General features: G+C 45.4%; 1 protein-coding gene across 3 annotated transcripts; it reads left to right on the top strand.

Moving 5' to 3' along the window:
* The first annotated feature begins 23,200 nt into the window (after positions 1 to 23,200).
* On the top strand, positions 23,201 to 56,422 carry UTP25 (UTP25 small subunit processome component). Of its 3 annotated transcripts, XM_006266025.4 has the most exons (12): positions 23,203 to 23,422; positions 25,203 to 25,239; positions 27,672 to 27,918; positions 28,692 to 28,904; positions 37,640 to 37,728; positions 44,476 to 44,886; positions 46,423 to 46,642; positions 50,748 to 50,950; positions 52,085 to 52,267; positions 52,980 to 53,092; positions 53,692 to 53,937; positions 55,978 to 56,422. In XM_006266025.4, the coding sequence occupies exons 1-12, from the start codon at positions 23,322 to 23,324 to the stop codon at positions 56,219 to 56,221; spliced, it is 2,307 nt and encodes a 768-aa protein (XP_006266087.2). In that variant the 5' UTR covers positions 23,203 to 23,321; the 3' UTR covers positions 56,222 to 56,422. The 3 variants fall into 3 exon arrangements, with proteins under 3 accessions (XP_019338771.1, XP_006266087.2, XP_019338772.1); XM_019483226.2 differs by lacking the exon at positions 52,085 to 52,267 and having other exon boundaries at positions 23,201 to 23,422; XM_019483227.2 differs by lacking the exon at positions 44,476 to 44,886 and having other exon boundaries at positions 23,204 to 23,422.
* The last annotated feature ends 8,237 nt before the right edge of the window (positions 56,423 to 64,659 follow it).

Genomic DNA, 64,659 nt, shown 5'->3' with positions numbered 1-64,659 from the left:
AGCCATGCAATAATGTATAAAGCTAGGTTACTTTAAAATATATATATTGTTTTTATTAAGTCTGTCTGAAGGCATCAGCGGGTCAAGGGTATATTTTACAAGTTGTGGAATCACAAGGAAAGTATATAAATAGAGAGCCCTTATGGATGCACACACAAATTTAAGACATTCTGGCCCTTCAAGTTAGAATCTCTTTGCAGAGAGATTAGTTCAAGAAAAACAAAAGTAAAAATGTTTTGACTGCTAATCCCAGCCTTTTTACAGACCACCTTTTTGCTTTTAGGCAAATCAAGTCATGTAATTGGTGCTTCTTTCCCCCACATTTGGAAAATAGCCTGATAATAACACTTCTGGTTCCTTGCTGGGCCCATGTGATAGAGAGCAGGTTCTCTGCATTAGTCTGATTGTAAGACCCTTCCTTCCTTCGTTGGCTTTGCTGTTTATGAGAGATATTATTTTGTGGAAAAAATCCTCCATCTGGAAGAATCTCTGCCATAGTAGTGTCCTGTGCAGCACACTCCTAAACTTCAATGGTCAGCAGGTTCCCTTCTCTATCATACTCCTGCTCTAGTGCTTCAACATCCCTAATGAGTTTGTGCTTTTATTTTCTCCTAAGAAGCAAAGAAGTTTACCTAGCGCAGTTTCAGGGCTGTAAATATCATTACAAAAATTATCTGTTTAACCTCCTCTAATTATATTGGTTAAACGGTTAACACAGAAGCTTGTGTACAGGCTGCTGGGAGCCACTCCCAGAGCTCTTTAAAGTGGGGGAGAGGAAGACAGTGGTAAACCTAGGCAGACAACACAGGCCTTGTGAAGCCCCATCCTGGGAGGGAGGGAGACCTGTGAAAGAGCAGTTAATTGCTTAATTGATGAGACATGGGTTCACCTAGTTTCCTCTTTAACCTCATAAACTATGGGTACTAGTCCCCCTCATCCCTGTCCCTCCCTGCCACCTCCTGGTTCCTGCTAGGGCACTTCAGGGTTTCCCTTCCCCCACTTTCCCTGCCAGACTGTGCCCCACCCCATACTAAACAATAACTGGTAAACTAACTGCTTATTACTGGGTTTATCAGTTAAGTGATTCATCATTTAACCTGTCACCTATAACCTAAGTAACTAATGCAAAACATACAGATTTTAAGTCACAGGTTCCCAAAGTTGGCCTGTGGGACACTTACAGCCTGCAGTGCTTTGTGCATGGCCTGCAACAGGCCTTGGCTGTCTTCAACAGAACCAGATGATTGAGGATGTTGTAACAATCCTGTTCAGTAGTACCTGACTGACAAACCTTGCTCATGATCTCTGTTAAGGATAGCCAGTGTCCTTTATAATGGGTTTAGTAAGCCCACAGGGAGTTTCCCTATACCATGAATGGATACAGGCTGCTCAATGTTTTGGAGACACTGAGCTACATGAACTAGACTGACATGTTTTATCAGCAAGAGAAATCAATTGCATAAAATCCCATTCAAGATTGGATTAAGCAACAATGCTGGATTGTAACTGTATATGTAAAGCTTATTACATTGCATCTATTGGACATAGGGTATCATATTACAGATTCATTTTATGTGGCCCCTAGCCTGATGTTTTACCTATTAAGTGGCCCACCCTGAACAAAAACTTAGGCAAGGCCTGCTTTATGTTATTTGATCATAGCAACTTGCTTGCTTTCCATTTCCATCACTTCTGCACTTTCAGTAGCAGTCAGACTGTTCCGCTTGTATCTCTGAATCCTCCTCCATCTTTTTTAATGGGAAAAAGAAAAGATCATGCATCAAACTGAAGGTCCTATTATCAAAATGCCCTATTACTATATGACAGGGAAAAAACTGACAATATATAGCTTAGCTTTGTTCTCAGAAAACAAAAAGACCCCACTGAAAATAATCTGAATGAATAGCAAACCTCCAAAAATTGACATAACTAACAGACTGAGGAAGCTGCACTACTAATGACCAAAGATTACTGCTGACTGAATTTAATCACATGACAGCTCATGTCTGGGCACAAAAGTAGGTTAAAAGAGCACATTATAAAAAAGAAAATCTAGAGAAAGGCTTGATTTATCTCAAGACTAACATTCAGACTTGGTCATGTCAAATTCAGTTATCAATACTTAATTATTTCTTGTAAAATAAGTATGTGTATTTTAAAGTTGTATGCAACTCAATATATGAACAGGTAACCTTTCCTATAAGGCTGTACAAAGCAATTAAAAAAAATCAGGACTCAATTCCCATCTTCCTACAGATTTCATGTGTAGCCATGGGCAGAACACTTGATCTAAATGCTTTATCTTTCCATCTTTAAATGAGGCCAATACTTCTTATGCTTTTTGTCTCATTATAAATTCCTTAGACAGGAACTGTCTTTTATTTTGACAGTGCACTGATATGACATCCCTGATCTCTTTTAAAGCCTATGGGTACTAGAGTAGGGGAGACCAAACTCCCTAATCCTTCTATTTGCAAACCAAAATCTTGACAACAGGGTGCTGCAGGACACACAACTTTTGAGATGTTCATGCCCCTAAGTCAATGATGTGTGCACAGATTCCCAGTTCAAATACTTTGTGGTTAAATGACTTCTTAGAATAAATAATAAGCATGAACTGAAGAAAATGAGAAAGAGTGCTTTTATTTTTCTGCCTCCATCTTCAGAGACCACCATCTTTAGAGTGCTTACAAGCCACATGAAGGTTACAAGCTATAGTTCAGCCACCCAGCGAAACAAAGTATTCAGGTTATACATGCAAGTGATGCAATCTATAAATAAAAGGCAACATATCTCTGAATTTCACTTAACAGCTTTGGTTAAGATAGCTACTGCTGTAAAAAAAAGGTTGCTTACATAGTAAACCAAAGCAATCCAGCCACTACTTTTGTCTCTTATCTAACCAACAAAGACTTTCTATCTCCAAATAAAAGATCCAGCTTGTTTATGTGTAAAGATCTACTAAATTGGATTGCTCTCCCTCAATATCAGACAACAGATCTGAGAGAATGCAAGTATCTGTTACATTTGATAATTGGGTTTTGTAATGTTCGGTATCCACTTTTATGTGAAGATATCAAAGCCTTCAAAGGAGAAGTTAAAATGAGTTGCCACAAGTCACACACTGAAGGCCTGGTAGGACAAAGCACAGAATCCAGACAATCCAGCCTACAAACTGCCATAGTTCAAGCGCTGGATTAACATAAAGTGTGGTTATAGGAGAAAAAACCTGAAACATACAGAGGAGCAGTTCCATATTTTTGGTTAACTGACAATACTAAGTATATATAAAGAAAAACCCTTTAAATTACTAGCACTTAAGATCTGGTTTGGGATGAAATCAAGAGGAAAGTTTGAAGCAGGTATTTATCAGACAATAGTTATTGTATTCATCAGAGGCAGAATAGACAACAGCTTGCCCCACCATAGCTATATTGATTTGGGAATACTGACAGAAAGACTGCTGAATATTATATACAGCCACATTCTAGGTACTTGAAAGTGATGTCTGCAGGGCCCATACAGTGACAACAGTTTACATATAGAAAAATACAATTTTTCATAAATTCAAGGTTTTCAAAAGTCACTCATGAACAGCTATTAACAGCAGTTGAAAAATGGGGGCAATAGTTCTTATATGCAACTATGAAATAATACTTATATGCTAAAACACCTGTCAACTGTGATACTGTTTCAGCTGATACCTCTGTACTCCACAGAGCACTGGCATTCCTTGGTAAACAAATTTACAATTAAAATAAATGTATCTGTATGACTTTGTGGGAAGAAGCAGCAAAGAAATTGCAGTTGAAGATAATGTGGTATTTTTCAGTTCCCCTAAGAATCAAAATTAGCATGTGAGCCACTTGGAAAATAAAACCCTGAAGTTCATTTTTGAAGTTGTACTTCTGTGCTCACTTCTGCCTGTTACCATGCAGCTAACAGGTGAAATGTAAGCATCAGTGTTAGGCAAAAGTTACAGTTATCACAAGGCTGCAATTCGTAGAATGTAGCAGGAAAAGAGGATCAGATTTCAGGACAAATTGAGAAAAAGAAAAATTGTGAAGGTTTTAATAGAAGCATTAAAAATCTACCTTTGCAGAAGGCAGTTGAGCCTTATGTGAAAAATATTACACCCCATAGTATATGCACCTCTAGCAGCAGAAAAACCAGTGTAGGCACAGCTCTGCCTGCAGATGGTGGCTTCTCCAAGGACTTTGAGAACTTAAGAACTGCCATTTACTGGGGCAGACCTTAGGGCAGGGGCATACAATTACTTTGGGTAGAGGGCCGTGTGACAGGGGGGTCTCAGAGCCAAAACTCAGTGCTCGCCTGCCCACCTGTCCAAGGAGCAGTCCACCCAGTCTTGCCTGCCACAACTTACTGTTTAATAAACACAATGTAATAAGCGGGAGGCTGCCCATCTTAATGCCCCAACACCTAGGTCAATATACATGCGTCTGACCTTCCCTGTACTGTGTCCCATGCCTCACCAATGACGCACTGTTGTAATATGGATGCCACACTATGACCCAAGCTCCAGAGTCTCACATGGGACTCTCACTCCCCACTGGAGCTTGCAGTGGGCAGTTCTTAATCTGATGACCCAAACTCAGCCTCACAATGTCTGAGGGCTTACCGGGGTCTCCCTTTGACCCAAACTTGGCCTCAGGCGTCCATGGACTTACCTTGGCCTTTCTGCCTCCTCCCTGGGGCTTCAACTGACACCCTTCCACTAAGGTCTTCTACTCATGCCCTCTCACCAGGGCCTCCTTCTTAGATCAACACTTGTGGGGGGTTGGCCCATTGTGCTGCACTTCAGGTCGGCCCTGCAATCCTAATAAGCACACCCCCTGTGCAGCACTTCAGGTCCTCCTGGGCAGACCCTACTCTACACCCTTCATGCACAGCACTTCAGGTTGCCACCACGCACCCTACTCTATGCAGGCCTCAACATGTACTTCTGCCCCCTCTCTCTGGGGCCACTTGGTCTTATATCCTAGGGGCTTAGGTGCCTCTCCCTAGGCGTGCCTGGCCCCCATACTCAACTGCCACCTCACTAGGGCCACCAGGGTCTCACATCCCATGGGGCTCAGGTGTCTGAAGACATGCCTGGCCCCTGTGCCTGTCCCCATCACTGGGTAACCCACCAGGATGTGGGGGCTGGGGTTATAAGGCACCCCTATCCGCCTTTCCCTGGAGAGGCAGCTAGCCTGTAGTTTCTAGGGAACTACCCCACCACAGGCAGTCCCACCAGGACATCCTTCCCCAGCAGGGTATACTTTTCGGTCATACCCAGGATCAGGAGCCTTCTGCCATCCCCATAGATCCTGCCATTGTGTCCAAGGATGTTCTGAGCAGCTGCTCAGCCAGATGACATCCTTCCGGCTGCCAGCAGCAGACTACTGGCTCAGCTCTGAGGGCCTGGGTTAAAATGGAGGCTGCTCTGCCCCCTCCTCCAATTACAAGGCTCTCCTGCAGTCATGTAACTGCCACATCAGGCTGTGCTGCACCTACCGGCTGCCCTGCTGCCTGATCTAAGCCTTAAAGTGGCAGGCACCAAAGGTGCTCTGTCACAGGCCACTTAACAAGTTTTGGCGAGCTGTTGGGGGCCACATAGGTATCCCCACCCCTTGACAGCTGCCCCTAGTTGCCACTTGGGACCAGAAGTCCTCCCCTCAACCCCTGATCTTTGCCACTGGAAGTCCCACCCCTTGTTGGCCCCCCCGCCATTACTCCTTTTGGGAGGGGGGGTTTGCCATCTTAGAACCAGAAGAAAAACAAATCATACACTAGAAGTCAAATCTACTATAACATATTTTAATTTTATTGCAAAAAATATTTGTCATGACTTGCATTTGTGTACTGTATATAGAAGGGATTGTATAATAACCCAAAAATAAAGTGTCACTTTTTTATATTGTGTCGGTGGGGAGTGGGGGGTTGTGAGAGGCCTGGGGAGTATGTATATGTTAATGGGGTTTGTGGGGGCAGGGTGTGGATGTGTGAGGTGTCAGGGAGGGTGACGGGGTGTATGGACTCCCACACACTCCCCCCATGGCATGCAGCCCCTGCTGCCTGGCAGCAGCAGTAAGCAGGGAGGTCAGGGCGCTCATGCCCAGTGCAGGCACCTGGTGGGGTGCGGCTCTGCACTGCCTGCCTGCCTGCCTGCAGCTCCAGCATTCGCAGTGGGGGGAAGCCCCTGCTGGAGTTTGCTGACTCCCCTACCCCCTGCTGTGCAGGTCCCTGCACTCTGCTGGAAGTGGAGGGAGCCCCACCCCCTGCTTCCCCATGGAGTCCAGCGTGGGGCTTCCCTGCTGCAAGTGCAGGGCTGCAGGCACATGACACAGAGCCCCTGCAACAGAGGCAGCCAGTGCTGTGCTGGTGGTGAAGAGCGCATCCCCACACAACATGCCTAGCCTCTTCTGGTCTATTGCTAGATCTTTGTTTAGTAAATTTTTTTTTTACGTTTTTAGCATTGTTGTCTTTATTTCTGATGTAGGAATGCAACAGTTCATTGGACTGATGAAATCTATCAACTGTGCATTGCATCAGTGAATTGATGAGATGTATTCTAGTTACAAAAGTAAATTTACTTTTAGTAAATCGCACAATGTATGAACCAACTTACATCAACAACTGTGAATTCAAATGTGACAATAATGGCCCTAGGATCATTATGGTACAATCTGTGGGCAAGGCAAGAGCCCCCAAGGGGACACGTGCCTGCCTGTATACAAATGCCAGGAGCTTGGGGAATAAGCAGGAGGAACTCGTCCTCCTGCTTAACACAAATAATTACGACATCATAGGGATAACAGAGACCTGGTGGGACTCCACCCATGACTGGACCATGGGTATAGACAGCTATACCCTGTACAGGAGAGTTCAAGTAGATAAAAGGGGCGGGGGTGTAGCTCTCTATGTTAAGGAATGCTATGCGTTTCTGCAAGCTGATGTTGGTGACCAGGGAGGACAACTGGAGACCCTCTGGGTTAAAATCCATGGGGAACACAGCACAGGGGACACAACGGTGGGAGTCTACTACTGACCTCCCACCCAAAGTCAAGACCTTGACCAGGAGTTCACCCGGGAACTGGCTGAGGCTGCATGCTCCAGGACCATGGTTGTCATGAGTGACTTCAACTACCCAGACATCTTGTGGGAAGATCACTCAGCAAAATCCAAGCGGTAACAAAGCTTCCTATCATGCGTGAATGACCTCTACCTGACTCAAGAAGTCTACGGGCCAATGAGAGGTAAAGCATTGCTCAACCTGGTACCGGCTACTGGGGATGACCTAATCGATGACCTAGTGATCGATGGGAAGCTGGGTGACAGTGACCATGAGCTGATTACCTTCACCATCCACCATAAAGCTGGCAAATCAGCAACACTGAAGTCCTTGACTTCAGGAAAGCCGGCTTTGACAATTTCAGGAGGCTTGTCAGTGAGGCCCTAAGGGACCACGACCCCAGGGGGAGGGGAGTTCAGGAAGAGTGGTTGCTCCTCAAGGGAGCGGTCCTCAATGCACAAGCTAATTCTAGTCCATCTTGGAGGAAAGGCAGCAAGAGGGCACAGCAGCCACCCTGGCTCTCCAGGGACCTAGCAGACCTCCTGAAGCTAAAAAGAAAGGCCTACAAAGGATGGAAGACGGGATTCCCCTCCAAGGAGGAATATTTTGCACTGGTCCAGTCCTGCAGGGAGCAAACCAGGAAAGCCAAGGCTGCAAATGAACTCCAGCTAGCTTCGAGTATCAAGGACAATATAAAGTCCTTTTTCAGATATCATAGAATCATAGAAGTAGGGTCAGAAGGGACCTTGTAGATTTTCAAGTCCGACCCCCTGCCTGGGCAGGAGGAAAACTGGGCTCAAGTGACCCCAGCCAGGAAGGCATCGAGCCACTTCTTAAAGACCCCCAGGGCAGGAGCCAGCACCACTTCCCTTGGAAGTAGGTTCCAGATCCTAGCCACCCTAACTGTGAAGTGGTTCCTACGGATGTCTAATCTAAACCTACTCTCCAACAACTTGTGACCGTTATTCCTTGTTATCCCGGGGGGCACTAGGGGAAACAAGGTCTCCCCCAAACCCTTCTGGTCCCCCCTAGTGAGTTTATAGACGGTCACAAGGTCCCCCCTCAGCCTTCTGTTGTGAAGGCTGAACAGGTTCAGGTCCTGTAGCCTCTCATTGTAGGGTCTCTTCTGGACCCTCTCAAGGTTGTCCACATCCCTCTTGAAATGGGGTGCCCAGAACTGGACACAGTACTCCAGCTGTGGCCTGACCAGTGTCACGTAGAGGGGGAGGATCACCTCCTTGGCCCTACTTGAGATGCACCTGTGGATGCACGATAGGGTCCGGTTAGCCCTCGCATTGTCGGCCCATGTTCATCTTGGAGTCAATGATGACTCCAAGATCCCTTTCTGCCTCCGTGCTCTCAAGAAGGGAGTTTCCCATCTTATAAGTGTGCTGCTGGTTACTCTGCCCAAGTGCAGCACCCTGCACTTGTCAGTATTGAAATGCATCCTGTTTTTGTTAGCCCACCCTTGCAACCTATCCAGGTCTTGCTGCAGTCTTTCCCTCCCTACTAGTGTGCCCACCTTACCCCAAATTTTATTATCATCAGCAAATTTGAACAGGTTGCTTTTCACCCTGTTGTCCAAATCGCTGATAAAGAAATTGAACAGCGCAGGCCCAAGGACCGAGCCCTGGGGGACTCCGCTGCCCAATTCCCCCCAGTTTGAATATGACCTGTCCACCACCACCCTCTGAGTACGACCCTTCAGCCAATTAGCAATCCATCTGACTGTGTAGGCATCAATGCCACAGTTGCCTAGTTTTTTAATGAGGATGGGGTGGGAGACAGTGTCAAAGGCCTTGCTGAAGTCCAGAAAGACTACATCCACGGCAACACCTGTATCCAATGCTTTTGTGACCTGATCATAAAAGGCAATCAGGTTGGTCTGACATGACCATGTGGGGAGCCAGAGGAAAAGCAAGGGCAACATTGGACCCCTGCTAAACCAGATGGGACAACTGACAACTGATGTCCAGGAAAAAGCCAACCTATTAAATGGGTACTTTGCGTCGGTCTTTCATCAGTCCCATGGGATGCCCATGCCCACTACGGGACAGGGAGGTCCAGGTGAAGGAGATCCCCTGCCCTCCATCAATGCTGACCTCATGAACACCTTGAGAGGCTGGGCACCTCAAGTCAGTCGGCCCTAACAATCTACACCCCAGGGAGCTGGCGAGCATCATAGCCCAGACCCTGGCACGGCTTTTTGAGAACTCCTGGTGCTCTGGTGTAGTGCCCGAAGACTGGAAGATGGCCAATGTGGTGTTTATCCTCAAGAAAAGGAGGAAAGTGGATCTGGCAAACTATAGGCCCTTCGGCCTGACCTCTATCCCAGGGAAGGTCTTAGAAAACTTTATTAAAGAGGCCATCCTTAATGGACTGGCCAACACCAACATCCTGAGGGATAGCCAGCACGGGTTTGTTACGGGTAGGTCTTGCTTGACCAATCTCATTTCCTTTTACGACCAGGTGGCCTATCACCTGGACAAGGGAGAAGAGATTGATGTCACATATCTTGACTTCAAAAAAGCCTTCGATCTGGTATCCCATCATCAACTCTTGGTGAAACTGGCCAATTGTGGCCTTGGGTCCACCACGATCCACTGGCTGGGAAACTGGCTCCGTGGTCAGACCCAGAGGGTGGTAATTAACAGAAGTCAATCATCATGGTGCCCTGTGACCAGTGGGGTCCCCCAAGGCTCTGTCCCTGGACCCATATTGTTCAACATCTTCATTAATGATGTGGACATTGGAGTCACAAGCGGACTGGCCAGGTTCGCCAATGACACCAAACTCTGGGGCAAACCATCCACACCAGAAGACAGGAGAGCGATCCAGGCTGACCTAGACAGGCTCAGCAAATGGGTGGACGAGAACCTGATGGTGTTTAACACTGGAAAATGCAAGGTTCTCCACCTTGGGGGGAAAAACCTGCAGCATCCTTATAGGCTCGGCAGTGCTACACTGGCTAGCACTACGGAAGAAAGAGACTTGGGGATTATCATTGACCACAAGCATCATTGAACATGAGCCTTCAATGCAATGCTGCGGCTAGTAAAGCGAGCAAAACAATGGCTTGCATCCATAAATGCTTCTCAAGCAAATCCCAGGACGTCATTCTCCCCTTGTACTTGGCCTTGGTGAGGCCACAGCTGGAGTACCGTGTCCAGTTTTGAACCCCACAATTCAAAAAGGATGTTGGGAAGCTTGAGAGAGTTCAAAGAGCCACGCACATGACCAGAGGTCAGGAAAACAGATCTTATGACGACAGGCCGAGAGCTATGGGGTTCTTTAGCCTGGAAAAGCGTAGGCTCAGGGGTGATCTGATGGCCACCTATTAGTTTATCAGGGGTGACCACCAGTATCTGGGGGAATGTTTGTTCACCAGAACGCCCCAAAGGATGAAAAGGTCGAATGGTTATAAACTACTGCAAGACCATTTCAGGCTGGACATAAGGAAGAATTTCTTTACCGTCTGAGCCTCCAAGGTCTGGAATATCCTGCCATTGGAGGTGGTTCAAACACCTACATTGAACACCTTCAAGAAAAAAATGGATGTTTATCTTGCTGGGATCCCATGACCCCAGCTGACTTCCTGCCCCTCGGGCAGGGGGCTGGACTCGACGATCTTCCAAGGTCCCTTCCAGCCCTAAAGTCTATGAAATAAAGACCTTATTTTCAGTTGTGCTATCCACCTTTAACAGTCTAGACTTAAGTTTTCCAGGCTGGATGGATATCTGCCTAAGGCTGATTTTTTTTTGTAAGACAATTTCTTCCAAGTTAGGTTAGCTGTTTCTGAGAACAAGACTAGAGGAATATGTTGATTATTCCCTATTACAGGGGTTGTCAATTACGCATACCCCTGGGGGTACTTGGGAAGACCTCAGTGGATATCCAGCAGTGGCATGGAGAAACGGAGGCACTTCCAGTTTCGCCAGCAGCACTTCCAGTTTTGCCGGTGGGGGGGTGAAGGGGCGGGGTGAACACACTCCCCCTCCCCCCCTGCTTGTCCACAGGCCAGGGGGACTCTGCTTCTTGAGTGGCTGCCGGGGGTACACCAACCAAAAAAGGTTAAAAACCCCTGCCCTATTAAAATTCCAAGGACCTTTTCTTTGAACTAATCTAGCACTCCCAAGCTTTCACAGGGGGACAGGACAGCCTTTGTGTCAGGAATGTGCTTTTTGCCATCATGATGAAAATCCACCCAAATGTTTATGTATGCTCAGACTTGGATTTAACACTAAATTTATCTGAAGATTGCATCTGCCAAGCTGGAACTTTCCAGTGATTGTAGTTTTAGGCTGCTTTGGGCAACAGTGTAAGAAGGTGGGTGGTGACCAGGGTATTAGGCCTAGGCTGCCACTTAGGGGGGAGTGCAAAAATAGCGGTTACCACAGCTGTTGGATGGCTGCACTGCTGCTAGTGACAGCCCATGAATTGAAGGGCTCATGGACTATATGATGAACACCAAAGAAAAACACAGGAAGAAATCAATTAACCTGTTTTCAGAGCATACCATGCAGTAAATCACACGCCCAGAAATTGCACAGCAGGAATTATCCATGCATGGTATGCACTTACACCATGGGCCTAAATTAAGGTTTCATGAGCAAACCTAATTCTGGCAGTTCCTGGCCTACACAGAGAGGGATTTGTGTGTAATCTTGTTTCCAACATCAATAGGCCACTTTCATTATCTGCAAGGTTATCGTTATTGAATAATTTAACAATCTTCTATATGAAAAAGTTTAATTTTCCATTTATTGCCTCACCGCTGCTATATAGTTTGCTTGTTTCCTTTGTCTACAGAGAGGACAAAAGTGATGTTTTGCCTAACAAAGAGAAAATGAATTTGTCATTAGAAATCAAAGTCCTGATCCTGCAAACAAAACACCATTGGTGACCAGGGCCTCCCTTCATGGAACCTATACTATATTCCAGGTCCTACAAGTAATATACAGGAATATAATTTAAAAAATGTAAGTAACCTGTTGCAGTCACTAGAACAAGAAGCATGCTTAATTGGCTTTTGCCAATTGATATTTCCTTGTTTTTAGTATTTGACATAGTGGATTCAAATACTGGATTGTACCATCTGTGGCTAATAACCAAATTATTAAAAACCCGAGTTACTGATTTAAGTCCTTTTTATGTACTTCAGGATACATGGAATATAGGATTCTTACACAAAGATTAAGGTCAGTTTTTAAGACATGAAAATGTCTCAATGCACTGATTAAAATCACTAAACCATGTTTGTTTTCTGTCAGTTTTATTTTTAAAAAGACATTTAACTTCACTAAATTAAATTCTTTCTATAATTTGCCTTACTTTTGTCTTTTGTGAAGGAGTTACAATTGACAAAGATAAATGAGCTTGAAGGAAAATATAAAACACTTTGATACTGGGCAAAATTTAGAAAGCCAGTTTAGATGCCTTCAACTCAGTATCTGGCCCTGGGAGGGTTCTGAAGACAGAATTTGACATCTAGGCTTCTTATGTAGTAAATAGGGAGAGATTGATGTCTCCTAAGGCAGAAAAGAAATAATGCACTAGCACTTGTAGCTGATATGGAAAATGTAGAGTCAATGTTACTTAAGATGCTAAGACTGAATTTAATTTTTCCTCAGAGAGAATTGCAAACTGACAGAAAAAGGAATTTTGTTTTCTGTTTGCACTCTGGCAGTATAATTTAATATACAATATTATTATAAACTCGGTCTTATATACTCTTACAGCAAGAATTTGATTTAAGATTAACTTTAAAAAGGTATTTTAATCATAGATCATAGAAACAATGGTAAGGCTATTATAACATTTTATTTTTCTACAATAGCAGGATGTAGGCACTAATTGAGGATTTATTACATTCTGAACAAATATGAATTTTTCAAGTGCTGTGTGTATTGACCTAGCATTTGAAACAAGATTAGGACAGAAATGCACTTTTACTTAGTAGGAATAAGCGAACACCACTTTAAATACAGAAAACGAGAAACAGTGTGGGGCTTGTTTCAAGAGGTGTGGGGAATAGGCTAAAGCAAGGACTCTCAAGCTGGTGCCATGGCACCCAGAGGTGTGAGATCTTTTTAAGTGGGCTGTGGGGTGCCACAAAATATTAGCACTGTTAAAAGTGCACAAACAAAATTATTATTATTATTCACAAAATAAATCCAGACTTTCCAAACAGGAATCCAGAGCGCCAAAGCCATTCTGACTTTTTATGGTCTTTTTGAGTTATTTGCAACAGATAGATTCCTCTATTATTTTTACACAGTCAAAAAATGAGTGAAAGCCAAGAACTGGCATGTTCTAAGGGGTTCTCTGATGTCTAAGGAGGAGTGCCTTGGGTTTATAAAAGCTGAGAACCTCAAGGCTAAAGTATGACTCATTCTATTCTCCTGTTTGAAGGTCAAAAAGGCAATACCTAACATTTTGTTTCTGCGTTATAGTTTCATAGTATCATAGTTTCATAGTAGGTAGGGTCAGAAGGGACCTGAGCAGATCATCAAGTCCGACCCCCTGCCATGGCAGGAAAGAATGCCGGGGTCAAATGACCCTAGCCAGGTGACTGTCTAGCCTCCTTTTGAAGATCCCCAGGGTAGGAGCCAGCGCCACTTCCCTTGGAAGCTGGTTCCAGATCCTGGCCGCCCTGACTGTGAAGTAGTGCCTCCTAATATCTAGCCTGAATCTACTCTTAGTTAACTTATGGTCGTTATTCCTTGTTACTCCTGGTAGTGCTCAGGGGAACAGGGACTCTCCCATTGCCTGCTGGTCCCCCTTGGCCAGTTTACAGACGGCTACCAGATTCCCTCACAGCCTTCTCTTGTGGAGGCTAAACAGGTTCAGGTCCTGTAGCCTCACCACGTAGATCCTGCCTTGCTGCCCCCTGATCATGTGGGTGGCCCTCCTCTGGACCCTCTCGATGCTGGCCACATCCCTCCTGAAGTGTGTTGCCCAGAAATGGACGCAGTACTCCAACTGTGGCCTGACCAGGGTCGCATAGAGGGGGAGGCTCACCTCCTTTGACCTGCTTGTGATGAATCTGTGGATACATGACAAGGTGCGATTAGCCTTCCTGACTGCGTCCCCACACTGTTGGCCCATGTTCATCTTGGAATTGATAATGACTCCAAGATCCTTTTCTGCCTCTGTGCTGATGAGAAGGGCGTTCCCCAGCCTGTAGGTATGCTGCTGGTTCTTCCTCCCCAGGTGCAATACCTTGCACTTGTCAGTGTTGAAACCCATCCTGTTCTCATCCGCCCACCCCTGTAACCTGTCCAGATCTAGTTGCAGCCTGTCCCTCTCCTCTAGTGTGCCCACTTCTCCCCACATCTTAGTGTCAGCCGTGAATTTGAACAAGGTACTTTTCACCCCCTCGTCCAAGTCACTGATGAAGATGTTGAACAGTGCAGGCCTGAGGACCAAGCCCTGGGGGACTCCACTGCTCACATCCCTCCAGGTCGAAAATGACCCGTCCACCACCACTCTCTGGGTGCGGCCCTCCAGCCAATTTGCAACCCATCTGACTGTGTAGGCATTGACACCACAGTCGCCTAATTTTTTAATGAGGATGGGGTGAGAGACAGTGTCGAAGGCCTTCCTAAAGTCCAGAAAGACTATGTCCACCGTGACACCTGCATCCAAGGATTTTGTGACCTGGTCATAGAAGGCCACCAGGTTGGTCTGACAGGACCTGCCTCTAATGAACCCATGTTGGTTGCCTGTAAGCATAATCTCCCCTGCTGGTCCCTCGCAGATGTGCTCATGGATAATTTTCTCGAAGAGCTTCCCCAGGACCAAGATAAGACTAATGGGCCTATAGTTTCCTGGGTCCTCCTTCCTCCCTTTTTTGAAAATGGGGACCATACTGGCCCTTTTCCAGTCCTCTGGCACCTCGCCAGAGCACCATGATTGTTCGTAAAGGCATGCCAGGGGTCCTGCAAAGACCTCTGCTAATTCCCTCAGCACTCAAGGGTGGAGATTGTCAGGACCTGCTGATTTGAATACGTCTAGTCCCACCAGAAGTTCCCTGACTAGGTCCTCAGTGACCCTGGGCCTGGCTGCGCCTCCCCTGGGTCTGTCTGGGATCCTGGTGAAGGGGATAACCCGGTCCCTGCTTAGAAAAATGGAGGCAAAGAAATTGTTAAAGAGATTAGCTTTGTCGTCTGGTGTGACCACCAGATTTCTTAGCGTGTCCTGCAGAGGCCCCACGTTGCCCGGTACCTTCTTTTTACCCGATACGTAGTTAAAAAAGGACTTCTTGTTATCCTTGATCCAGGTTGCTAATCCCAGTTCTGTCTCCACTTTAGCCTTTCTAACAGCCCCCCTACAATCTTGAGCAATGGAAGTATAATCCTCCTTGGTGATGGCCCCTCTCTTCCATTGAGTGTACACCTCCTTTTTAGCTTTGAGACGTTCCTGGATGCTTTTGGTGAGCCATGAGGGCTTTTGAGCACGCTTGCCCCCTTTGATCCATGTTGGGATTGTCACCCTTTGGGCTTGGAGGATCATTATACTTCAGTAAGAAGTATATTTGGTATAATCTTGCAACCCTTACTTGTATAAACATCTGGACTTCAACATCTGTATTCTTTGGTTACTTTGCAGTTGAACTTTTGAGCAAAATCTTGGATTAGGATAGGCAGCATGAATTCAGTTTGCAGTAATGTGAAATGTATACTGTAATATACTATGAGAGTCTAAGGGCCCTGTTTAACAGGGACCCTTACTCCTGCTACAGGTGGGAAGCAGGAGCAGTGTTGCAAGAGGCAGGCTAGGGGAATGCAATAGAAAGTTGAGTGGCAGGCCTCTGAGCAGTTCATGAAGGGAATGAGAGCCCGTGTGGTGGATTTGGGATTGGCAGCACTTGGGCCCTGTTTTTGCAAAGGGCTAGGGCAGAGAACCAGAGGCAGAGGAGTCAAGGGCTGCATAAGCCCTAGCACAGGGGTAGGAATAGGGTCTCCACCTTTTCAAAAGAGGAAGGTGGGACACGCCACACCCCCGCCAGCTGCCGGCATGGCTGGACCAGACTCAAGCGGAGTGGAGATGGGGGCAGATGTGGTCTGCCTGCTGCAGCCTTGGGGCTCCCCGCCCTGCTGACTTTCCCCTGGGAGCCCCACACTGGTTGTGCACCTCTTGCCTGCCCAGCAGCAGCAGGGGGCACAACTCTGCAGGGCAGGGAGCCCCAAGCCCACAGCAGGCAGCCCACATCTGCCCCTGCCCCACACACAAATCTGCCGGGGGGGGACATGTCCACCATCCACTGGAAGAGCCACCTGTGGCCCTGTCCCGCTCCTTGTCCTGGCCCCATGCACCGCCCTGGCTGGGCAGTACCGCCAGCCCCTGGCCCCCCTCCCTCCCTCACCATGGGGGCCTTGATCTGCTCTCCATGCTTCCCAGCTGTATTTCCTGGCCATGTGCATGTGTGCAGGCATGCACATGCATGCAGCACCCCTTGCATCCTGCTCCTGGCAGCCCTTTGTAGGCTGAAATGCTGTGAATCTGGGAAAAATGCTGTCTTGGAGTCATGCAGCTCAGGACTGGCTGCTATATAGATATAGTGGTGTTTCATTTTAATCACGGAAAAATGTGGTTTTGGGGTTACTTTTTTTAAAACCAAAAATTGTTTTTTTTTTTTAAATCAGAGAAAACCAGGATCCCTGCTCATCAGCCTCTGTTAGGTCTTTGTTTGCCCCTATATACGGACACTTGCTGGCAGTTGCTACTGGCTACTATCGCAGCATATTTTCCCCCTATTTTTAATGCTGCATTTCCACCCCTTTTTTTGAGAGCCTAGCTATATGGATCTGAATGGATAATTCAGTCTCCTTGTACATCACTCCTTTATCTCGTTGCTGAGAATGCCATGAAAAGATGGGGGTAAACTTTCAAACATGGCTTCTGATGTTTCTTTCTTATTAAAAATACCTTTGCATAGCTTTAGGTACATTATCCTAAAACTATTTGGGGTTATTCATTTATTTCCTTGGAACTGGACTAGTAATCATCTTTGCATGGAGGATTGAAACCACTTTCTTTTGAATGGCCTAAAAGATCTCAGAAAGTAATGACCTGGTTTTATGAATGTTGATCTGAATAGGAATGGGTGATGTAAGAGGTGAAAGCTTTGGATCTAATTTCTTTCATATTAAAGAAAGCTTGCTTTTAATTTCAGTAATAAGATAGTGTAAATTAAGGTAATCCGTCCTATGATTTGCTGTCCTCCTCCTTGCTATGAGTAGAAGGCTGGTCTGCTGGCACACTTCATACAGGAGAGGAAGCATAAATAGATTGCAGGACAGCTAATTGTCACTGTATATTCCATGGTCATGCATCTCAATTAAGCAAATAAGAATTTTGAGCCAGCACAGAATGCAAGCCAGTAAAAGAATCTGAACTTTTTAAACTGGTTACTGCATCCTTTGGGATACCTTTTGTATAAGCACAAACCTTTGATCACCTAAATATCACAACATTTAAGGGGATTTGATATTGACAAGATAGAGAAAACTGTTTTGTGTTGCCTTTTTTGGTGAAAAATGGTCTTTGTGGTGTCTGAGTAGAAAAGGTGACCAAACGCTCAGCCAGACCAATGCAGAACACGAGAGCAGGTCATGTTCAGCGTGTGAAGAGCTCATGATCATGATGCTGACCAGCTCGTGATCAGACAGCCTTAACGAACCAGGAGCTGCAGAAGCGTGGCTGCCTGGCCAGCAGACACACTCTCTTAACTGTAAATCAGCAGCCTCCTCTGATTGGCTGAAGAGTTTATAAAAGGGACAGCGCGCTAAAGCACAGGGTCCTGGGTTCCACACAGGCCCTCAGATAGGACTGATCACCCTGTCCAGGAATCAGTGTCCCCATGGCCGAATAGTCATACGAATAGTCATATGAATAGTCACACTCTGGCTATTATTTCACTGAATAGTGAGCTGCCCATCCGCATGTACATCGGAAAAAGCAATTGCTATCTCCTACCTGTCATCTTTAACTACTGCTTCACCACTGTCGTTTTGTTGTGTAACCACTGTTGAAATCTTACTGTAAGTAAACGTTAAGTTCAATTTTACTATCTTCCAACTGAGTCAGTGTCCCTTTCATCCCTGGCCTGTCCGTAAGGCTGGTTGGTCATCCACCCACCCCCCGGTTCAACTGGTAAACCGCCTGGTGAGTGCTGCGGTTACTAACATGTGGGTGTGTGTTCTCTGTCTCTTCTCCACCCGCCTTAGTGCCTTTTTTCTAGGCCACACACAGCTTTTTTCAGTATAAAGATTAAATCCATGTTCCAAGTCCTGCAAGATGCTCTTGCTTGGATCGTTTTTATTTGAGTAACCTTTACGTGAGTAGCCCACTTGTGACACTTATGTTAATAAGCCTTCAGCAGATCATGTCCTTTAGCCAGACTACCTTAAAGATTATTTCTTCTTTTAGATGTAAATGAGGATCAGAATGAACGGAGTATTCCCATTACCAGAGGTATGATGGTTTGATTCAGACCTATAAAATGTAGAGGCTTTTTTGATTAAAAACTTCCAGAGGGCAAGGCAGAGCTCCAGGGAATAACAGTACTATCTTGCCTGTACCCTAGGTACTTGCCCAATCTGAATTTTAATTTTATGTGGAAAAAGACTTTATTAATAAAAGCATTGTGGTTAAAACTTTGGAAGCACAAAATGCTAGTGTAGGGAACAGAGCAGCAGGTTGTCAGAATCCCTTCTGTCTGCCTAATTACACTGATTCTGTACTTAAAACTCTGCATATTGTCCTTATACTGATGTTTCTGTCAAGTTAAAAGTCATCATGGTTTGCTGGAAGAAGTGGAAAGCATGAAACCACTAACCAACTCTGCACTGTGCTATTTATATATCTATCACAGTTTGGTCAATCATGGAAAAAAAATTCTGGAGAAAACTAGCCACACAACAGTGAGTACAGGCTGTATTGCAACAACACAATACACAGCAGCCATCTACAGGCTCTGGTGCAATCAGCTGAGTATCACCCCTTAATACAGGGAGAGAATTTATTTCCTTCTCATTAATTTTCTCTCTCTCTTTGTAAAATGGTCACAAAAATTAATGAGTTTGACATAAGTGACACAGTGTAAATTGCATGAGAGCAGGTTTATAACTCAAATACAAAACAGTTTTTCTTCTCTTCCTCCTAAGAGGATAGGATTTCTATGGGAGTAGCTGTACCAATACTCACTCCATATTTGGGAGAGCAGTAAGATTGCCTTCGGGGAGAACAGCTGTTCTTAGAACCATTTTCATTGCACTAAGATTAGTCACTAGTCCTTTGGGAACTCTGTTTCTCCAAATAATCCAACACAGAGAAAACAGAAAAGAACTGATTTAACAACAAATGTCATTACAGGCCTGGTTTAGGTGAGTTTTTTGTGCCCAAGCAGTAACAATTTGAAGATGTGCTGTTTTAATGATAGTTAAATCTCACTGAAACAACAAATAGGCCACATGCAGACATGCAGGGGCAGGATGTTTGTGGTGTCACAAACTGCACACAGAAAACATTAAAATGTGCCCCGTGCTGCAAATTTGCAGTACGTGGCCAAAATTTGCTACCAGGATTTCTGGTAGCAAAAATCTCCCAAAACAAAAACAACCTCCTCCTCCCCAAACCACCCAGAAGAAAAAGCAGCGCAACACATACATAACAAGCATGCATCAGTACGCACAGAGGATAGGCTGTCCAGAGCAATGCTCTGGCTGCTGTCCAGGCCTCCATGCTGCCCAACCTGTGCCCCTGCTGCTCCAGGCCACCAGGTAAGACTGCTGGGACCAGCATCAGTGTTGACCCCAGCATCCAGCTCTCCCTGGTTGAAGAGCTAGTAGGAGCTGGGCAAGGGCAGTTTGCCTGTTGCAGGACAATTTGTCTTGCAGCAAAGCTCACACGTAGGGACGTGCATTGTGGAAATTTATGCCGCTGCAAGCACGTGCCCCTGCATGTCTGGAAGTGGCCATAGAGTCCATTAAATGCAGATGCTGTACTAATTGCCTTATGCTTATCTTAAGCCAAGTTGCTTTTTGCAAGTGAATGAAAGTTTTCAGTTCTTATTGTATACCAGTTCATTAGGATGAATATTTATATGACTCAGAAATCCTCTCTCCTAGGATAAACAGACACCCCTGTCTAATACCATGAAACATTCAGTCAACAAGGGTAAGATCAGCCAGAAACATGGGATTTTGGCATAGTTTAGATACCTAAATCCAAAACTGAAATCCTTAACATACCTGCCAGTAATGTTCCCTATGCACCTGAATTTCTGCACATATCTGGAATTGCCAGTATTTTGCTTGGTCTGAGCAGTTTCGTGTCCATTTCATGCCTAATCCCATTTGGGATTCTCCATTTGTATTTCCATTCTGAGGACCAGAGGTATTTCTCCTCCAGAATCCCTGGATGGTGAACTCTATAACCCTCTTCAGGGATGAGATGTCTTGATGTCATGTTCAAGAACTGCATAGAGAATCAGAGTAATTCCTGATATGTTATGTGACAATTAGCTAAATTTCAATAATCAGTACAAATAAACTGCTAAACTTGGTTTTACAAGCACAGGCCAGAACAAGCTGCATTAGTAGGTACAATGTCTATTATGCTGAGGATCAGTCTATACTACAGCATAGTGTAGAGCAGTGGCACCCAACCCACAGCTCACAGGGTGACATATTGCTGATACTGCTCATGACTGCAGGGATTATAAAGTTAAAACCAAGGTCAACAGGGAAAGTAAGATACAATTTTGCCTGTGGCATGTTATTTGCTTGGTATTGTTGTCCATGGGCCAATGAAGGTTCGATACCACTCAGGGTTGCCAACCCCCCAATTTTCTTTTTTTTTACTGACAATCTGCAAACTTTTTACTGACAGCCAACCTTTTGTACTGACGTATGTTTTATGTATTGTTTTCTGCCAGGCCCTGGATGGCAGTAAGAAGGGCTAAGTTCAAATTTAGAAGTTTAACACTTGGGTGCCTTGAGTCCCGCACGGAAACACAGGAAAATACATTTTAACTGAGTGTTCTGAAGTGAACAAAACTCTACTCACAAGCAATGTTCAACTAAAACAGGGTTTATTACGGGGGGGGGGGGGGGGGAAGGGATAAACGCATGACCTTGGAGAAAACCTTAGCCATTAATCATTAAGTGAAACTCAAATAATTAATAATCTCAGTCAGCAAACCAAGCAAGGGGAGCTACCACCTAGCTCACTTTTCTGGAAGGGAGGCTCACCCATGGCTGCTGTCTGGGGGTTCTACCACCTGTGCTAGCCAAAAGTAACCCGCAAACAGCAAGATCTAGGCCCTGCCTACCTTTGTGGTGAGCAGCTGTTATAGCAGGTAATGGCAGACAGGATGCAGCAGCAGTATGTGGCTACCAAAAGGAGGAGACCACGAAGCCCTGACAGAGAACTCCCCATAGGGCACCAAGTTGCGTTCCAGCTCAGGGTGCAGACAGAAGTGACAATTTTCGTCCAATCTGGCCAGAGAAAGCAGTTTCAGCTGTGACCAAACACAAATGCACGGCTGCAGACAACTTAAAAAATGGCCTATCAAGTGAAAATCTGACCCCTCATTGCATGAGGTATCAGATGAAGGCATTTAAAAATACAGTGTCTTTTGTAACTTGTGTCTGCAGAGCTCCCAGGCTGTCACTGTTTTCAGAATGGGAAGAGGAAAAGGGAGTGGAGGAAGTTCAGTTTGGGGTGGTTTCAGCCCCCCCCCCCCCTCGAGGGTGGGGCAGGTGTATTGGAGCTCCCCAGAGGGGAGGGGGAGCTCCAATTCACCCACCCCACCCTTCAGCACCAGCTGGGGAGCCCCAAGAACAAGCTCCCTTTGCTGCCTTTTGTCCCTCCCATTATGACAACAGTGAGCACTGGCAGAGAGCCATGGCCATTGTTGTGGGAACCTGGCTGCAGGCTCCTAGCCCACAGCTAGATTCCCCTTCCCCTGGAGCCAACAATGAACTTCTCTTTGGTCCTGGGGTAATGGCGGAAAAGGCTCTGAGTTACAGCTGGGAGCTGCACTTCTGTCTGCACTGTGAAACACAAGGTGGCACTGCTCTGCTCTGTCCATAACACTTGCATCCAGCCTCATTCTGATGGCACATCTTCAATCAAGTTAATGATTTTGAAACTTTTTTTTACAAATGGCTCAACTTTATCTAGTGGATTTTACAGACTAGCATTTGAAGCCTTTTTTTTTTTAATGGACTATCCAAAAATTTAGACAGCGGCAGCCCTGATCCCACTACTGCAGAGACACCCAAGCTAGCTCTACATGAACCAGCCAGGATACCCACAACAGTGGCAGCGGCACAGCCCCAGCAGTTCGGAGCATGCCCCAGGCTGGTTTACTGTGTCAGGAAAGGTCATTCCTAGTGTTGCCAGGTGTACGCTAATCATCCTACTTATACCCTAACTCCAACTCTTGTACCATGTATGATTGATAATGATAAAAGCGTTCAAAAGGTACGATCATTTTTGAGGCAGTTAACTGATACAGCATATAGAAAATACAAGTCACTCTCCGGTTTGCCGTCAGCACTTTCTTATGCCGGCTTGCGTCGAAATAAAAGACAAGCTTCAACTTTGGTGACCCAGTTGTCACTCACTCACCGGAGAGTCGGTGAGCAACAGAAAGTCAGTAAGAGACTTATTTGCATGGGCACAGTCGTTTTTCAGCACATATGATAATTTTGGGCTTCCAATAGGATCGTTTTATATTTAAGGCCTGGCACACTGGTGGCTCCGGTCTCAACGTAAGGGGGCCGCCCAGGGTTGGAGTCCCACGCCGACTCCTGGCGGGGCAGCCCGGGGGCTCAGCCCCTCAAGCCCGCCTATTTTGAGCGCTGGCGCAGGCGGCTTGCTGCAGGCTTTCTGCCCGTACTACACCGACGTCCTGCCCGGGAAGAGGCGGTGGCGGGCGGGTCTGTGGCCGCGGGGCCGGCCCTGGAGCCTTGCAGAGACAACGCGGGCTGAGGAAGTAGCCGTGCGCTGCGCCCCTGGCGGCCGCGCGGGGACGGACAAGCTCTCCGGCGCGGAGGGGGGGCGGGGGTGACGGCACAGCAGGGCCGGGCCGACGTCAGTTCTCTCGGAACTCCGTCGCGCATGACGCGAGCGCTCGAGAACCCCGCCCCCCTTCGTTGTCGCGCAGCAGCCGCAAAGTGCCTGGCAGACGCATGTGCCTCCCTTTTCCTGCTGTTGCCAGGCCGGGGCCGGCATGGGGAAGCGGCGGGCGCGCGGCCCGGCGTTAGCCGGCCTCAGCAAACGGCAGAAGAGGCACCTCCGCGACTTCGGGGAGCAGCACCCGGTCCGCGACGCGTGAGTGGGACCCACCCGTGGGTTTAGTGCGTCATCGGCACTAGCAGTGACGTCAGTCTGCAATCCCCCTTCCCCCCCGGGCAGCGGCCGGCGCCCTTCCAGCAGCCTGGTTGGGGCGAGGCGGGCACAGCTCCTCCAGGCCAAGCCGTCCGGCTCCACAGCCATGGACCTACTCGCTACCACTGCCCTGGTGCTGCCGGGTCTTGCTCGCCCTGCCTGGGTCAGGCTCCCAACAGCCGGGGGGTAGACATGAGGTCATGCCCATCAGAGGTCATCTCCCTGTGGTGGGCATGAGGTTATTTCCCTGGAGACTGGTTATGAATACTGGAGCATTCACTGGTAGCAGTTATGTGTGAGAGGGAGACCCAGAAAAATCAGAAAAAAAGGCTGAGAAGCGCTCTAGGAACTTTTCTCTTGAGAAGGAAAACGATTGGGTTTCGAGGGCTGTTGCTACCATCTTTTATGGACAGTGGTAGTGATCAAGTTTCACAACACAAAATTCAAGACGTTTCTAATAATTTCACTTTTCGTTCTTGCGTATCTGACAGTACAGAAGTGCTAAAGCCAACCTCTTCCTTCTCATGAGACAGATGTAGAAATGATATTGGTTGACTGGTTTATAGTAAGATTTGTTGACAGTGGTTTTATGTAGAGTTTAGGTTGTGGGTTGGGGTAGGGATGATCCTGCCTCAGGCAGGGGTTTGGCCTGGTTGACCTCTGGAGGTCCCTCAAAGCCTGACTTTTCTATCATTTTCCTGTGCTGCCATCATATGATGCCTGGTCACCTGAACCAATTGGCCCAAACCTGTCATTCACAGTCACTATTGGGGCCTTCTCTTGAATGGCTCACTTCACCCCTGGCACTCGGCTTCAGCCTCCAAACTTGGTTTTAGCTGCAGGGAGACTGAGGGCCTTCTTGCGTGGTAATTTTGGGTGGCTCCTGGAGCTCATAACCCCTGGATTGTCTGCACATTAACACCTGAAACTTGTTTTAAGCACTCGTTATTATGGCTCAAAGTTATACCACTCTAGGGCAGCAATTCCCAAGCTGTAGTATGCAGACAGCCCTGTTGGTGGTATGTGTTAATGGATTTATCATAATTACTTTATGACAAAAATATGCTGGTGATACTTAAGATTGAACTGAAAAATGTGCTGGTGGTACTTACGGTTGTATCATTTTACGTTAGTGGTGCCCAATCTGTCAGTTTGAGAACCACTGGTGTTATCTCTGATCCATGTTACCCAGCTCCTGTTTCGCTATGGTATAGCCACTCTACCCTCGCCTTCTGGCCTGGATAAAGCCTACTGTCCTCCTACCCTTTCCAGTATCTCAGATCCCTGCTCACTATCCCTACTGCCTCCACCGCTGTGCTCACTTGTGGCTGCCCTTGCTCTGTCTTTCCTAGTAGAGAAGGGTTAACCTGCCTGCCCAACCAGTGCAGCAGCTCAGCTGCAGGGATAGCCTGGCAGGTTAACCCTTCCCTACCTGCTCCCCTGGGACAGACATCTGGGCAGCTACAAGTAGGCAGGGGGAAACTGGGGGCAGGGGGCAAGTCTGTAATGGGAGAGGAGATTCTTTTTTTCTAGTCTTCCAGGCCCCTGCTGGCCTAAACACGTGACGGCTCCAAAATTGAGCTAGCACTAACACCCATCAACATTTCTGCCGCTCACAGTGTAAGGGATAACAAAGTCCTTACATTCTTTTGGATAATATAGATTACTCCCTTTTCCCTAGCACTCATTGAAAACTGAAATTGATTTCTGTTTATTTCTTCAGGGTTTCTGGAAGAGAAGTCACTCAAATTTGTGAACTGGTAACATACTCTAATTGTTTTTCATATTCTCCTTTTGTATTGCTGTTATACAAATTATACAGATGTAATGGAAGCTGTCAGACAGGATGAAGTTATTTTAGCTCTCAGGGTAAATTGCAGATAAAAACCTCGTTCCAGAATTTTTCAGTTGTGTTAAGAGCAGCTAGGGAACATGGAAGAAAATATTTAAAATCAAACAAAAACAAAGTTTGCAGTCCAAGACTTACAGCTGTGTATGAAGTCAAGAGAGCCAGGCAGTGACACTGAATGGAAACTGCCCAAGCTTAGTGTTTAATATCTTGCATTTCATTCAGCAATAATGATGACCAACCCATTAGACTTCTAAACTTGAGTGTTAAAAATAAATGAGTTATACAAACCTCAGGACATTCCTTTCACTTTACCTTGGTGACTGTTGCCCATTATAGAATCACAGAAAATTAGGGTCGGGAGGGACTTCAGAAGGTCATCCCCAACTAGATCATTCCAACTGGGGCTTTATCAAGCTGGGCCTTAAAAAACCCCAAGGATGGAGATTCCACAGCCTCGCTAGGTAGCTCTTTCCAGTGCTTCACCACCCTCCTAGTGAGAGAGTTTTTCCTAATATCCAACTTAAATTTCCCTTGCTGCAACTTGAGACCATTGCTCTTTGTTCTGCCATCTGCTACCAGCGAGAACAATCTAGCTTCATCCTCTTTGAAACCCCCCTTCAGGTAGTTGAAGGCTGCTATTAAATTCCCTCTCAGTCTTCTCTTCTCCAGACTAAATAAGCCCAGTTCCCTCAGCCTCTCCTCAGAAATCATGTACCCCAGCATCCTAACCATTTCTGTTGCCCTCCATTGGGCTCTTCCAACTTGTCCATATCCTTTTTGTAGTTGGAGAGCCAAAACTGGACACAATACTCCAGATGTGGCCTGACCAGTGCAGAATAGAGGAAAATAATTACTTCTCTTCATCTGCTGGCAATGCTTCTACTAATGCATCCCAGTATACTGTTAGCCTTCTTGACAACAAGGGCACGCTTTACTTCTATCCAGCTTCTTGTCCTGTGTAACCCCCAGGTCCTTTTCTACAGAGCTGTTGCTTAGCTAGTTGGTCCCAAGCCTGTACTGGTGCATGGGATTCTTCCGTCCTAAGTGCAAGACTTTGCACTTGTCCTTGTTGAACCCCGTGAGATTTCTTTTGGCCCAATCCTCCAGTTTGTCAAGGTTCCTCTGAATCCTAGCCCTGCCCTCCAGTGTATCTCCTACTCCCCCCAACTTGGTGACATCCGCAAGATTATGGGGTAAAAAAAATTATTTTCATTCTTCACTAAATTATATTTCTCCTCTCAGTGAAGACCTACAGCAATCCTAATTTTTCTTATCCTGGTCTGTAGCACTTAATTTTCTTTTTTGGTTGTGGGGGGTGGTGGTTAGTTTTTTTGATCAGGAGGAATCCTTGCTCTCATCACTTTTCAAATGGACGAGATGACTTCAAAACTTTGAGGGGAAAAATAAGTTGTTCTTCTAGTTTCTCTTGGCAACACACTAGGATCTGGCTCTGAGTCAATGTCTTCTGGTTGTGAAGTAGACTAAACTAGAGCAGGTTTCTATTCATGCTCCCTCTGTGTGCTTCTTTTTTGTATATCAGTTTAGTGGAATTTGTTGCCTGTGTAGACTGCAGACATTCTCATCTTCTCCCTGACCATGGGTTAGATTGATAGGGTCAAATCTCTGCAAGTTCACTGAGATAAAACATTTCAGGATTAGATGCTCCTAGAGTCAGTATTTAAAAGCCCAGTGACAAGAGTTCACTGTTGAGATATTGGTGTCTAAATGTACAAACTCTTCTATTCCTAGACAATTTTCGTGTTCTGACCTGGGGAGATTGTCCTTTTGTACTGTGCACAGACTTCCTTTACAGGAAGGTTTCCTAACAAGAGTTCATTTAATATGAACCTCATGAACAGAGTCAAAAAGAAAGCAATATTGTACCAATATCTGTTGCCAGTGTTTCTTGCTTACAGTAGTGCTTTGTTTCTAGAGTTGCATTTTTCAGAACTCTTAAGTTCTCTGAATTTCATTCCAGCGCTTACATGGTACTGATTGCACTTGGAGAAGGGGAATTAAATTTGCAGAAGTACTTGGGGGAGAGAGCCACACAATTTATAGTAAAATTAATGGGATTTTTGTATTTAAATACGCTACGATGCTTTTAGAATTTTTTTTGGCGGGGGGTGGGGGGGTCTGTCTTAGTTCGTTGAACTTCAGAGATGCAATGAAACTATACTAGTCTGTTCAAAAGTAGAACTGGAAAGCAAGACTTAAAATGGGAGATGCTGGGTTAAATATGCACATTAAGTGAAGATGCTGTCACTATGCTTATATGTACTTTCTGTAAGCCTGTGGGCTTTTAGGAGCATGGTAAATGACCAATGTTTTGTGTTTTAGCCTGAGAATTCTGATCAATCGAGTTCAGAGAGTGAGGCAGAGAATGAACCAGAACGTGTCTCAGAGTATCACAAGCTTCTGGCCTTGTTAAAAACTGTTCCGGGTGCTGAAGAGGAGGAGGAGGAGGATGAAGATGAGTCTGAAGAAGGTGATGAAAGTGAGGCAGAAACAAACAGTGAAGGGCCTCAAGAAGTTGGAGGTACAGATGAAGAAGATGATGAGAGTGATGTGCTGGGCCAGGAAGAAGGTAGTTTTATTTTTTTCAGATTTATTAGTGATGTTTGAATCATAAAGTACAAACAGACTGTGATACTGGATCCTAGAGCAGCTGGGCTCTCTGCTGGGTTTCTTGTTAGAGGTGCATTTGCTTTGGGCGCGACTGTGGGGCTTGAGATGAAAGTAGTTACCACGTCTTCTGTGCCTCGACTTTCCTGTGGCAACAACTATTAGATGCATGCAGTTGTTGAGACACAACTCTCTTGTACCCTGGCAAGTAGCCAGCCTTTCCTGACCTCCCATCCAGGGAATCTTCATGCTGTTTGATTCTGTTACACATGGGCAGTCTGGAGGCTCTAAACTCTGCTTTCCCCCATGGCATGATCTGCCATAGAAGATGGGGCAGGATTTACCTGTTAGAGAAAATACTACTTTCTGCTTTGCAAGGAGACAGTTGTATTTATGAGGTCAGCAAAGAATCCTGGCAAAGAGGTGTCAGCTTTATGCAGCTTTTACCCATTTAAAATAATGTGTCTGTTTTGCAGATGGGTATTCTGGTTGCCAAAGGTATTATTTTAAAACAATCCTGAAGGCAACACAATATGGTGCATGTCACATTTGGCATGTGAGGTGACAGAAGGTAACACATGAACCTTCTGTTCTTTGCTCAGAACAGAGCGCTTGAGTACTTGGAAAAATATAAGTACAAAGCTGAACTAGTGTTAAAATCTAAGCAGTAAGAGTCAGGTAACTGTACAGAACGTTTCTCCTAGGAGAACCTAACCTATTTCTATCTCCAATAAGTCACAGCTAAAGACGCAATAAAGCAGGCAGTTGGCCAGGAGCAAGCTGATGAAACGGATAACTCTGGTGACCCAAAACATGGAGCAATTGAGGAGTTCACTGATGTGAAACATGAATCTGAATTTAGCCTGGAAACCAATTTCATGGAAGAAGAGAGTGGAGATTACAGTGCAGCTGAAAGAGAGAGCAGCTCTTCTCGAGAGGTTTCTGAAGGTAAAATTTGGTGCGTGTGTGCAAGTGTGTGTATTCAATGAGCTGTCCCCAAAGCAGGTTCTCCTGTTTGCAGTCTTAATGTGCATAACAGTCTCTCTATATTTATATAGCTTACTCCTTGGGGCATTTGAATTCTTGTGGTACCTTATACGGTTTGTACTCAGCCAGTTACATAAGTTATAGTTGAAGCTAATGTGGATGTACATTTTTTAATTCAGTCTTGGGAGTATCTTTTTCTTTCTGTACTTGTGCACAGCACTCCAGTAACAGTGCTCTGTGCATAACGCTTGTTAGGATTCATTGATTTTTCTTTTTTTTTTTAAAAAAAAACATCCAGCCTTGGTGTAGAACCCGGGTTGTTGGTGTTGGAAAATCTACCACATTCCTTTATAACTTTTTTTCTTGTGATTAATAATAGGGCTGCGCAACATTTTGCTGGCAGTTTCATTTTGATGCTGTTTCGATTCATTTCGAGCTTAAAACGGTGAAATCAAAACGAAGCGGAGAGCTTTGAAACAGCCTTGAAACGAAATGAGGCAAGTCGAAACATTTCAAAATGTGAGTTTCAAAGCTCAAGCTGGGCTTGCCTGCAAGGAAACACAAACTAAAGTGAGGAGAGGGAAGGGAAAGTGGTGGGGAAGGAGTGCTCTCATTATTGACTGTGTAGCTGGCCAGTGACTGCCATCTTTCCCTGAGGTCTCTCCCAATCCCAGTGCTCTGGGGGAGGGATGGAAAAACTGCATAAAAGGCAGCATTGTTTGAACTGCCCTGCTTTCTGCAGCATTGTTTGAACTGCCCTGCTTTCTGCCTTGGGGTCAGTTGAGTGAGGGCGCACCTTAGCACGTGTGTACACACACACACACACACACACACACACACACAGAGTCACCCACCCATGTCACGAGTTTTGCCTGTCAGCAGCTAGAGGTGCAGGGCCCCAGAACCCAGACTCCTCCTGCACCTATCTCCTTGACAGCTGGCAGGCTTCATGGCTGCAGCAGGGCCTAGCAGGCCTGCAGTTTTCACCCCCCTACGCTGCAAGACAGACACAGTCCCACAAGCACCCATGTTATGAATTTTGCCTGTCTGCAGCTAGAGGTGCAGGGCCCTAGAACTCAGAAGCCCCTGCACCCATCTCCTTGAAAGCTGGCAGGTTTCGTGGCCTCTGCAGGGGCTACCATCCCTGCAGCTTTCACCCTACTGCGCCTTAACACACACACACTGTCACCCATGTCATGAGTTTTGCTTCTCAGCAGCTTGAGGTGCAGTTTTCCCCCAAGCCCCTACGCCTATCTCCTTGAAACTTGGCATGCTTCATGCCCTCGGAAGGGGCTATCATTCCTTCACATTTCTTCCAAATCGGGCCAGAAATGATGACAAAGTTATAGACTGTTTTGAGTTTCCCCATTATAGCTTATGGGCAAAATGTCAAAACAGCGAAATGAAACAGAACAGCGGTTTTTAAATGAAATGCTGTTCCTTTGAAATGAAAAGGCGCTGTTTCACACAGCCCTAACTAATAACTCTTACTGGGTTTTTTTAAAGATAAAAAACAAACAAACCTTCACTTTGTTTCAAGTCTTGATTTGTCTAGTTTCAATTTCCAACTATTATATCATTTTTATGTATTTGTCTGCCAGAGAAAGCACTCCGTTACAGAATTTCTGTGTTCCACATGGGTAGGTATTAACTGTAATCAAATCACTTTACCTTCTCTTTAATACTCTAATTAGATAGAGCTATACTTAGGATGTCTGTGGATGGCACCAACAAATAGCTCAATCCTGTTGCCATCTTCCACTGATGGCAATACTAATGGTCCTACTAGCATGGCATTGTGTGCCTGTTAGTTTGTTCTTTTGGCCCCTCATTTTGCTTCCTTACAGAACAATTACCTTAGCTATCACAAGGCCAGCAGACTCGATCAATCAATCAGCAAGCTGTGAGTCAGTTTGTTGACTGTTTAATAAGAGCTCTGAAATTGTTAACTATGGGACTGGCTAACAGCAGTCAGTTTTTTTTCTGTTTATAGCTGGATTTGCTGCTGCGGCCAGACAGCTAATGCTGCTGCCCAGCAGTGGTTGAGGCAGACTTCAAAGTGTGACCATGCATCATGCCTGCCAGGCAAAGAAGTGTTTGCCAAATGACTTGTGATAAAGTGCATCTTTTTGTAATATTGTATGTTTCTTAATGAAAAGGTTGGGCTCTCTTGGCATATGCCAAGTCTGTTTTTATCAAAACTGTTATCAGGATCAGCCAATCCTTTAATCTCATTAAAACTAACTCATCTTTCTCAAAAGATGTCATTTCCATAAACCCATGCTGACTGACATCAAATGACATCGCTCTTCTTTAATTATTTATTAATCCAGTACTCTAGCAGTACTTTCATCATTTTGCCCAGCACTGAGGTCACTCTGACTGGCCAGTAATTATGTGAATTATCCCACCCAACCTTTTTCAAGTATTGACACATTACAAACTTTTTCTGTTCCCCTAGGCTTTTGAGACTTCTTGAAAATCATTGTTAAAAGTTCCTTAAAGTTCAGATTGTGTAGAAGTTATCTAGACTTGCTGACTAATAATTATGTAACTCTTCAGGCACAGAACTCATGATATAAACCAGTTGGTGGAAACCTTTTTGGTAGATGTGCTACAAATTAGCCCCTCATCATTCCCGAGTACCGCTCTGGTCTGCTTCCTCTACCTAATCTTCTGCTTTGCTTTCTGCTCCCTATTCTATATTTCCTGCCCGATCTTTTCTGCTTCCTGCCCTGTGCTCCCTGCCCTCTCTGATGCTCTGGTTCCTATTCCTTCCTTGATCTACCATGTGCCACACACAGTGGCTGTCCATGCCATTTGCAGCACTCAGGCCACACAAGTTGGCTACTCCTGATACAAATCCATCATCTAGCTTTTTTCGTAAATATACAGATAACAAAAAATAATTGTTGACTATTCTTCTGCATTATTGACAATTCTATCATTTCCCTGTAGCAATAGAACAGGGGCGGGCAATTATTTCGGGCGGAGTGCTGCTTACCCAGTTCTGGCACGCTGTCGAGGGCCACATGTGTAGCCCTGCCCCTTCACAGGTACCCCGCCCCCTGGTCACCATCTTGGGACCAATGTCCCAATGTCTTTGGTCCTAAGACACTGGGACATTGGTCCCATATCCCGGGGCCAGCACTGGTGGGGCACAGGCTGGCAGGGGCGGGAGCCAGGCTGGCCTGCACCAGCAGGGAGAGGGGGGAGCTGGCCTGGCTCCATAGAGACCCTGCCGGCCAGGACCTTGTACTCTTGTCACCCTTCTCTAGGCCCTGCCGGCAGTAGCCCTGTGACACCTGTGCAGGCCCTGTGTTCCCACTGGCTCCCGCACCTGCTCACTCCCAGTGCCCCCCAGCCCTACGGTACAGGCAGGGGGCAGTGCACAGCCCCGACTCCCTGCTTGCTGGCAGGGAAGAAGCTGGTGCTGAGTGCAGGGAAAAGTGGCTCCTTGCCTGCCTCATGGCCAGTGCTCCCTGCTGCAGCCGCTCGCAGCCCACATGGGGCTGTCCTGATCAGGCACAGGCAGTGCCACATGGGCTGTGAGCGGCTGCTGCGTGGGGCACTGGCCACAGGGTGAGTGAAGGGCTGCTTTTCTCCACACTCAGCACCAGCTTGTAACTTGGCTTCGGGCTCACCTGTTAGGGCTGCGCACAGCGGCAGCAGCTGCAGCCCCCCACGTGCCATACTGGGCAGTGTTGGCTGCTGCTGCCCGTCCGGAGCACGCGCTGGACAGCCCACAGGTGGCCGTGGCAAACAGTGCCTGGTGCAGCAGGTGGGGAGGGCTGCAGCCGCTGTTGCCACGTGCAACCTTGACAGGCGAGCCTGGAGCCACATGGGGCCCAGGCTGGCAGTGGGATCGGGTTACAAGGTGGTGCTGAGTGCAGGGGGTAGGAGGGGAAGCAGCCTCTTGCCCGCCCCATGGCTGGCGTCCCACACTGCAGCCACTCTCAGCCTGCCTGTGCCTGCTCAGGGCAGCCCTGCGCAGGCTGCGAGCAGCTGCAGCATGAAGTGCTGGCCACAGGATGGGGAAGGTCCACTTTTTCTTCCACACCGGGAAGGAGCCCAGGGGAAAGTGGCCCCTCCCCCGCCCCGTGGCCAGCGCTCCCTGCTGCCCCATGTGGGCTGCGAGCGACTGCAGTGCGGGGTGTCGGCCACAGGGCAGGCAAGGCACCACTCCCTGTGCTCAGCTTTTTCCCAGGCTCCTTTCCTGCCCAGGTCCTCCCCTGCCCCTCCCCCCCCCCTCCCCCGGAGGTTCCAGTTCGGGGCAGCCATGTGGTCGCAGGCCAGAAGCCCCTCTGGGGCTTTTGGCTGTGGGGGGCGGGGCCGTGCAAGCCCTGCTGTTGTGGGAGCCCACTGGGCTTCCCCTGGGTCATACTGCCCTTGCTTCCTGTCATTTTTGACAGGAAACAAGGGCAGAGAAATATTAATTTTCTAAATTTTTTTAGGGTCCTTGCAGGCCAGATAGAATGGTCTCACGGGCTGAATCCGGCCTGCAGGCTGTATTTTGCCCACCCCTGCAATAGAACAATACCCTGTTAATTGTTTTTGTTCCTGATGTATGTTCTGAACTCTGCCAAGTCTTTTTTTTCACTGCCTTCTCCACATCTTTTGCCAATTTTCTAGAATTTCTAGCTTGTAATTTTTCAGCCTCCCCTCTTTTCCTATGTGGTTTTTTGTTTTTTTTTCTTACTATTTTCCTTTTTGTACCTGCTTTTGATTCCCCTCAAAGTCGTCAAGGTGGTTTTTAAAAAAAATTACAACAGATTAGCAATCTATCTCTGTTTTGGTTTTCTGGGTTCCTAGTGAAATATTAATTGGTTTCCAATTATCATGAACACTTTTATGTTTAGATTCTTTCTTCCAAAGAGAGACTAAAATATTCAGTTCTTTATGTGCTCTCTCACACCATCAAGGAGAATTCTTAGCTCCTAAGATGGTAGCAAACAAAGCTAGCTTGAACTTTAAGAACTTACACCCAGTCTACATTTCATTTCTTGAAATTGGGAATATGTTAGAGTGAGGTTCTCTACCCATGCTTTGGCTTCTTTAGGGTGGTTTAAAAGACCAAAATCATGTAAAGTTCCCCCTAAACATCCTTTATGTGGTTGGGGGAAGATTTCCTTAGTTCAGCTACTGAGAAACGTAGTCAAAAGTCTGCTTCCTAAGGATGCCCTCACAAATTCTGATGTACCGGGTATGCTAGGGCATGCAGTGAAATTCTGGGCAGTTCTGTTTCCCATAAGACAGTCATGGCGAGCTGAGAGAGGACAGGGGAAGTTGTCCAGCTCAGGGTTGGTAAGGTACAAAGTGGGATGTGAATTGTATGCTGTGCCCCAAGAAACGGAGCCCAGAATCTCATCCCAGACATTATGGAATGTTGAGATGTGAAACCTGAACTCCTGTACCATGCTACCTTGTGTATGTAATGTGAATACTTCTGGTCTTTTCAGTGATGTACCACATGTTGGCACTGGAAGATATTCTGTTCCCATTTCATGTTATGTGGCTTTAACATTTAATGGCGTGGCCTAAGAGAGAAGCCCTACGCTTGCAGCATCCCTGGTGACATTTGGTTACCTCCATAGAGCAGCAGGCGACACTAAATCTGAGATGCTCTCTGCCCTCTGATAGTGTGGAAGCACCAAAGGGCTGTACTATGACCAGGGATCCTGGTTTTCCCTGAAAAAAAAAACCTAATTCCCTGGTAAAAAAACCCAAAATCGGTAATTAGAATTAAAGCCCAGCTCCCCTGGCCTTGCTGGTGCCCCTCGCCTCCCACCCACAGCCCCAGGTCCCCCAGCTGCCAGAGCTATGGACCCGGGTCCACAGCCCCCTAACCCAGCTTCCCCCTGCTGCGGGCTCTGGTGGGCTGGCTCCCTGCCACCACACGGACTCCCGGGGGGGGGGGGGGGGAGGGGGTTCTGCACCCCCCAGATCTGTACCTGGGGCAGGCGCAGGCTGCGGGCTTGAGCTCCTGCCCTGCTTTCATCCCTCCACAGCCTCCGGAGACCAGCAGGTATGACCTGGCATGGCTGGGGATCTCCTAGCTGCTGCTGGCAATGTGCCTTCAGCTCCTGCTGCTTTGAGGTGTGCACATAAGAGGCATGTTGCCGGGGCAGCTGGGGGGTGACGAGTAGCAGCAAGGAGATCCTTGCGTGGCTCCGCTGCTGCCTTCTGCACTGGGTTGTGTCCACCGGGCTCCGAAGGCCTTGGGGGAGGAAAGCAGGGCAGTAGGGAACAGCAGCTAGCAGCTTCTCCATGTGGCTCCACTGTCCCCTGCCACCCTGCTTCCCTCCCCTGTGTGGCTCTGGTGGCCCTGGGGGAGGGAAGCAGAGCAGAAGCCTGCAGCCTGCACCTGCCCTGGGTACAGATCTGGAGGGCACAAGTCCCCTCTGCCCCCAGGAGTGCGTGCAACAGGGGAGGCCACCCTCCCCTGGACAAGCCACTCATGGCTCCGTCCTGCTCCCTACTGGGTCCCTGCAGCTGTGCATTGCAGCCCCAGGCCCCAAGCCCCACCCAGCCTCAGCCCTGCCCAGCTCCCTCTCTCTTCCACTTAACTCTGGAGCTGCTCTGCAATCTGTGCACCTGGCACCCCCTGTCTCTCTGCTTTCCTCCCGCTCTCTGCCAGCCTGCAGAGAGCTCATTGCAAAATGGCAAAATCCGCGGCTATCTCTTGTAAAATGAGAAATCTCAGTTTGCCTCCGGTAGAAAGTAAAATCTGCGGTTTACTCCATTTTTCTGTGGGAAACGGAAAACCCAGATCCTTGATGATTACTTAACAGTTTGTTGTTGTTATCACAGCAGTATTGCTTGTGCTCATTGCTTTGCATTTTAACAGGAACCTCCTGTTTTTCAGATGCAGAATGAGGCACATGTTGGATGTGTACAAGCATTACGTTTTGATCATCCTAACTGAGCTTAGGGAGAGAGAAATGCCTAGGTGTGCAAACATTTGCAAGGCTTAGGTCACCCTAAAAGTCTAATGTTAGTTCTCATCATATGAGAGCCAACTTTAGATTGGCATGGGGTTAACCTGAGCTAGCAAGGGTTAACTTGGCCTAGTGAATGCTTGGATGGGTCCCCAAAACAGTTCAGATGCTGAGAAAGCCCAACCGTTCTCTGAAGCTTCAGGGATGAGCTGTTTTTACCACCCCTCCCATCCGCCTACCGGACTTACCTGCTTCCAGCTGCCTGCACAAACGTTTGCGCATGGCAATCCTGACTCGGGTTTAGGTGGCTTAAACCAAGCTGTCTAGACCTGAGCCAGGTCTTCTGAGTGCTTGTTTGCACCTATAGTCTATAGTCAAAGAGGAGAAATGAGAGTTTCTAGAACAGCAGCAGACATGGATGCATGTTGGCAGGGAACAAATTTCTGTTCTGCTCTTATCACGAGGTAGTGAATGGTCTTGGATATATGACATATGCCACTGCTGAGACTATCTCGTTCTGGAGTCTGTAAAACCAGTAATGGAGGAAAGAAATCTGTAGGACATGCTCAGTTAGCCAAACTCTCAGTTCTTTGAATGGTGACTTAGTTTTACTAACTGGTAACCACTGTTGTTGTGTAACACTATTCTCTCTTTAAGCTTCATTGAATTCAGTACTGTATTTGTACGTGGGTTAGAAAAATAATTTTATGGATATTGTGCAATGAATTAGTCTTTCAGTTTTACTGTGAATTAATATTTTGACTGGTATGGGTTTAATGATATGTATCATGTGTTAGCCTGTAGCATTCTTCACAGGTGAAAATGCAGTATCTTACCAGAACAAGTTCAGCTGGAAAAGAGAGGCTGTACTATATTGTTATTGATATCCTGTTCAGTTGCATCATTTGGAAGATACCCACAGCATTGTCACAATTTGGAAGCAAAAGGATCTGGATCTGGATAACCTCAGGAAGTTCTCACTATTCCGTTATAGACACTAGGATTATCTATATGGTGGGCATTTTCTTTATTCAGTGAACAGTCCTGTGAAATATGGTCATTACACAGGTTCTGAATTTGAGAAGCTATACATGTGATCGTGTATGCCACTGTGCCTGCATGACTACTTGCTACGCTTTGCAATTCTTTGCTTAACTTAAATGAAAATCAGCTCCTTGAAGTCCTGGAGTTCTTCGCAGGGAGATTGACTCTGACTTGTCTACCCACCTCTAGGGAAATCTTGAAAAAATCTCATTTGATTAATTTTTTTCCACCATAACCCAAACAGGAGTCGCAGCATCAGCCAAAAGCACTGCACATATACCAGAATTTTTTTTTTAGAGATTTAAAAGGCAAATGAGCTCATTAAGGACAATCCTATTGGCAACTGATTTCATATGCAAGGAACTGAGATATTAAATGATGGGCATTGCTATGAAACTCTAAGATAATTTACTACACATTTGGAATATTCTCCCTTACCTTATATCAAAAGTTGTAACCTTATTTACAGTTGTGGTTTTTTGTTTGTTTGTTTGGAAGATTTTCTGTTTATACAATAGTGGCATTTTAATTTAGTTCATGTACAGAATATTTTATATTGTGTACAAGTAGAATGTCTGTTACTTCCTAGTGACTTGCTATGTGTGGCTTTAAAAATCACGTCTGACTCAACGTGCAAAACCCATTCAGAAATACTATTAGAGTTTTAATCATAATGCTTCTTGATTTTTTTTTTTAATTTTTTTTTTGAACTAGATCCATATAGAGCACATATGAACAAAGAACTGGAAGAAAAAGAAATAGAAAACATTTCAGCATGTTCTAAAACTACAAGTCAGTTGAAGGTAATATTGTCTTGTTGCCTAGTCCTGAGTTTATAGCATAATTGGATTGTTGGTGAAAGTTAGTTCTTTTGTATGTATTATTATTCCACAGTTGCATAGTTGGCACTGGACTAGATTCAGAATGTTTATTGGGTGGTGGAACTGGTGTTGTCAGTGTTCAGATAAAATCCCAGCAACAATTCATTCTTCGTTTATCTCAAGCTAAAGTCAAAATCAAAGACCAGTTCCTGCAACTGATATATGTGAGTACAGCTGAGAATCTAGGCCTTAGGGTCCAGTTTGTAGTATATTGAAATCAGTAAAGGTGTTGAGTTTTGATGAGGGTAACATTAGCCGTTCCAGGTCTGATTTTTTGCGGGGTGGGGTTGGGGGGTGACAAGCAATTTCTGTGATAGGCCTCCGAGCTGAAATCCTGTCATTACCATTTGAATTATCCAGCTGGAAACTTTGATCTTGTTCTATGGATTTTAAGATAGGAAAGGTGGCTAGACTAGATTCAAGGTGGACAAAATCTGGCCCAGCAAGGAATTTTATCTGGCCTGTGGTGGATCCCTCAGCCTGGCCCAGGCTCAGGGTACAGCCCAAACCACGGTCCATGCAGCTAGTGGTGCATGCAACCCACTGCATCCAGGCATGCAGCTGACTCCCCGGGTACTGTCCCATCTGTCCTTCACCCACCTCTAGGGGGTGCCAGACAGTGGGTGGGTGGGGTCTCAATGGAGACCAGCCTGGGACCCGTGCAGGCATGACACACTTAGCTGGGTAGATGGGATGGTGCCCATCCCCACGAGAGGACAGAGAGCAGCATTTGGGAGCAGGATGGCCAGGGCTGGAAATGCAGGGCAGTGATAATGCAGGGCTGGGGGCCAAGGCATGGGGCAGATCTGCAGTCCGCTCGGGCAGTGGATTGTGGCTCTGCCATGGCCCGCGCTGTCACCGCCCTGCGATCCTGGCCCTGGCCTTGTCTGCCCATTCCACTCCCAGACACCACTCCCCACCTACTTGTGTCCCCATCCCATCTGTCCACCTGAGCATGCTCTGCTTGTGTGGGTCCCATGCCAGTCTCCATGGAGACCCTGGGATCACCAGGCAGTGACAACATGGAGTTTTGGTGAGCTGTTGCAGGCTGGGGAAAGAAAGGGATGAAGATTCTGACTTGGTCTGCAACACCGCACCAAAACTCTCTGAGTGGCCCTCCAGCCCAAATAATTGCCCGTTCCATGGACTAGAGAGAGAGTTTCAGAAACTCAGGTTCATCCAGGGCTTTAACCCTGGGCATGTGGCATCCAAAACAAGAATTAGAGTAAAAAACCAAAGAGCCCTGGCCCAAATCGCTATACTCTGATTTAAGTTTTTATAACTAAACATTTTTCACTAGGGCATCTTGCATGGGGGATGGCAATGAAGTGAGTCCAACATATCTCACTGACAAAAGGGAACTCCTCTGGGATGCTCTTACTGAAATCTGTAGGTGTGGTTTAAGGGCCCCTCTAGGTGAGGGCATAATAGGATCTCACGCGATTCACGCAGTCGCTCCTCTTGCTGTACTGTACATGCATGGCAGGAGGTGTGACTGTGGGATCCAGTGTCAGAACCAAGCACACCTTATTGCTGGTGCAGAGGGAGCCCAGGATCATGCAGCAGCTTATGATGCACCCCTACAGCTAGGAGCCCCCAACCACAGGCATATAGCTTCTTGCTCCACATTCAAATTTTAAAGCTAGATAGAAACCAGCTATGAACTTATTACACATTTTCCAGCTCTAACTTTAACTTTATAGCTGAATGAAGCTTCTTAAGGTGTGATTAGTTAATTTGCACATGTAGCCAGTCTAAATTAATTTTGCAGTTAACCAGTTAATTGTGTAAAACATGCACAGGTTTCCCTCGCTTTATGTAGGTTCTGTATGTGCAAATTTGCTCTTATGCAACGACTCTTTTTTTTTTTTTACCAAAAATTCATTATCTGCAAGGTAAATTCACTCTTTTGTAACTGGTGTGGTGGAAGCTCACAGTCATCTGCTTTGTGCGGTGCATTGTGGGAGTGATGCGTATCAAAATATAGTCTCATTTGTGGATCTGTGCCCCTCGTTTGTTGTGTGCGACACGTCTCTCTGTAGGTGCCATCCCCATTATGGCTTCTTAGCGTCCCACTAGCTTATCTCCTACTCCTCTCCCTGGTCCATCAATGAAGCGCAAGAGAACTTTACTAACACTTACAGGTGGCCATCAGATCACCCCTGAGCCTGCGCTTTTCTAGGCTAAAGAGCCCCATAGCTCTCAGCCTGTCATTGTAAGGTCCGTTTTCCTGACCTCTGATCATGCGTGTGGCTCTTCTCTGGACTCTCTCAAGCTTCTCCATAACCTTTTTGAATTGTGGGGCCCAAAACTGGATGCAGTACTCCAGCTGCAGCCTCACAAAGGCCAAGTACAAGGGGAGAATGACGTCCCGGGATTTGCTTGAGAAGCATCTATGGATGCAAGCCACCGTTTTGCTTGCTTTACTAGCCGCAGCATTGCATTGAAGGCTCGTGTTCATCTTGTGGTCAATGATGACCCCCAAGTCTTTCTTCCATAGTGCTAGCCAGCGTAGCACTGCTGAGCCTATAAGGATGCTGCAGGTTTTACCTCCCAAGGTGGACAACCTTGCATTTTTCAGTGTTAAACACTATCAGGTTCTCATCTGCCCATTTGCTGAGCCTGTCTAGGTCAGCCTGGATCGCCCTCCTGTCTTCTGGTGTGGATGCTTTGCCCCAGAGTTTGGTGTCATTGGTGAACTTGGCCAGTCCGCTTCTGACTCCAATGTCCACATCATTAATGAAGATGTTGAACAATATGGGTCCAGGGACAGAGCCTTGGGGGACCCCACTGGTCACAGGGCACCATGATGAGTGACTTCCATCTATTACCACCCTCTGGGTCCGATCACGGAGCCAATTTCCCAGCCAGTGGATCGTGGCGGACCCAAGGCCACAATTGGCCAGTTTCGCCAAGAGGTGATCATCAAAGGCTTTTTTGAAGTCAAGATATATGACATCAATTTCTTCTCCCTTGTCGAGGTGATAGGTCACCTGGTCGTAAAAGGACATGAGATTGGTCAAGCGAGACCTACCTGCAATAAACCCGTGCTGGCTATCCCTCAGGATGTTGGCATCGGCCAGTCCATTAAGGGTGGCCTCTTTAATAAACTTTTCTAAGACCTTCCCTGGGATAGAGGTCAGGCTGATGGGCCTGTAGTTTGCTGGATCCACTTTCCTCCCTTTCTTGAAGATAGACACCACATTGGCCTTCTTCCAGTCTTTAGGCACTTTACCAGAGCGCCAGGAGTTTTCAAAGATATACCAGCATGGGTGGAGTCCCACCAGGTCTCCATTATCCCTATGATGTCGTAATTATTTTTTTAAGCAGGAGGACGAGTTCCTACTGCTTATTCCCCAAGCTCCTGGCATTTGTGTACAGGCAAGCAAGTGTCCCCTTGGGGGCTCTTGCCTTGCCTACAGATTGTACCAGGGCTAGAGCAGGGGTGGGCTCCCTCAAGTGCCTTGGCCTGCTGGCTTTGCAAGGGTTGCTCAGCGGGCCAGCAGCGGTGGTAGTTCCCCCATCCCCCAGTGGGTTTAGTTTAAAGCCTGGTGAAGCAGGTCAGCCAGTCTGGCTGAGAAGAGCCCTCCTCCCCAGTGAAGAGAGATGGAGGCCGTTCCTTCCCAGCAGCTCGCTGCCTCTCTCACCAAAGAGCGGGCTGTGGTCATGGAAGCCAAAGCCTTCCCGATGACACCAGTACTGCAGTCTTTAGTTCACTACCTGGATCCTCCTCTCCCTCCTCAGCCCATACCCCGAGGCTGGGAGGATCAAAGAAAACACCACCTGTGCTCCCAGGCCCTTTAGCCCCACTCCCGAATCCCTGTAGCGCCTCATGACCCGACTGGGAGTGCTCCGAGCCGTGTCATTGGTGCCCACATGAATAAGGAGCATGGGAAAGTGGTCTGTGGGCTGGAGGAGCTCTGGGATCTTCTCCTCAGTGTCTCGGATGCGGGCCCCCGGGAAGCAGCAGACTTCCCGGGCTAAGGGGTTGGGGTGGCAGGTTACCCCTTCATTCCCCCTCAGGATGGAGTCTCCCACAGCTAATGCTTTGAGTTTTGTCTTGGGGAGAGCGGGGGTGGTAGCTGCAGTTGAGCCTGTGTTGCCTGCGGAAGCTGGCAACTCAGCAGGCTCTGCTGGGGCTGCAAGAGGTTTGTACCTGTTGCTCAGCTCCAGCGGGGCAGGGGCCTTGGTGCAGCAGGCCTTAGGGCCCTTAACCACCTTGGTCCATCCCCCTGACTGGACAGAGTGGGAGGTCCTGGAGGGAGACCCTGACTTTAATGTTACTTTCATTGTCAGTCAGCAAAGCAAATACTTTACCACTCCCAATCTTTTGTAGGACTTCACATATTTTACTACTGATATACTCTGCCTATTCTCTCCTGTTTCAATGCTTCTGTAAAAAACTGGTTGAGATGTTGTTATCACAAAGCTTATGATTTCTTCTCCCCACACATTTGTCCATCCATCTGTAAGTACAGTGCTTCACTGACTTTTCCTTGCACAGGTTGCATTACACGTTCATATTCTGACTCTAAAAGAGGCTTGCTCAAAGAATGTCTGCTGGGCAAATGGCATGGTGGTCTTAGTAATTTAAAAGCTTCTTGCTAGTATGTATTTTATGTATTTTCAGTTATTGACAATGGTGTCCCAGAAGAATATATTGCTCTTGCAAGAGCTTGGTCGATTCCTTCCCCCCCACCCCCTCCCCTTGGATTTTTAGGTGTCATCTTGTCTACAAATGAAGCTACTGAGAGTCTTTTGCATACAGTTGGTTGCAGTATTTGGTTACTTGAGGGTGTTGCTTGGGCAACCCTTTGTGATGCTGATGGTATAGAAGAAACAGCAGTAGGAGAACTTCTGGATCGAGCACATTGGAAAGAGCTACTTGCGCTTTCATCATCATGATCTACCTCCTCACTTACACCCATGAAGGATTTTCTTAATGTCTGCAGGACACTTTTTACATACAAGGATGTATTTGGTCATCCTAGTAGCATTTGGAAATGCATCTTTCATTTGACAGTATTTGCAAATCACCTTTTTTTTTTTTTTTTCCTCTCAGAATAACTTGCAGTGTGGAAATGCTTCCATATGCTAGAAGTTAGTCGCACCATTTTATTGAGGGAGAAAAAAGAAAAATGTAATTTAACGGCTAGCTTGCATATATAAACACTAAGCTACAGCATGTACAAATTTAGTAGTGGGTGGAGGAGAGACCTCCTCAGAGTTAACTGTGAACAACTTCCCCGCCCTGCAGGCGTCACCTCGCTGCTAAGGTTGAGTGATTTGATACAAAACATCAGATTAGTAGGAATTCAATTATGAATTACATAGGTTATGAAAATATACTAATGAAGCTAAAATATGGTTTAATATACTGAATTCAGAGAAATTTAAACTCTTACCCTCCAATAAAGAAGTATACTTTCTTTCAGCTCCTTTGTGCTGCTTCTGTACTTCTGTGGATCGTGAGGTCACAGGGTCAAGAGGAGGCAAGTTCCTTCCAACTCCAAAATCTTTAGACTTGCTCTGTCTCCTTTCCTGAGGCTTTTGAGCAACAACGGCAATAAGCTGCTTGTTTCTAATCTGTACAGGAATGAATAGACGCCAGTGTCCACTCCCAGTCCTTTGAGGCCTAGGCAGGAGGATAGGAGCAGATCCACCAACCTCTAGATCAAAAGTCAACAACAGAAGAAGTCCACAAGAAAAGAAGGCACTGCATCCTTCCTTCTCTTGTGAAAATGGCAGTGCCCCCCTAGGGGCAGAAATGCATCTTGCTCTTGCATTTGAGAGTTGTACTGTACTGGTTGTCCTTGGTGTACAGGAATTGTAATGACTGTAGTAGATAGTCTTACATAAAAGTCTTCCTATTACTTAGTTTTTAGAAAACATAAAAGAGTAGCAATGTATGAACACCTTGTCTTAAACATTCTATTTATCATTCTCAAAGAAAATATTTTGTAAGAGGTTGGGTTTTTTTTAATTTTTCAAAAAATTTTCAATTTTTCAGAAAAAAAAACAAGCCCTTGGGGTGGGGTGTGGGGAGGAATCTTTCTCCTCAATTTTTCTGGGTTTTTTTTTTTTTCCCAGCCTTCACATCTCTAAACCTGTGCTTGTGTGTACTGTCTACTGTTGTTGAGTACCAAAATTATCTTGTAAAAGTGTTAGAAATGAGTCTGGGGGTCAGTACAGTCAGTCTTGGAACGTATCCCTATTTGTTACATTGTAAAGTGGGTTCTCTTTGTGCAAATTTGAGTTATACAACATTGTCCAGGAACGCATGTACAGCATAAAGTGAAGGAAACCTGTGATGTGTAGAGCGGGCCTAACACTAGACTGTGATTTTGTTGTTCTTGTTGTAGAAGGGCTCAAAGCAAGTCTGGACTAAGGCATAGGTGATGTGTAAAGTGATGTACAAGATATATTGGGGAAATTGGATGCTAGTACAAAAGAGCCCAGATTTGTGGTAACTTTTAATGGCAAGAGGCTAGAAAAAGCTAGAGCTTTATTTAATTTGCACCTGGCTGTTTCATCTTTGCTCTATCCATCACTTTTGGCTTAAACAAAAAGTAACTTAATCTGTTATCTTATTAAAAGTAGCAGTGATGGCAACATGGCATTTACTGCAAAATGGTTGGTTACAACACGCTTGATTTCTTTTTCTTCCAGTGGCCAACACTGGGCCAGTTGGTGTTTTCTTCTATAACACAGAAGTTGAAAACTTTTAAGCCAGATAAAGAAATGGATTTGAAACGACTTCATCTTCACAAGCCTTTGGATTTTACATGGCCAAAAGTGAATTGCCAGCTCCTGTCCATGCTAAATAAGCCAAGTGATTCCCCGTTCACACTGTTACAAAGGGAACTGTTTTGTATTATGAATTTGTACAAGGACTTATTTTACCCTGAAAGAACTGCGTTAGGGAATGGGGAAGAGATCCGTCAGGCTTATTGCCTACATGCACTGAATCATGTCCTGAAGGCTAATGCCCAGGTTCTCAGCAATAATGCCAAACGAAGAGACCAAAAGCCAGGAGTTGACAGCGATGATTTCAGGGATCAAGGGCTCACTAGACCAAAGGTAAAAGGGGTTAATTAGTATAATATTTTGCAGTCTGATTTGTTCTGCCATACAGATGTTTCTTCTGCCATTATCCCCAAGGTGTCAATATGCTCCCAGGTGTCTCTCTCCAGACACATTAATCATGTCTTGAAGCTGTTTGATGAGCAAGTAGCCTAGGAGAAATGATAACTTTGAAAGTTTTGTGGTCAAACTAATTCCATGGAGAGCTGTTTACCTGGAAGAGTTTTTCTTGTGCCTTCATGAGATTTGATTTCTCTTCTCTTCCTTCTTCTGATCCCACTGCTTCTGCACTAGCAATACTGTAAGGACCTTCATGTCTACCTCTAAAACTGATGTTGCCTGTGCTTTTGGAGATCAACATCTGTGCAGGCGGCTTCTGAGAATAGTTTGTCATTCCTGTGCCCTGTAGGGACTGCTCCATTTAGCCATTGCTCTTCTTCCAAGATTTAATGAGTCCCCAGTTCCTTCCCCTGCTTCTTCAGGGCTGTTGCAACTGAAAGTCATGCTGTGCGTCAGGCTCTTGTTATATCTGGTGTGGTATAACTTGTTAGCAAATTTCCCTTGCTTTTATTGCATAGCTCTATCACTGTCAGCTAAGAATCAGCAGGGAGTCTTTTATATTGAACATAGTGAATCTAGCCAATAAGCTTAAGCAAAGCTGCTTTTCACTTTTAGTGGCAGTGGGGCTTAATTCAGTGCTAGCTGTCTTGTCAAATTGTCCTTTTAATAGGGAGCTTGCCAATAATCTATAATCTCGATTGATGGATAATGGGTTCAGTTTGCAAGGAGCTTCATTTAAAAGGTCCAAAGTTGAACTGTCATGAGAGTTCTGGAATATGCCATGCATCTCTTTAAAACTCCCCATTTTGGCTTTTCCTTGTGCCAATGTTATTTAGGTTTAATATGTAAGTAGTTTGAGTGCTTTGTGACTTAGCTTTTGCAGGAACTAAAGTTAGGCTCAAGTGGAAACCCAAGCAGCTCAATGACAGGTGTATGTGTGTGTGGGGGAGGATTTACTTGCTCAAGGAGAACAGAAGTATCTCCATGGTGGTAAATCCTCCGATTCCCCATCTCCATGATGCATTGGGGGTGTATGCTAACTTGTAACACCTTTTGTCCCAAAGCAGCCACCCCGATCCCTGGTAAAACAGAATTTATCAGTGGCCCTTATTGCTTTGTATTACATTTCCTTTTTCCATCTGAGTAGCTTATACTTAACTGGTAACAAGGGGTTTGGGCAGCTAGCAGGGAGTCCTATTTCTGTGAAAGGGCACCTTAAAACACATTGCTGACCTAGTCTTGGGTCAGACTAGGTCAAGCCTGTTTGTTCAGTCATTTGGCAAGCATGATAGCCGGGTTTGGAATTTATTTGTGGGAGGTGCCTACATTTAATTGAATGGTTGGGAAGTGCAAGCAGCAGCACTACGTAAAATGAAGTGCAAAAATATGCTTATTCATGGTGGATCCCTCCCTCCTCTAGAGAAGACATCCCTTTCTCAAGTAACCTTTTTATAATTGTTCTGGTCCACACAGGTACTGATAGTGGTGCCCTTCCGCGAATCAGCCTTACGGGTGGTGCAGATTTTCATCAGCCTTCTTGAATCAGGGAACAAAAAACAAATAGATGTAAGTAACAAGAAGCGCTTCAAAGGAGAGTTTGGTTCTGATCCAGATGAGAAACCCCCCAACCTGAAAAGACCTGAGGATTATGAAGCTGTGTTTGCTGGCAACATTGATGACCATTTCAGGATAGGTAATAGCATATCAGACAACTTGTTTTAGCTTTCAAGACCAGGCTGCAGTGTTTATAACTTATTCCTAAATGTCTTTGAAGCCTAAGTTCCACTGACTTCTAATGAGACTTAAGCTCCTTAAGCCATGCTGGAGTTGAAATTTGTGCATTGCTATTTTATTATTTTAAATGTAATGTTCTTCAGGTTTTTGGTTAAGGTCTCTTGCAGGCTCAGATCAAGTATAATGTAAAACCTTAAAACTTTTTAAAACCTTTTAAAATAAACCTTTTAATGAAGCTGGGAAAGTCCACCTTGCCATAGAGGATGAAGGACTTGATGTATATATTTGACCTTTTTAATCTCTAACCACTATAGCCTGGATCCTAATCTTCCTAGTCTGACCATTTACCAACTGCTTGCCCCCAAAAACAGTTGTTTTGTCTCAGGGTGATCTAGTTCCACCGCAGGGAAGTGCACAACTCTCCTCATGCTCTCCTCTCTATCCTGTAGAGATTAGCTCTCGGAGAGGAGACATCTGCTGAACCAGTGCATTTGACTGACAGCAGCACTGACTTTAGTGTAAAAGTGGAGCAGGAGTGGGGAGAGAGGAAGGATGCACATGCCTTTTGCTGAAGTAATCTGGGCCCATGAAATGGGGGACCTGGGCTCTGCTCGCAATGCTTTTGATGCATGTTATTCAATGACTATATAATGCAAAATGCATAAATATCTTTGTGAGCAGGGGCCAGAACCCCTGGCTCCCTCCTTCCCTTTCATGGGGTGCCCTCCAGTAGTAGTGTGACCACAGTGCTGTTGGGCAACATGGGTGTAAGTCTTCCTCTTCTAGTTCTTGGCATTGGCACTGAGCTGCATGCATGAACGCGGCTTCAAATAGTCTCTCACTGTGGTTATTCCCCTGCTACGGAACTGGGATTTACAGAGACCTTGTGTTTCCCAGATGGAATGAATCATGGCAGAGCTTAGATGCAGTTTGAGGTCTGGTTTGCCTTTGAGCATGTGTAGTAACCAAACTCTAGGTACCTGGGCATCTTTTCATGGTTAAATAGAGGCAGTCCAGCAGCTGCTGTATTGACTAGAATAAGACCACACTTACTGACTTAGATGTCTAAAAGCCTCAAAAGAACTGCTTAGACATCTTAGGGACAGAATAGGATCTGGGCCTATGCTCTAGGCAAAATTAGTTTTGTTCACACTGAAGCTACTGAACCATAGTAATTTGAAGAAAATTAGAAATTTACTAAGGAGTAAAGTAATTTTCTACTGCATTGCATATAATTCAAGCCAAGCTTTTGTGCATGCAAAAGCATGGATAGGGAGTGTGAATGTTGGTTGAGCAGAAAATGTCAGGACTGTTTCATAAATTGTAATTTCATGCTGGTTTGGTAACTTGGTATGCAGAGAATTAGGTTATCGTTTGATTCTTAGAGCTGCCATGATGAGTAGGTAGTTTTAACTTGACAGATAAGAGGCTTTTAAAATTATTGTCCCTTGAAAGATAAATTGCCATCCACAGATATTTTATAACAGCAGGTAATATAGACAGTTCCCTGGCACTACCTGTGTGTCTCTGTTCCACTGAGAGTTATGCTGCTTTCTGCAGCCAAGGCATTCTCTTCCCAGGCCAAAATCTGTTTGACCTACCACCTGTGAAGAAACACAGGCCTGCATAAAGAAGCAATCCTCATCAGTCATAGACTGGGAGGGACTACATGAGGTCATCTAGTCCTGTGCTCTGCTTAACGCAGGATTGTCCCTGATTAAACCATCACAGCCAAATACCTGTCTAACCTGCTCTTGAAAATTTACAAGGATGGAAATTCCACAACTTTTTCTCTAGGTCGCCTGCTCCAGTGCTTGACCACCGTCGTAGTCAGGTTGGAGATTAGGAGAAACTTTCTAAATTTTCTCTGCTTCTGCATGAGCCATTGGTCGTAGTCCTGTCCCTTTGTGGCTACAGAAAAGTCTTTCTCCATCCTCTCTTTGATTACCCTTTTTTGTATTTGAAGATTAATGTTACAGTCTTCCCCCCTAGTCTTCTTTTCTCCAGACTAAATAACCCTAGCTCTTTCAGCCTGTCTTTGTATATCATGCTTCCTAGGCCCCTAATTCATTTTTGCTGCTTTCCAATCTGTCCACATCCTTCTTAAGGGTGGGGGGCAAACTGCACACAGCACTGCAGTGAGCCCTCATCAGTACTGAATAGAGGAAGCATCACTTTGCTTGACTTGCAAGTGACACTCCTGTTGATACGACCCAGTATGCTGTAGGCTTTCTTTTTCCCAACAAAAACACACTGGCTTATAGTCAGCTTATGGACCAATGGTGTCAGTGAAGTTTCTTTAAATTCTCGTTGATAGAAGGAACAATTCTGCTCCCATTCCTGTCTTTGAAAAAGATTGACAGAAGGTTTCTTTATATTTTAGTAACATCTCTGATGACCATATGAAGACGGTAGGGGTGTACCAATAGAGATTTTTGGGGGCTGATACCATAGCTGATATTTAAGGAGGCATATTGGATGATACCGATTCAAAACAGCTACCTCCAGGTGGTAAGTCTGTTGTGGTGGAAAGGAAAGGGCATGTGGGGGCAGATTAATGCTCCCGCGGTGTGGGAGGGAAGGGGCAGGGACAGGTACTGCCCAGGTCGGACAGGGGCACAGGAGGAAGGCACCGCTCCTGGGGGAAGGGGACAGCTCCCACTGCTGTTTGCACCCCTGGGGGGGAGGGGTGTGCCCCTGGATGTGCACGGGTGGGTGGGCTAGAACTGGCATTGCATGACTCTTCTCAGTGGGAGCTGGGCTTGGAGTGGACACCAGTGGCGCTGGGAGGGAGCTGCAGCCACCCCAGATTTGGCCACCGCTCTACTTCCAGCCCCACACTGCCAGGTGCAGCCTGGCTCCCTGTCCCTCCACCCACACGCTGCAGCCCCCACCCAGTGCCGCCGGTGCCCACTCCAAGGCTCTTCTGGCGGGGGGGGGGCTCGTAGTGGATGCTGGGAGGGGGCTACAGCCACCCCAAGTTTCGCTGCCACACCAGCTGCCTGGCGCAGCCTCGGCTCTTCCCAGCATGTGGGCGGAGGCAGGATATGGAGCCAGGCTGCACCTGGCAGCACGGGGCTGGGAGCAGAACAGTGGTGAAATATGGGATGGCTGCAGCCCCTCCCAGCACTGCCAGTGCCCGCTCTGAGCCCAGCCCTCCCTTACTGAGAAGAGCCCCATGTAGTGCTGGCTCCAGACCAACCGCCAGCCCCAGGCACCCCCCTTGCTCTCCCAGGGTGCAAGCAGCGGCAGGAGCCACCCCCTGCCATGAGCCACACCTCCATCCTCTGTCCCTGTCCCCCTGGGCAGCACCTGCCTCTGCTCCCTACCTCACCACAGGGGGCATTAATGTGCACCCCACATCCCTTCCCTCCCCACTGCCCTTCTGATTTTTTTTTACCAGCTGGAGGCAGCCCTTCACGCTGCTGGCTTTGCTCTGTGGCTACGCACAGCACGGGCATTTATTGGCCCCATTGGGCCGATATCTGATGCAGCAAACTTTTTTTTATATCGGTACCAATCCAATATTAGACCGATGTACTGGTGCATCTCTAGTGATGCTCTATCCAGTCTTCTTTAGACAGAGGAAGAAAAGAATTGCAAGAAGTCTCAGAAGGAAAAATATATACCTTAGCAAGGGGCAGAGCTGTGTGAATAATTGATATTTTATTTTTCGGGGGGGGGGGCGTTGTTTATTTTCTGGCCAACTTGAAAAGAGTGAATACATAAAATTTCATGAAACAAAACACTGTTCTTTTGAACTTAAAAAAAAAAAACTTTGTTAAAACTAATATGAAAATGAAACATTTCATTTCAAAACCTTTTGTTTTTTTCACTCTTCTGGAAATTTTTTTAGCCTTTCTAACAAAACAGTTTACTGAAATTGACTGGATTCTAAAAATGGTGCCCCAAATCTGTGTTTCTTTCAGTGACGAGCGGGAGAGGAGAGTTTAAGCTCAGCATTGCTCTTTAGATGAGTCTTTGGGGTTGGGAAGGAAGAAATCTGATCAAGATGCCAATATGTTATGCTTGCTAAGAAAACATTTTTGGTTGTTGTTGATCAGGGGTTGCTGTTCTTCAGAAGAGTATGCGATTATATGCACCATTTTACTCTTCTGATATCATCATTGCCTCTCCCCTTGGTCTGAGAACAGTTATTGGAGCAGAGGGAGAGAAGAAGAGGGATTTTGACTTTCTCTCATCGATAGAAATTCTCATAATTGATCAAGCAGATATTTACCTGATGCAGAATTGGGAGCACATTCTGGTAAGTTTTTGTAAATATTGCTCTTGCTTTTTTGGCATATTGTGCCACATACAATAAACTGTGTCCAAACTCTTTCTCTGTCTCATGTCTAAGAATTTTTTTATCTCCTAAGAATAACCTTTTCAGAGTTTTCAGTACTACCTGGTCCTGTTGCTTTCTAAATCTCAGTGCTTTTCATTTTCATAACCCACTTCATCTGAAGTTTTCTCAGGACTCTTGCAACAGAGTTGACTCCTCTGGAAAGGAACAGATTCCTTTCCTCACCTCTGGGAGGGAGTATCAGTCATACAACCGCTTACAGCAATACTGCACATTAGTTGAAGGAATTATGATTGTATCTGTTTGCAACCGTTAGGAACTTAGCAAGGAAACTTCCTTCTCTCTGACAGAAGTTAGGTGGCATGGGTTAATTCAGCAAACATAGGGATATTAATATAGCCCATCAAGAGGTAAGTTACCATGTAAAACATTTTAGGGGTCTCTTCAGAGTTAAGAATATGCATTGTTGACAGTGTTTGGAAAGAAGCAAACAAAAGGTTTCTGTGTGACTGCTGATTTGAAACACTCTACTAAAGTGTGTCTCTGTAATTTAATGAGATATAAGCTCTGTAACATTGTCAGCTCAAGAGTGTCAATGTCAAATAATATCAAAATGGAAACTATCAAAAATATTTTCCATGGGCACAATCCTTTGACGGTTCTGGCTAAGACATTGCACAGAGGGGGTGGCACCAGACCTAAGACCACTTGAGTGCTCTCACTGAATGCAGTGGGTGTTCCATTTGGGCTTTCTTGATTTCAGCAAAGAATTTCTGGAAAAGACCCCAACTTTTGAAAAGAGGAATTTACTATTATCACATGATTCTAGCTCTTGAATTGTTCCCATTATGAGACTGCAGCTTCTTAAGTCCAAGAAACTAATGACTTTTGATTAAATCCTGTAGGGGAAAAGATGCCAGTAAACTACTGTTCACTTGATGACTAAGCAGAAAGCCATTTCTTGGGAGGCATGGATATATTACGTTGTAGACAGATTCATTCACCTCTTCTCACTTTATAGTGCAGTTAACTTACTTACAGCCTATATGTTCAAGGTGTAAAATTATGTGCCTATTTTCTTTCCATTTTTAAAAGCACCTGATGAACCATCTTAACCTCCTGCCTCTGAATTCCCATGGTGTAGACTTCTCACGAGTGCGCATGCTGAATCTCAATAACTGGTCCAAGTATTATCGTCAGACCTTACTGTTCAGTGCTCTTCAAGATCCCCAGATTAACTCTATCTTTAATAAACATTGCTTCAATTACAGAGGGCAGGTGAGTTCACAAACCAGCTGATAACAGCCTGAGACCTATGAAGAAGATGCTAAGTTAATCTTCAGCCTGGGAAGAGTAGCAGTAGACACTTTTTATTGTTTGCACAGGTGCTAATAGTTTATGTAGCCTGTATACTTCAATTTTAAATTCATGTCGTTGTGCACCATTTTCTAATGGCTCCCTGTTTGTTGACTGAAAGAACCGGTCTGTCCCTTGCAGTTTTTGATTTTACCTGTTAATTAAAGGGACATCTGTTGGGACAAAGTTTTTGTAAAGCTTGTAATCAAGTAACTTTTTTGTTTGGTTTTGCATTGATTTCAGTTTTATTCACTTGAGTGGAATTTTGGTTTGCAAAATATACTTTTTCCTCTCTTGTTTGTAAACTGAACACTGCAGTGTTGGATTAATCCATGGGTATGACAAAATGAAAGGTCTACTTTTGCTGTTCAACATAAGGAAAGGCATAAAATAAGCAGTGAGTTATTTCTGGTATCATATCAACCTAGAAGTCATGTCACATAGTTACCAGATGTGGCCTGGGCAAATGCAAGCAGTGTTCCAGTAGGACTTTGTCTTGTTCCAAACAGCCTTATTGGTTATCTGTAGATGTGAGTCACTAACTGAAAATTTGACTTGGAATGTGAATGCTTTTTCAAGTACACAGTGTGTTTGTTTCATTACTCAACCTAACCGTCCTGACTTCCTCTTGCAGGTAGCTGTAAGGAATGTACCCATGACTGGCTCTATTAATCATGTTGTGGTACAGCTTCCTCATGTTTTCCGGAGGCTGGAATCTGATAGCCTAATTTCCGTAATAGACGCAAGGTAACTTGTCATCGTGACCTTTTTGCTATGTCCCCATGCTTGCAGTTTCAAATGTGGTGCTTGGTTAGTGGACTCTCTAAGAAACATTTGGATGCCTATTTTGCTGGGATCCTTTGACCCTAGCTGACTTCCTGCCCCTTGGGCAGGGGGCAGGACTCCATGATCTTCCAAGGTCCCTTTCAGCCCTAAGATCTATGAATGTAGCAGATTGTCTAGAACACAGAGTCTATATGCTTTTTTTTAAGTGAGGGGGGGAAAAACCCAAAAATAAGTGTGCTCTTGTTGCTCCTCTGATGCAGTTAAATGCTGCATATTCTAGCCCTGGTTTCTTCCTTTTTGCTGAGTCCTCACTTCCCCTTTTAAAAGAGAGAAAATGATGCTGTGGTGAAGGTAGTATGATGGTATTGTTTCACTACCATAGCTGTGAATTTAAACTTCTTCAAACTGGCTTAAGATTTCCAGGGTTGAAGACTTTCTTGACTGTGTCCTAAAATAATAGAGGTTTTGTTTGATCAAAACCTTTTTATTCTCCAGATCATTTATATGATGAAAGGCTGAACATTCACTTGATAAGACAGATTTGCATTTTCCTACTTCAGGTTCCAGTTCTTTATTGACAAAGTGCTGCCTGAGTACCGTGACGCAGTCATGTCCCATACTCTTATTTATGTTCCATCGTATTTTGACTATGTTCGTCTTCGCAACTACTTCAAGAAGGAAGAGCTGAATTTTACGTACACCTGTGAATACACCAAAAAATCTAGCATCTCCAGAGCAAGACAGTTCTTCCTCAAGGGAGAGAGGCAGTTCTTACTTTTTACTGAGCGCTTTCAGTTTTACAAAAGGTAAGCCCTGGGTCATATTTTGATCCAACTTGTATGCACATACAGTTCTGGGGCAGAGCCTGGCCCAGAGTGAATTCTCTAGCCTCAGACTTGCACTCACTGATGACTTGTGCTGTTTCATCTGTCTGTCAAATCTGTTTGGTGTTTTTTCAGCTTGATGTAGGAAATGTCTGAAATGCTAACTTTAAAAAATTACAGATATCCCCTTGAAGAATTAATGATGCCTTCAGGCTTGTAGTTTTCCAGCACTCTTGATTCCCAATGAAGTCAGAAGGAATGCAGCACTATGCAGTACATACCTAGCTATATATAATATAGTACCTTTTGCCACAGTTGGCATCTGTGTCAGGATAATTTCTTTTGCCTCTGGAAAGGAACAAAGGACTTGTTCCAAGACAGAAGCACAATCAAAGCATTTTCAGAAAGACCAGAAGAGGAATTCTTCTTGAAACTTCTTGTGGAATGTAGTTTGGAAGCACAAAATTACTGAAGTAGGATTCTAGTTAGGATTTCAAGGTTTATGGGATCTTTTACAGAGCACCAGTGACCAGGGTCTGTTTAAATCAGATTTAAAGATGGCAGCTGTGGATGCAGCTGGAAGCATTGCCTCAAGAAGAGTGTGCTATGCAAATGGGCAAACAATTTTTGTATATGTATGCATATTCATGTGTATGAATGTTGAATGTGCCCACGAGAAACTAAAGCTACTTTTTGCTGAATCTGCTAATGGTAATCAATGCACAGTTTTACTTTATGTTCATAATATAGCCTGTGCTTGCCAACCTAGCAATACCTTCGCACACTTGTGGCTGGAGTCATTCATTTCTGAATGCCCTTGGACAAACATAACGATATTTATTCTGTTCCATGAGTATATCTGTATATATGAATGTATCTTATTTATTTATTTCACGCACACAATACATTTATGATACAATAAAATGCCAAATCGCCTACACAGACAGACAGATATCTTTGTAGGTCATTTGACATTATAAAAATGGTATGGAAAACAACTTTCCTGAATGTAAGGTAATCACTTCTATATCCTTTGAATTTTATAGTATCCTGCAGCTGTCTCTTCAAGATCATCTTGCTGTTCTGAATTGAACAGCTCCTCCTAGCAAGTTTTTTTTTTAAGGTTTTATTTTCTTTTTCTTTTCTTTTTTTAAGTTGTGTTTCCATACTCTGGACCCTTGCTCATTTTTAAAATGTAACTTTTTTGGTTAAAACGCTATTCAAAGTAAAAATCCAGGACTGGCAATAACGCTTAGCACTTCCTATTGCATTTTAGCGGGCAAAGTGAATACAGTGGAGCTCCCTTACAAAAGAGGCTGAATTCATCAAGGAGCTTTACAGCCTTTAATGAATTAATTCTCAATTCTTCATTTGGCATGTAAATGAAATGTCAGAAGTTAGAACTTCAGACTTGCTGGCTCCCAAGTCTTGTGCTTGATACTGTAATCCCTGTGGTGACTGTTGTAGAATGCAGAGTGCCTAGTCTGACAGCCCATCTAGTCAGTCATTTAAAGGACATTTTTTCTCTTGACCATGATCTGGAGGGGTGTGGGGAGCATTGCAAGTAAGCAAATGTTGGATTTTTAATAAAACCCCCAATATTCTGCCCTGTAAGCAACAAGTGTAGGTAGTTGGAGCTTACTCAGTCCTGACCAGAGTCAGGGGGAAAATGATGGCTTTCTATCAAAAATGCAGTTTTTATCAAAATAGCATAACTTTGGACTGGGTTTTAGATGGAGTTCCAAAAAGTCGATTTGAGTTTGGGAGTTGATGGTGCTGAGCACTTTGCATGATTTAGACTCTTAGTTCTGTTGTCACAACATCCTAGGTTTAAGTGGATGCACTCACTTTGTGAGTTGAGGCATGCAAGAGGCTGAAGGCCATTCTCCCAGTTCCTACAAGTTACAGTGAGAACTCTGAGCTTCACAAAACTAAGCCCCTGATATACTGCTTCACATTCATAGATGTGTAGATAGCAGATGCCCGTCATTGTGACAACACTTTTTTTTTCTTTTAATACAGATATACAATACGAGGGATCAGAAATCTCATTTTCTATGAGCTACCAACATACTCCCATTTCTACAGTGAGATCTGCAATATGATGAAGGCCAACAATGGAGAGGAAGCTACTTGGACATGTACTGTTCTTTATTCAAAGTACGATGTGCAGAAACTGGCTGCTGTTGTGGGTATAGAGCGTGCTGCTCAGATGCTGCAGTCTGACAAAAGTGTGCACCTCTTTGTTACTGGAGAAAATGAATAAGCAAGCCTATGAACCACGCTGTGTGTATGGACTTGGGTCTTTTTTCCTAACACACTTTTTAATGTTGTTTCTTAATATTAAGTGTTTAATGAATTTTCTCTACCTCCTTCTCCTCCTCAAGTATTTTCCTGGAATTAATTTTAAAGAGTTAATTTGTACATTTAAATATTCTGATTTAAAGCAGTGATGGAAACAAAATAAGCGTATAAGATTTTTTCCTCCCCACCCCTTTGTTGATGCTGGTGATTCTCAATCAGTGTGCTGAGGCACCCTGGGGTGCCACGAGATCTTTTTGAAGGAAGCCATGAGGTGTAAGGAACTGAGCAGGTGCAGGGAGGTAAGTGCAGACTCGCTGGCTCCTGTTCCACCCCTATTGCCCAGTGTCTCTATGAAGAGGTAAGCGCTGTAATAAATTTATTTTTTGCTGCTGCTCATTTAACAAAGTCTTACGTGGGGGTATCTTGCATCAAATAAGGTTGAGAGCCACTTGTTTAAGTGAACAAGGTAGATTCCAGATTTGAGTTTGAACTGCTTTTCCCCTATGTGTTCTGTCTGCATATTTACTAAATGGTCCTGGTGTGAGAAGTACCTTCTGTCAGATCACTTCACTCCATTTTTCACATACCCTGTCAGAGAATCTCTACTTTCTTTCAGCGAAGGCAACTTCCATTTTCTTGTTTTGCAGGAAGGTAATGAGGGTGCATCCAAAGAAGTTCTACCATGCTTACGCTCCATGTTGCCCTCCGTGAAAGAGTGGTATAGGTGAGCCTTTTGACGAGGAACCACCTATAGCCCAAGTATATTGCTGCATCAGTAGCCTTGAAGAATGGACTGGGTTCTGAGCCCAAGGGTCTGCCTTTTTACACTAAATGGTCCCCACCTTACCCTACCCCAGTCATTCTCAACTAGGGTGCCACAAAGTCCTTTTAAGGGTGCTGCACAATATTAACACAGTTAGTATGCAAATACCTACACATAATTGACATGGTAAACCCAGAGACTGCAAGTAGGAATCCATAATGTCCAAAACATTCTGACCTGTTGAGATCTTTGGAAATGTCCTTGTTGAGTAGCCTTATAGAAACAAAGTCCCTAGAGCTGTTTGCTTTCTTCTGGGGCTAGACACTAATTGCTTCTGGCTTATGGACCTCTTCTCTTTAGCCCAGGAGGTTGAAGTTCTCTCTTTCCTTTTCAAAAACTGACACAGCAAATCTCTGTTCAGTGTCATTTCTCCCTTCCCTCCTGTTTTCCAGACTTGACATGGATGAATTCTTGTTGGGCGCATGAGAGCATCTGGGGTTAAGTATTCTCTCCGCCAGCTATAGCCATCACTGGTGAGAATAGTTGACCTCCAAGGAAGCTAAAGTGGGGGATCTATTTAGGAAGAGAAAAGGATGTGATACTGCTGCTCTACTTGCTATACTTTAAAGCAGCAGAAAGGTTATTGGCCAGAGTCTTAACCTGAAGGGCTTTCTCCTGTTCCCAGTGACTAGGATGAAAATAGAATCAAATTGTGTGGGGGTTTTTTTGTTTGTCTGTTTGTTTTTGTTTTTAATCAACTATACAAATATCTTCCATGTTATTTCTCCCCGCCACCCTCCTTTTTTCCCTTTATTGTAAGGAAAACACTCTGAAGAAGTAAGTCCTCTTGGCCAAATTGCAAATGAATGAGAGAAGCATACGTGCATGTGTGACACTTCTAGAGATGATTTGTTGATGATAAATATTAATTAATTGGTTGTTAATGTAGTGATACATTCTGGATCTTTGCAGTGCCCAAGTGAAACCCCTGAACCCATTACAAGCCTGATATACTGTCAGCTGTAAAAAGCACATGAAGTGGGATTTATAGCACTCACTTGCTCCAGCTGAAGCTGATGTTAGAATTTTGGTGTACTTTGGTGGGAGATAAAGTAGGTCAATACAAAATGCACTAGAAAATACTACTCTTAAACTAGATTTAACGCTGCATGTGGCTCTTTAAAGCCTTGTATCTGTTGGAGTAAGTGGCACCTTACCCATTAAAATCAGCATTTCTGTGTTGCAGTGAGTGTCAGTCCACATATACTTGAAGGAGAAGGGGTGTGTTCTGCTTTCAGCAGGTTTGATGCAAACTTGCTGACTGTAAGCACTGCATCAATGACTTATCTCTGTGATTATCAGTGATTCCCCTCCCTGGCCCCTGAAACATTTTTAGTTGCATGGAGCTTTAGTAGGAGCACTAAGGAGACCAAGTTACCACTGTATGAGTTTGGCCCTTCTTGTATTAGGGAAGTTGCTCAGACTATGACCAGTAATTTAAAAGTCTTTGCTAGGAAGAGGTAACCTCTAAAAGCAGGTCAATTCTTAATCTCAGCCACCCTCGTGTAACTCTGCCGTGACTACGTTTAAAATCTGGCTGCATGTTGCATCTAGTTTTCTGCATGGTTTTTCTTTCTCGGCACTAGTTACTGAAGTTGAAATGACCCTAAGGTACCTGACGTATAAATGGAATCTAACCCCATGCTAATAACTGGCATTTTATTTTCAAAATGGTTTAAAGATTTAATTGTACATTAAAGACTTAAGTGCACATTATTGTGGCACAGAAGGACATTCACCTATCAAGCAGTTCAGTAAATGCACAGCTGTTGTGTAACTTCTCATCTTGAGCCAGAAACAAATTGTGTCCAGTGGCTCCTGAGCTACCATTTCAAGGCCCTGATGCTGGCTTAAAATATTCTGTGTTTATAAGTACCTTAGGACCTTCTCTGTACTGGGGAGATGAATTTGACAGTACTTGCATTTAAAAAAAAAAGACTTCTGACCTGAGAGAGTGAGCTGTCTTACCAGGCACTGGGATTTCCTGACGCCAGCTGCCAGTGTAGTAGCGCTGAAGGTCTGCATTAGTGGTTAGCCTGGGGAATTCCAGTTAAAGGTTAAAAATAAACACAGATAAGGAATTCTTCTTTGAGATCTTTGCAGTGACTCTTCTAGCATTTGAGAAGTCCAAATAATTGATCACTGGTGGAAGTTCTAGTTGTGTGTGCATGTGAACATTGTTCCTTTCACTAATGAGCTCTGTTGCAATGTATCTCGCATCATTATATATAAATATAAATAAAACCAGGATAATAGGTTTGTCAAGCCTTGCTGCAGGATGCGAGGCCATACTTCAGGTGGCTAAGGAGCTGCTGGGGCCATAGAGCTGGGGAAACTGAACTTGGAGCAGAAACGATTAGGATATTGTAATCCATGCGAGAGAGAACTATAGCAGCCTTATTAACAAAAGTGGAATCAACAATTCTTTAAGAGTCATGCAGACTGTATTAGTTATGCTGTCTTGGCTTTAAACTTAAAACCTCATAGAAGTAAACTCTTTAGACCTGGTTGCCAAGCATTCCCGCTGGAATGGTTGGTTCTACAGCAGGATTGTCGGGAAGCATAAATAATGTATTTCTCACATACTACACGCCCTCAAATAAGACATGGGCCTTGTTTTTAGAAGGCCCATGTACAAAAATATTTTTCCAGAGTCTTGACAGAGAGTTGGCTTTTTTATGAAGAGGCTGTGCTGCAAAATGACTGCCTCTGCTCTCTGGGACAGCAGCAGGAGGTGTGGAGTCCACTGTTAATCATTTTGCAACTATTACTGAATTGGTTAACAGTGGACTTGGCTTGTCCTGCTTGCTGTCCCAGAGGGAAGGGGCAGCCATTTAGTAGCACAACTTCTCTTTGCTTCTACACTAGTGAAAAAATCAACTTCCCTGCTTAAGACGGGTATCCCAACTTTGAAGGGCTGATGTTGGGGGTTTCATGTGGTTTGTCAGTAAATATGGTAGCACCATGTCTAGAAACATTTTTAGTCAAAGACTAAACAGAGGTTCAGATGGTCTAAAACCAATCACGAAACAGCACTGGGCACAGTAAGCTTATGCTGCTTCACAGTGCTGTAGTGAAATGTCCCCTATGCCACAGGTGAGATCTCTGCCTCCACTCCAGCCCTCCTATGCAAGTATGGGGTAAAGAGACATTAAACTGTGTAACTTGCCTGGGTGTAGCACAGAGGCCTTGGGGATGAGTGGTAATGCTTTGTCCAGAAGTACCTCTTCACGTGCCCTGGTGTAGAGGAGCTAGGGCTTCAGTGGTCATGTTGCAGGGGTCTGAGTGCATAGCATTGTGCAGTTTCCAGTCATTGCTGCAACCTGTATGAAGGCCAGGAGAAGTTGCTGTACCCTAAATAGATCTCTAGGGCTGCCTGCCTGGAACAGCCCAGAACAGCTGCACTGTATCTGCCACACTCATCCCTCCTAAAGCCAAAACATGGCTTTGTGTTTTTTCTTTTCTGCTTCTCTCACTCTTTTTTTCCTCTTGAACTTCTAGGTGCGCTTCCCTCCTCTCTTCCTCCTTCCCCCCATGGGACTGGAACAAGCTAGAATAGGAAGGGCACAAAATAAATATAAAACTATTAGAAGCATCTTCTACACCTGAAAGAAGTACAACACAGCATGTTATTATACATATTTATTATTGTATTTATATTCCGAATGTGCCTCTCATAACTTGGGAGTGAACAGCATTTGGTAGGTGTGACACTTAAAATCCTTGTCCGTGGTGCTGAACCAGACGGGCAAGACCAGTTCCTACAGGGATGGATGCTTTTTAAATATCTGGAGAGGCATGGCCTATTAGTTTCTAGTTGTTCTTGGTTCTGAGACATGAACAGTAGTGTACTTCCAGGAATTGGACTGAGCCCACCACTTCTATATGAAAAGCTAAATACCAGAGGGATTTGCTTACTGCCCTCTTTGGACAAGAAACCTAGGAGTGGAAACATTGGAATGGTTAAAGCTCTGGCTGGTATCTGGAGGAGAAGAGATTGTTTGAGTTATGTAAATGGGATTCAGGGATCTTCAGAAAACCAAGTGTCAAGGAGTGAGCTACAGGGCAGGGAAAAAGCAACATTATAGGACAAAAATAGGACAATAACAGGGAAGCAATACAGTACATAATTATGCCATTGTAACTGAGAACAGAATTTGGCCTCTAGTCTTTCAGATGAAACAGGAAAAACACACCCAGGACCTGTCTTCTCAACACAATATACCAATGTTTCTGGGCCAAATTCTTTTCGGCTACACTGGTGTAAAGCTGCAGTAACACCATTAAACCTGTTTGAAACCCGTAGTCACTGCATGCTTACATCCATATAACAACACTGCTTGGTACTGTGGGCCAAAACTTGAAAAAGTATAGCTGGTACCTTATTATTATGTCTTAGGCAGTTATCTCTGTTATTTACTTGTACTAGGTTTTGGATATAGAAAGACATTATTGCCATTTAATTAATGGGTTAGCAAAGAAGACAAGAATGTATGATTCTAGCTGTACACCTTCTTTTTCCATCAGAGAAAGGAACACTGAATCATGGATTTAAGGAGCTACTCTAAGCCATTATTTGAATCAGCCCAGTATAATCACTGATGTGAATGTCAGTAAAGAAGTATCTAAATGAGAATTTTTGTGTTTTTTAGACTTTTAAAAGGCCTTTGACAAGGTCCCATGGAAGAGACTACTGAAAAAGCTATGGGCCAGAACCAATAAAGGGCTTAGGCACCCACAGTGGGACTGAAGCAGAATATAGGCATATAACAGGGAGACTAATGCTCCTGTTACTTTAAGGGAAAATTTGTGGCAGGCACAGGCCAGGCAGCAGAATGAAAGTTAGCTGCAAAGGAGTAGGCAACCAGGGAGCACTGTTCCTATGGCAGGGAGCTGCACATTAAGGAAAAATGGAACAATTGCAGCCAGCTCACTGGCTGCAAGAAGGCAGTCAATTAGGTGCCAAAGACTAGGAGTGCCTAGTTGCAGAGGTAGCTCTACTTCCATAAGGGAACAGGGCAGAACCTGGACAGGCAACAAGGAAGCAGCAGTAGCGGTAACTGTAAGCTCCCTTGGAAATTAGATAACAGGTCCTGATGAGCAATCCCTGCAGGTGGTGGGGAGAGTCTCGCCTGACCTGCAGGGCTGCTTGCCCTGAGGGCTGCAAGCTACTCAAGGAACCTGGGTGATTAGTGATCATCACCTACTGGAATTCACTATCCAGTGCGGGGTGTCAAAGGCCTGCAGCAAGGCAGTAGCTCTTGACTTCAGGAGGGCCGATTTCAGTGAGTTAAGGAGATTAGTGGGAGAGGCACTGAGGATAAGAGAGTTGGGAGTCCAAGACAAGTGGTTGTTCCTTAAGGAGATGATCCTCCAAGCCCAAAGAGTGACAGTCCCAACACGAATCAAAGCGGGCGAGAGTGCTCAAAAGCCCCCATGGCTCACCAAAGGCATTCAGGAACATCTGAAAGCTAAAAAGGAGACATACACCTGGTGGAAGGGAGGGGCTATCACCAAGGAGGACTATACCGCTGTTGCTTGAGACTGTAGGGGGGCTGTTAGGAAGGCAGAGACAGAACTAGGACTAGCAACCAGGATCAAAGGTACTAAGAAGTCCTTTTTTAAATACATGTGGAGTAAAAAGAAGGCATTGGTTAACATGGGGCCCCTGCAGGATACGCTTCACAATCTGGTGGTTGCACCAGACGAAAAAGCTGACCACTTTAACAAATTCTTTGCCTCCCGTTTTTCTGAGCAGGGACCGGGACATCCCCCGCTAACTGGGATTCCGGACGGACTCAGGAGAGGCGCAGCCAGGCCTAGGGTCAGGGAGGGACCTAGTTAGGGAAATTCTGGTGGGGCTGGATGTGTTTGAATTAGCAGGTCCAGATGATCTCCACCCCAGGGTGCTGAGGGAATTGGCAGGGGTCATTGCAGGATCCTGGGCACGGCTTTACAAGCACTCGTGGTGCTCTGGCCAGGTGCCAGAAGACTGGAAAAGGGCCAATGTCCCCATTTTCAAAAAAGGGAGGAAGGAGGACCCAGGTAACTATAGGCCCATTAGTCTTACCTTGGTCCTGGGGAAGCTTTGAGAAAATTATCCATGAACACATCTGCGAGGGGTCAGCAGGGGAGATTATGTTTAGGGGCAACTAGCATGAGTTCATTAGAGGCAGATCCTGTCAGACCAACCTGGTTGCCTTTTATGACCAGGTCAAAATCCTTGGACGCAGGTGTTGCTGTGGACGTGGTCTTTCCAGACTTTAGGAAGGCCTTCAACACTGTCTCTCACCACATTCTCATTAAAAAATTAGGCGACTGTGGCATCAATGCCTACAGTCAGATAGGTCACAAATTGGCTAGAGGGCTACACCTAGAGAGTGGTGGTGGACGGGTCATTTTTGACCTGGAGGGATGTGGGCAGTGGAGTCCCCCAGCGCTCAGTCCTCGGGGCCCGTACTGTTCAACATCTTTATCAGCGACTTGGACAAGGGGATGAAAAGCACCTTGTTCAGATTTGTGGATGACACGAAGATATAGGGAAAGGTGGGCATGAAAGAAGGGAGGGACAGGCTACAACTAGATCTGGACAGGTTACAGGGGTGGGCGGATGAAAATAGGATGGGATTCAATACTGACAAGTGCAGGGTACTGCACCTAGGGAGAAAGAACCAGCAGCATATGTATAGGTTAGGGAACTCCCTTCTTATCGGCGCACAGGCAGAAAGGGATCTTGGAGTCATTACTGATTCTAAGATGAACATGAGCCACTAACATGAGGACGTGGTCAGTAAGGCTAATCGCACCTTGTCATGCATCCACAGATGCATCACGAGCAGGTCCAAGGAGGTGATCCTCCCCCTCTATGCAACCCTGGTCAGGCTGCAGTTGGAGTACTGCATCCAGTTCTGGGCACCGCACTTCAGGAGGGATGTGGACAGCATTGAGATGGTCCAGAGGAGGGCCACTCGCATGGTCAGGGGGGCAGCAGGGCAGGCCCCCTGCTGCCCCTACAAGAGGCTAAGGGACCTGAACCTGTTTAGACTCCACAAGAGAAGGCTGAGAGGGGACCTGGTGGCCATCTGTAAACTTACCAGGGGGGACCTGCAGGGAATGGGACAGTCCCTGTTCTCCTGGGCACTTCCAGGAGTAACTAGGAATAATGGCCACAAGTTGATTGAGAGTAGGTTCAGGCTAGACATCAGGAAGCACTACTCCACAGTCAGGGCAGCTAGGATCTGGAACCAGCTTCCAAGGGAAGTGGTGCTCACTCCTGCCCTGGGGGGTCTTCAGAAGGAGGCTAGATAGATACCTAGCCGGGGTCGTTTGACCCCAGCATTCTTTCCTGCCCATGGTGGGGGGTCAGACTTGATGATCTGCTCGGGTCTCTTCTGACCCTACCTACTATGAAACTAGGAATGAGCTCTACATTCAAGGAACCACAGCTGAGAGACTTTCTGGGAGGTGGCTGCCATGAAGACTGTAATTAAGGGATTAAAGGCTTACAAAACTAGGATCTTTAAATAGCCAGTAGGCTTACAACTTGTGTGGTAGCCTGTGTGCTTATGTTATAACTG

The sequence above is a fragment of the Alligator mississippiensis genome, chromosome 1 (assembly GCF_030867095.1).
Source record: "Alligator mississippiensis isolate rAllMis1 chromosome 1, rAllMis1, whole genome shotgun sequence".
Taxonomy (NCBI): domain Eukaryota; kingdom Metazoa; phylum Chordata; order Crocodylia; family Alligatoridae; genus Alligator; species Alligator mississippiensis.
This window is presented reverse-complemented; position numbering and strand designations above follow the sequence as displayed.

Bases quoted from the DNA above. Each gene is read 5' to 3' on its own strand.
- UTP25 (XM_006266025.4), top strand. From the start codon at position 23,322: ATGGGGAAGCGGCGGGCGCGCGGCCCGGCGTTAGCCGGCCTCAGCAAA. The intron at 44,887-46,422 runs GTAAAAGGGGTT...TGGTCCACACAG, and splicing joins AAGGGCTCACTAGACCAAAG to GTACTGATAGTGGTGCCCTT. The intron at 46,643-50,747 runs GTAATAGCATAT...GTTGTTGATCAG, and splicing joins TGATGACCATTTCAGGATAG to GGGTTGCTGTTCTTCAGAAG.